General features: G+C 46.2%; 1 protein-coding gene and 1 pseudogene across 1 annotated transcript; both read left to right on the top strand.

Annotated features, from left to right (window-relative positions):
* The first annotated feature begins 26227 nt into the window (after positions 1-26227).
* LOC132587807 (zinc finger protein 560-like) lies at positions 26228-46679 on the top strand. The gene is made up of 5 exons (XM_060260183.1): positions 26228-26340; positions 27824-27953; positions 28282-28399; positions 32321-32454; positions 46394-46679. Exons 2-5 carry the CDS (start codon positions 27833-27835, stop codon positions 46423-46425), a joined length of 405 nt encoding a protein of 134 aa, XP_060116166.1. The 5' UTR covers positions 26228-26340; positions 27824-27832; the 3' UTR covers positions 46426-46679.
* A 3469-nt stretch (positions 46680-50148) lies between these two features.
* LOC132587989 (U2 spliceosomal RNA) lies at positions 50149-50268 on the top strand (annotated as a pseudogene).
* The last annotated feature ends 21347 nt before the right edge of the window (positions 50269-71615 follow it).

Genomic DNA, 71615 nt, shown 5'->3' with positions numbered 1-71615 from the left:
ACACACTTTCAGCCTATCTTACCTCCTAGGGTAGTTGTGAGGATAAAATGGAGCAGGGGACAATGATGCAGGTTGCTTTGTGTCCCATTGGGGAGAAAAGTGGGACATCAATGAATTAAACAATAAAAAATAATTCCTCTGCAGAGGCTTCCTTGGTGGTTTCCCATCCAAGTACTGTCTCATTCTAGTGTCTGAGATCTGATGATATCAGGCTACCTTCCATCCCCACCACCACCATATTACTAGAGAAGGTCGTTTTGTCTATCAAACTGATGGCTGCCATTTCTCAGGTTCTGCTTGGATCCCTCGCTCTGTTCGTCAGTCTTTGCTCTATCTATTCAGATTCATCTCCAGTGCTAAGCATCCCTTTTTTTGTTCCATCCCACTCATTCAATTTGGCACTGGAATCCTTTGTCACCTCCCAGCAAATTTATTCTGAATGGCGCTCCAGTCCCACTCTGGTTCAGATCTACTGGACTGTTGGGAGTGACTCCATAACTGCATGTTTGATATATCTCTGAAGGAAAACTGTTGTGTTTTTTTTTCAAACTTGCAAGCTGGTGCAGATGTCTCTGATATGGAATCTCATAAGATCTGCAAACTTGCCAGGCTTGCAAACAGATATTCTTTCCGGACGAGATGCTTCTCAGAATGCACTCCTTCTATCTGTCACCTCGAACTCCCATTTCATCTATTGCTGTGCAGCTGTGGTTGTATGGGAAGATGTTTACAGCATTTTGCCTAGCTAAAGCTGTTATATTTTAATCACTTCTAGTAAGCTGACAGGTAATTACATCCATGGTCGAAGCGTGTGGAATGATTTACATTAGCACAGGAAAACGTTAGTGAGCCTTGTTTGGGAGAACTTGTGGTTGTTATAGACCATTGACTTAATACTTTGCATCTTTCCCCAGATCTCATCTAAATGGCTTTCCTTTCTTCATCAAGGCCACCGCCACAATGTTCCACGCTGTCAAATCTTTGCTTCTGCTCTTTAGTTTCTAAATTTCAAATTAAGCAACCTGGAGACTTGCAAGAAACTATAAAAAGGTAAAGGTAGTCCCCTGCAAGCACCAGTTGTTTCCGACTCTGGGGTGACATCGCATCACAACATTTTCATGGCAGACTTTTTACAGGGTGGTTTGCCATTGCCTTCCCCAGTCATCTACCCTTTACCCCCAGCAAGCTGGGTACTCATTTTACCAACCTCAGAGAGATGGAAGGCTATGTCAACCTTGAGCTGGCTACCTGAACCCAGCTTCTGCCAGGATTGAACTCAGGTTGTGAGCAGAGAGCTCGGACTGCAGTACTGCAGCTTTACCACTCTGCACCACGGGGCTCCTTCGCAAGAAACTATAAAGGGTAGTCCCCTGTGCAAGCACCAGTTGTTTTTTTACTCTGGGGTGACGTTGCTTTCACGTTTTCACAGCAGACTTTTTACGGGGTGATTTGCCATTGCCTTCCCCAGTCATCTACACTTTCCCCTCAGCAAGCTGGGGACTCATTTTACCCACCTCGGAAGGATGGAAGGCTGAGTCAACCTGGAGCTGGCTACTTGAACCAACTTCTGCTGGGATCAAACTCAGGTCGTGAGCAGAGGGCTCCGACTGCAGTACTGCAACTTTACCCCTATAGCAAGAGGGAAAAACAATCAAATCCTCTCCTCCAGTATTCTTTAAGCTCTCGGGGTCTTGAGTAGACAATAACCACCCCGTCCTTTTCCCCTTTATAGGATAGGATTGTTGTTGTCTACTGAAGGCCCTGAGAACTTAAAAAATCTCAGATGCTCTCAACATTGGAGGCCCTAATTGGGAAGAAAGGCAGGATATTAATGTTGGAAACAAATAAGCACAAATAAGAAACAAATTGGAAACAAATAATCAAATCAGTCTTCAGCATGCCACTGGGGATGGAGGGATCTCCTGGCTAGTCTTTTATGTTTCACTGCCGCAAGAAGTGGGGGCGGCTGCAAGCATAGACAGCTTCAAGTGGGGATTGGATCAACATATGGAGCATAGATCCATTAGTGGCCACTTGGTATAGATGGGATACAGGAGCCCCGTGGAAAAAGCTGCAGTCTGAGCTCTCTGCTCACGACCTGAGTTCGATCCCGGCGAAAGCTGGGTTCAGGTAGCTGGCTCAAGGTTGACTCAGCCTTCCATCCTTCTGAGGCTGGTAAAATGAGTAGCCATCTTGCTGGGGATAAAGGGTAGATAACTTGGGAAGGCAATGGCAAACCACCCTGTTAAAAAGTCTTGTCATGAAAACGTTGTGATGCGACATCACCCCAGAGCCAAAAACGACTGGTGCTTGCGCAGGGGACTGCCTTTACCTTCTATAGATGGAACACTATGTCTGGGGCAGTGATGCTCTGTATTCTCGGTGCTTGGGGGCAAGTGTGGGAGGACTTCTGAAGTTCTTGCTCAAGAGTGGACCTCCTGATGGCACCTGGTTCATGGCCACTGTATGACACAGAGAGTTCGACTGGATGAGACATTGGCCTGAGTCAACATGGCTTCTCTTATGTTCTTATGTCTGCATACTTGGAGAGTCCTTCAAATCAGTAGAAACTCCTAGTCTCTCCATGGACTGTCTGGTTTTTCATTTCCACCATAAGTATGTTCATCCTCTGCACTCTGAATGTGAATGTATGGCCCTTTTTAATACTGTTATCTTAAACCTTATTTATAACCATTTTAACCATTTTATGAATTTTTAACACACTGCTTTTTTATGTAATGGGCTTGTTTTAATTCTGCTGTAGCTGTAGGCGGCCTTTAGTAGGTGTCAGTGGCCTTTTAGTTTATTTGCATTATACTGATTATTGCATTACCATTTGCAAGCCAGCTTGGGATAAAACCTGTAAAATATGTCAATGCGGCAGGGGACAATCCAATTGAGCTTTTTACTTTTTCCCCCAGTGGTTTGAGGTGTTTTGCATTTCTTTTACTTGTGTAATGGGTGAGCAGAATTGCCCTGTGCCCTCTGAAGTGGGTTGCGGGTCTTACTTAGGGGGTGTTCGAACAGCCATTTCATGTTGTTGAGATCTGTTTTTCTGCCTCTCATTTTGTCCGCTGGTTCCCCTGATTTGTTGGTTTCTTTTACACCCGTAATGTGCAAGAAGTGATATGCAAACAGGCCTCAATTTTAATGATGGCAATTGCATCAAGTGTGCGTTCACACTGCACTAAATAATGCATTTTACATCCGGATTTTTGCTATTCTTACACAGTAAAAATCCAGATGTAAAGTGCATTATTTAATGTAGTGTGAACACACCAGAAATGTCATTATTATGGTCTGAGGAGGAAAAAAATAAGGAAAAACTCATGCTAAAAAATAGGGTTGTTGGGGAGTGTTCATTATCCAAAGGACAAAATTTTATCTATTTATTTCCTTTTACTCCACTTGTCTCCCCAATGGGGACACAAAGCAGCTTACATTCTCCTCCATTTTATCCACACAACAACCCTGTCAGGTACATTAGGCAGAGAGTGGTCCAAAGTCACCCAGCAAGCTTCCATAATGGACCAGATCCTGCTTCCATGATGGACTTGCATGGCCCAGCCTAGCCCAATCTCATCAGATTTGGGAAGCTAAACAGGATTGGCCCTAGATGGGAGACCACCAAGGAAGTCTACGGTTGCTCCGCAGAGGCAGGCAATGCAAACCATCTCTGTTCATCTCTTGATCTCAAAACCCAAAAGTGGGTTACCATCAATTGATTGTGATTTGATGTAGGGTTGCCAGGTCCAATTCAAGAAATATCTGGGGACTCTGAGGGTGGAACCAGGAGACATTCAAGATGGAGCCAGGAGCAAGGTTGTGACTGATATAATTGAACTCCAAAGGGAGTTCATCACCTTTAAAGGGACCACACACCTTTTAAATGCCTTCCCTCCATAGGAAATAATGAAGGATAGGGGCACCTTCTTTTGGGGCTCAAAGATTTGAACCCCCTGATCCAATATTTTTAAAAATTGGAGGGTGTTTTGAAGAGAGGCCCCAGATGCTATGCTGAAAGTTTGGTGCCTCTCCCTCAAAAAACAGGGCCCCCAGAGCCCCAGATACCCATGGATCAATTCTTCATTATACCCTATGGGAATCGGTCTATAATGGCATGCCCAGCAGACATTTCCCTCCCCCCCCCCACACACTTTCTGATGACCCTGAAGCAGGGGAAGGGCTTCCAAGTTGGGAGATCCCCTGCCCCCACCTGGAGATTGGCAACCCTGATTTGATGGCATTTACCGCCACTCTCAGATCCTTGTCTGATGCATTAACCATTACACCACATCATTCAGCAACACCCTTAGCCCAACCCCACCCCACTTTCACCATGATGTCCTGGGACTTCAGCCTATTGAAATCCTGAATAAAAATACAAACTTTAGACTGTTTACCAGCCCAAAAATAGCTGCATTTTTCTGATGTAAAATGGTAGGGTTTTTTACTATTGTCCTCTGGTGAAAAATAGATTCAATTATCTAACTTATGAGGACTGGATTTATTGTGTTGACTTAAGTTTGCTGTTGTCATTGCCAGGATATAATATTACAAAGTATATTTGGGGGGCTAGTGCTGCACATTTTATTCTTTTTTATTCTTTGCACCAAATCATTTTCTCTAAATGATTATTGTTTTAAGTACGTTGTATAAACCCCAACACACAGGGTATTAAATATTGACTTTTTCCCCTGCAGACAGTTAAATTCATTATCTAGCAAGAATTATGCTCTAGTAAATACCCACCAGGCCACAGAGTCTTTGGTTTCTGCTGGAAGCAAAAGTTTATAATAGTCGCTTCCTGCCCCCTCCTCCGTCTTGTCTTCTGACACTGTCAATGGCCAGAAATTTTATGCTGGGTCACCTGTCTGGTTGTTTTAAATATGCCTATAATCTCATTTTGATCAATTATGAAAGTCCTGTCGATTGTGTCATTTGCCTTGAGTCCCGAGGAGAAAGGCGGAGTATAAACAAAGTCCCTAAAAATAAAATAAACACAATTATGACAGTTCAACCATTTTAGCGGCAATGGCGTGTTAGTAGGGGGGCCAAGCTGCCAGGCAGGGCAGGGATTCTCTGCTTTGGAGGTCCCCAAAGGAAAATGACACAGTTTTCCTCCCAAATAGCTAGAGTGTCCAGGAAAACCATGGAGTTTTCCCGAAAGCTCCTAGAGCAGCCAGCACGTGATGTTGCCGGCATAAGTGACGTCATTGTGCCACACATGCTATGTGTGCACAGAAAAAGTCCCCCGTCATTGGCTGTGGGGGACTTGGCAACCCTATGTGTTAGTGGTCTAAACACTCATGCAGATTTTAAATGGATTCTGGCTTCAGGGCAGAGTTAATTCTTCCTGTCCCCAAAACAGAGTGTCTAAGTAGGCCTATTTGTAGGGTTGCCAACCCCCAAGTGGGGGCGGGGGATCTCCCGGGTTGGAGGCCCTCCCCCCGCTTCAGGGTCATCAGAAAGCGGGGGGAGGGAAATGTCTGCCGGCACCCCTAGGGAGACCAGTTCTCATAGAGTATAATGGAGAATTGATCTGTGGGTATCTGGAGCTGTTTTTTTAGGGGGGGGGGTCTGTTTTTTGAGGTAGAGGCACCAAATTTTCAGTATAGCATCTGGTGCCTCTCCTCAAAACACCTCCCAAGTTTCAAAAGGATTGGACCAGGGGGAACAATTCTGTGAGCCCCCAAAGATGGTGCCCCTATCCTTCATGATTTCCAATGGAGGGAAGGCATTGAAAAGGTGTGCAGTGGTCCCTTTCAATGGGATGGGCAGCACTCCCCCTTTGGAGTTCAGTTCTGCTTGTTACAACCTTGCTCCTGCCTCCACCCCCAAAGTCTCCTGGCTCCACCCCCAAACTCTCCTGGCTCCATCCCAAAAGTCTCCTGGCTCCACCCCCCAAAGTGCCCAGATATTTCTTGAATTAGACTTGGCAACCCTACCTGTTTGGGAGAAGACAGTTTTTAACACAGACCTCTAGTCAAAGAGCAGTGGGCTCTAATCTGGAGGACCGGGTTTAATTCCCGACTCCTCTCACATAAAGCAGCTGGGAGACCTTGGGTCATTCACAGGTCTCTCAGAGCTATTCTCTCAAAGCTCTCTCAGCCCAACCTACCTCACATGGTGTCTGTTGTGGGAAGGGGAAAGGAAGGAGATATAGCAAGCTGCTCTGGGCATTTCTGCACATAATTTGACATGGAACAAATTATTTGATGGCAGCACAACCCATAACAGACTCCTATGTAATTGCTTGATTGAAAGTCTTGCTTCTGGTTTGTGTGAAAGTCAGTGAATACTATGCACTGGAGGAAGGAGATTTAAGCACACCATTGCCAAGTCTGATCAGATCTGGGTTTATGATGGACTTTCAAGTATAAGATGCAGATGCTGCTTGGGATTTCTGTAAAAGTCTGAATTGCAGAGAGTTGAATCCTAAAGCAGGCCTGCTGAAGGCCCAAGCCCCGCTTTTCACCTAATAGGAATTTAAAGAAATGTAATTCTGTCTTAGTGTGTCACCAGCATTGCTGAATGGCCTTCAGCCTTTCCCTCCTGTCAGCCAGGAGCTTACAGGAAAGCTTGGGGGCTTTGGTGGTTGCTGAGGCAACAGAGCTGCAGATTCAAAGGGGATTCTGGCTCCGGGGCAGGGTTAGGCCTCAAATCTTCTTCCCCTTCCTAAAGCTGGGCCTTAGGCCAGCAAGAGGATTCCTGAGATAGATATGAACTGACTAACATCTGTACCAGCTCCCCTCTGCCACAGAGTGTCTATCCAATAGATAATGGGACAAGGACGTGGTAACACTTGCTAAAACAATGGGATTTTTTTAAAAAAGGTTTTACTTGCTCATTATTTCTTTTTAAAAGTGTGTGTATGTCCTCCAGTCTAAATTGAGAGCCAGTGTGATGTAGTGGGTTAGAGTGTTGGACTGAAGAAAGATTTGGATTCTAAAATCTTCTCAGACACAAAGGTCATGAAGACTCTAAGTCAGGGTTGCCAACCTCCAGGTGGGATCTGAAGATCTTCTGGAATGACAACCAAACTCCAGACTACAAAGATCAGTCCCCTTGGAGAAAATGGCTGCTTTGGAAGGTGGACTCTGTGGCGTTATACCCCACTGTGATCCCTCCCGCCATTATTCCCTGTGACGACCTATTCCCATAGGGTATAATGGAAAATTGATCTGTGAGTATCTGGGGCTCTGCGGGGGGCTGTGTTTTGAGATAGAGGCACCAAAGTTTCAGCATAGCATCCAGCGCCTCTCCCCAAAATACCCCCCAAGTTTCAAAAATATTGGATCAGGAGGTCTAATTCTATGAGCTCCAAAGTGCCCCTATCCATTATTTCCAATGGAAGGAAGGCATTTAAAGGGTGTGCAGTCCCTTTAAATGTGATGGTCAGAACTCCCTTTGGAGTTCAATTATGCTTGTCACAACCCTGCTCCTGGCTCCACCCCAATGTCTCCCAGCTCCACCCCCAAAGTCCCCAGGTATTTCTTGAATTGGACTTGGCAACCCTAGGTATTTGGTTTTTTCACCTTTGAAACCATAGAGTTTGGCCAAATACCAGGGCGTTCATGTGTGACACCCCCAAAACAATGACATAACTTCTGGGTAATGTCATCACATCGGGGAATTCACACAGTGATGTCCCTGTTTAAGGAAGGGGTTTCCCCCACTGGCCAGCTGTTCCACCGCAGAGAGTAGCCCTTGAAACCAAGGGATCCCACCCTGGGAGCTGGCACCCCTATTCTCACCCTAACCAACTTCACAGGAGGTGGTTACGGGGTTAAAATGGATGAAGAGAGGAGCCATTTATGCCATCCAGAACTTAGAGGAAAGGTGAGGTAAAAATGTCATTGACAAATTAAAAATCCAGCTGCCTGCACTGCCATTATCCATTTTAATAATGTAATATTTGGCATCTGTAATCTTGAGGGAGTTATGTGAGTTGGAGAAAAAAGTAATCAAGGCCTGGTTTTATATTCTTGAGCTTCCCCTGATACCTTGGTTCTCTCAGTCAAACAACCATCTTTGTTTCAATCCAGTGCTGAAATGTGTCTGTAAGTATTACTTCGCCACCATTCCCCAATTCATGTGAAATAATACAGTTCACTCTTGGTTCCCTCACACCCTCTGCTTCATCTCCATTCAGCTGTCATCCCTCACCCTTTGGACAAGTGCAGGGGTTTATCCTTCTGGCCAGCTATTCTGCAGTCAACACTAGGCAGCAAGTTGCTTATACGCGGTGGGGGGTCCCTGAACTCTCCTTCTTGTGAGAGATGGGACACCATTTTGGTTGCCTTAGCAACCTCATCAGACCTTCAGACATTCTGCTGTCATCATCTTAATTAAGTGGTCCATACTCTTGCCCTGTTCCAAGGCATCAGATCAGAACTGGAATGTATTTGGACCTTTCTGGTGGCTCAGTATGACATGCAAAAGAGCAACTTAGCCCTGCATCTGAATTTTGTTTTGCATGCAGAAGGGCTCAGGTTCAATCCCCCGGCACCCACAGTTAAAGGACCAGGTAGCTGGTGATATGAAAGACCTCTGCCTGAGACCCCGGAGAGCCGCTGCCAGTCTGAGTAAGTAACACTAACCTTGAAAGGCCAATGGCCTCACTCGGTATAAGGCAGCTTCATGTATTAATTCATAACAAAAATCTTCCTCCTTTATGGTGTCTTGGGAGGAGAAATGGCCCTGAATCTAAACAGCCATTTCCAGGGATTTTTTTTTTTTTTGTAGAAAAAGCCAAGCAGGAACTCATTTGCACATTAGGTCACACCCCCTGATGTCATCATTGTTTCACACAGGGGGGGTTCGAAAAAGCTCAGCAGGAGTTCATTTGCATATTAGGCCACACCCCTGACACCAAGCCAGCCGGAACTGTGTTCCTGGGCGTTCCTGCTCAAAAAAAAAGCCCTGGCCATTCCTATAATCCACACATACAGCACAAACAAAAAGAAATCATTCGGATATCTAGCATCTTTGTGGGACTAATGCCATTGAACAAAATAAGGCTTACTTCTAAGGTTGCCAGCTCTGAGTTCGGAAATACCTGGAGATTTGGGGGGGGGGGGTGGAACCTAGAGAGGGCTGGATTTGAGGAGGGGAGGGACCTCGGCAGGGCATAATATGATAGAGTCCACCCCCTCCAAAGGAGCCATTTTCTCCAGGGGACTTAATCTCTGTCATCTGCAGATCAGCTGTAATAGGGGGAGATCTCCAGATTCCACCTGGAAATTGGCCACCCTGCTTACTTCTGAGGAAACCTCTTAGGTTTGCTTCCTGAAAGGCCAACGATCATGGTGCAATCAAGTTTTGAGGACCAGAGCTCAGAAAGCAGTTGACAAAGTAAACTCATTAATGCGCTACTGGACTCCTTTCCATTTGCGTACATCATCATATCTGTTTGAATCACATGATGGCATGGCTTCCCTGCTTCTACAGCGCATACAGGTGTTTGTGCCTGCGCATTGAAAACTCCCATTACAGAGTGAGTCAGACAACTTCTGGGCTTGTTTGTTATCCACCTCTACTTTGAATGCAAAACATTGACGCTCTCAGCGTATACCTGCAAGCTATAAGGCTCCTTCCAGAAGGAAGGGGGGAAAGATATTTAGAAACAGGGAAAGATGCCCTGCTGTTTAAAAGTAAAACTTCATAATAACAGTCTTCAAAAAAACGATTGTCTAGAGGCTTTCAACAGCCATGACTGTGCTGCTGGGTAGTTCCTTTCCTACCATCTCGTGGATGGCTCCAGACTTCCTCTGGTCCGCATATTTCTTGTTGCAATAATATACTTACAACCATTAAAGGACACATGCCCATTTAATTTTTAAAATGGAACCTCCATTTGCCCCAGACCACATAGTCATTAAATCCCTAATGTGATGCAATGGAATAGAATAATGGACCTGCTGTACCAGACCCGTTGTCTATCTAGTCCAGCATCCTGTCTCCAACAGTGATCAGCCTTCCAGGAAGCCCACAAAGAGAACATCCTTCTGTTTGTTTCCATTATCTGGTACATAAAGGTATACTGCCTCTAAATATGGGGTTTCTATTTACCTGTCGTGATCATTTGTCGTATTTTCCACAAGCTGGTCTATTTTTTTTTTTTTGTTCAAGGCTTCATTGTGAAAACATCTTGCTTAGCATTTTCTTGAATGGTTGTAACATGCAGGGGTCGTTCTGTAGAAAAGTAGGCAGCAGAGCTCATTAGAATAAGTTATTCGCATATGTTGCCCCCTCATCAGCCAAAAGCAACCTGACACAAGAAAGGAGAGCCCCAGGCGAGCGAGGCCTGCTTGGGCTGGCTAGAGATCCAGCCAGCCCAAGCAGGCCTTGCTCAGCTGGAGCTCTCCTGGTCCACCACCCCCAGCAAGTCACCCGCTGCCCAAAATCACATAAGAAGTGGAGAAAGAGTGGTGCAGGCTTCTCCAGGGGTTAATGAGGGCTGCTGGGGGCATGGCAAAGCTCCCGGTGGCTGGCTGGCTTCCCACTCTCCTAATCCAGGGATTGTTATGCAGCTGCGCCTACTATTCAATGGATGGTAGGTAGGTGGGGAGGAGGAGGGGGGCCATCAGAAGGATTCAGGAGCTGCGCTCCTGTGAGTGCTCCTGTGAGGTCCTGCTGAATTAAAGGCCTGGTTGAAATTCCAGGAAAGGAATTCCCCTCCCTGGCAATCTTTAAGCAACAGCTGGACAAGCACTCATCAGGGATGCTCTAGGCCAGGAGTGGCCAACGGTAGCTCTCCAGATGTTTTTGCCTACAACTCCCATCAGCCCCAGCCAGCATGGCCAATGGCTGAGGCTGATGGAAGTTGTAGGCCAAAAACATCTGGAGAGCTACCGTTGGCCACCCCTGCTCTAGGCTGATCCTGCATTAAGCAGGGGTTGGAAAAGATGGGCTGCATGGTTCCTTCAGACTGTGATTCTAGGATTCGATGAAAACTCCAGGCTCCACCTGGAGATTGACACCACTACTTGAAATGGGACTGCATACCTGCTGGCAATTTCAGCACTTGGACACCACAAGCACATAGACTGAACTACTGCAGCCCCCACACCTTCACACCGATCCTGCTTTGGAAATGACCCAAATAAGAAGAAATAGTACCAACCCCCATCCTTCTCATCTGATACCACTTAGAACTGTGGGGGCTGGGTCAGTTGTGTGCTTGAATGCTCTGCCTTATTTTAACAAAAAGTTAGAACCTGCACACATGTCATGGAGAAGAGCCTTAACTTAGTCTTCAACATGCTGTCATGATGTTCTGTGTGAAGGTTCCCCAACGCTGTGCCCTTGGGCACTGGAGCACCCACTGCTACTTCCCTGGCACTCACGAACACACTTTTCAGAAAGCAGACAGGGCCAATGCAGGGCAGGGCTTGTTATTGGTTGCCCTCTTTCACAGGAAAGGGATTTCCACTGGAGGATTAGGGAGACTGCTAAGCAGCTAGGCTTCCCATAGCCAGTGCGTGGTTCCACTCCCCTTTCAGGCCTGACCAAGTGTTGCCATGAGAGTGTTTTGCAGAGGAGAGAGGGACCTTTGTTCTGTTCTTAGAATCTAGGGAGCTAGACAGTTCCATGAAGGGAGATAAGCATTCAGGATAGGGCAGCCAGCTTCCGGTTGGGAAATACCTGAATATTTTGGGGGTGGAATCTGAAGAGGGTGGGGTTTGGGAATAGGGTTGCCAAGTCCAATTAAAGAAAAATCTGGGGACTTTGGGGGTGGAGCCAGGAGACTTTGGGGGTGGAGCCAGGAGACTTTGGGGGTGGAGCCAAGAACAAGGATGTGACAAGCATAATTGAACTCCAAGGGAGTTCTGGCCATCACATTTAAAGAGACAGCACACCTTTTAAAATGCCTTTCTTCCATAGGAAATAATTAAGGATAGGGGCACCATATTTTGGGGCTCATAGAATTGGACCCTCTGGTCCAATCGTTTTGAAACTTGGGGGGTATTTTGGGGAGAGGCACTAGATGCTATACTAAAAATTTGGTGCCTCTACCTCAAAAAATAGCCCCCCCCCAGAGCCCCCAATACCCACGGATCAATTTCCTATTATTCCCTATGGGAATCGTTCTCCATAGGGAATAATAGAGTGTCTAGTAGACATTTCCCTCCCCCCCACGCTTTCTAAAGGGGGGAGGGCCTCCAAACTAGGGAATCCCCTGCCCCCTCCCTCTCACACACGCACACTTACCAGATCTTCCTCCGGACAACTCTACTTCCTGTGAAAACGAAAGCAAAAGAAAGGGAGGGGCCATTCTCAGAAGCCCTTTCTGCTTCCTGCCCAGCCTTAAAGGGGCAGACATTTTGCAAACGGCTCAGGAGCTCTACAACATGAAGCCTAAAGGTATGTTCTCCCCCCCCTCCACCCCCGCTTCCAGAGTTTTGAAGAGCGGGAGATGAGGCTGTGAACCCAAAAGTCTCCCACCAGAGTGGGAGGTTTGGGAAGCCTATTTGGGAAAGAGATTTCAATTGGGTATAATGCCATAGGGCCCACCTTCCCAAGCAAACATTTTCTCCAGGGGAACTGATCCCTGTCTCTGGAGATCAGATAAAATAGTAGGAGATCTTCAGCCACCACCTGGAGGCTGACAACCCTAGTTCAGGGGTACAATCCCACCCCTTCTTTCTCCAGCTTGCTGTCCTCCAAGTTGCTGGACTATGTTTCCAACCAAAGTTCAGATAATATTGATCTTGACAGATACTGGCTGGATTCTGAGTAAGGCAGCTTCATGCGTTCAGCCCAACTAGCATGCAAATATTTGCAAAGTAAAGATGGAGTTGTGTTTGGATCCTCCTCCTGCAGCAGCCATTTGGGGTTTGGCTGCACCTCCTGTGGCAGCCATTTTGGGGTGGCGCTCCCTAGCCCTTCTCAGAATCCCAAAGGTGCCTGCAAGTTCAAAAAGCGACCAATGTACTGAGCAAGTTTTTTTTTTAAAAAAAATATTTTGGATCTGATTGTCAATATGTTTGGTCCTTTATTTGTAAGATTGTTCCGCTGTATCTAAAACGCATGAATTTGTTTGTTTAATTTTTGTTTCAGTTCAGTTCACTTTCGTTTGCCAGGGCTACAAGCCATGACAATATACAAAGGATAAAATGCAGCTGGTGTTCGAAGCATAAGGGGAGAATGGAATAAAAACAAGGCCAAAAATAACACATTTGCAATACTAAAGCATCAATAATCTCGCTTGCTTCCTACAAGTATCAACAATAACTTGAGGGACTTTTCTCCATGACGAAGTTTATTCATTGAGTATTCCCATCCCACTTTGCCACTAGGAACTCTAAGTGGCATAGAAAAAACACACAAAATGTTTATTTTTTAAACCAACTGTACAGTTCCTATGCGGGTCTTGAATTAGGATTGCCAGCTCCAGGTTGGGAAATGCCTTGAAATTTGGGGGGAAGGGGTGGAGCCTGAGGGAGGCAGGGCTTGGATAGGTGAGAGACTTCAATGGGCCCACCTTCTGATGCCATAGAGCTCCCCTTCCAAAGAAGCCATTTTCTCCAGGTGAATGGATCCATGTCATCAGGAGATCAGATGTAATCTCAGGAGATCTCCAGCCTCCGCCTGGTGGTTGGCAACCCTATCTTGAAGACACTGGGCTGGTTTGCTCTTGTGTCTCTAGCCATGTGGAGGGCTTAGGGAAGAAAACACAAGTTGAGATTTCATCTCACACAGCTGGTGAACAACCTGCCTCCCCTGACTGAAGAGCCTCTGGCCACACCCAGTCTTAAATACCTGTAACAGGGCTTTTTTTGTAGCAGGCACTCCTTTGCATATTTGGCCACACCCTCCTGATGCAGCCAATCCTCCTGGAGCTTATAGTAGGCCCTGTACTAAGAGCCCCGTAAGCTCCTGGAGGATTGGCTACACCAGGGAGGTGTGGCCTAATATGCAAAGGAGTTCCAAAAAAAAGCCCTGCCTATAACGGAGGGAAATACATGATCACCTGTCTTTCGACTGGCAGACAAGTTCCCAGGATTCCTTTCCCCTTGTCTAAATTCTGTGTTGCCTTCCTATTCAGTTCTAGACTATTCATTCAGCCGTAACAATAAATAACAGTAAAATCAAGTTATTTATCCCGATCAATCGTTTAAATTACAGATCAATCATTTTAAAAATTGAAACTCGAGGATTCTGCAGACAGCAAAAAAAAAAATCCTCCATCTAATGGATCACACACAAAATTCACTTATCCAAATGCATTAATTTTGTTTCTTCAGCCATCACTGAAGAAAGCACCTTAATAGACAAGGGAATATCAAGAATGAAATATCGCAGATAAGATTGTCAAAATCCATTAAAATAAACAAATCCTTAGAACATAATCGTATTCCTAATACTTACCTGTCCTTAAGGGCTCGGGCAGTTAAGAATATATTGCTAAATTGAACATTATGTGAATTGTGTTATTTTACTCCATCCTACCCTATTGGTCACCAGAGTAACTAGTTTTGAATAAAAAGGGGATTGACCTTAAAACCAGCAAGTGAGACCAGAGAGACTGAACTCTGAATGGTAAGCTCCTGAATTCAAATCTTGCTACTGCCACAAATTCACAACATGGCCTAAAGCACGAATCTCAAACATGCGGCCTAGGGGCCAAATCAGGCCCCTAGAGCGCCCCTAGAAGGCCCCCGAGCAACTGGATGTCATCTGCTTCCTTCTCCCTCTCTTGCTTTCTTCTGTATCACAGCTCACTTTGCCAGGCTTGCTCAATCGCACAGGAGATACAGAGCAAAGCCTCTATTTTCTCCATTGGGGAGGAGGTGGGGGAATAGCTTGCTTTGTCAGGCTCTCTCAGTCACACAGCAGAACTACTGAGCCAAGCTTCTCTTCTTTCTATTGGCTGAGGTTCATCCCTCTCCTGGTCTCCTGGGGAAAGAAGGAAAGAGCCAGAACTTCCTTTGCCCCAGTTCCCCAGAGAGATACAAAGAAAGCACCTTTAAAACCAACAAGTGCTACTGTTTTAAGCATGTTTTATTTTAATTTTTTTTAAAAAAAAATCTTTGTATTTGTCTGTGTCCTTTATAATGTTTATACCACCGTCGCCTGTCATTACATCTTATGACACACATGGCCCGGCCCAACAGAGTCTCATTTAAGGCAGATCCAGCCCTCATAACAAATGAGTTTGACACTCCTGGCCTAAAGCAAGCCACTCTCTCTCATCTCCCCCCCCCCCCCCCGCCACCCATGTACTCCAAGCGAATAATACTGACTGGGGCGATCAAGCTACGGTACATGAAGGGCTCTGAATCCTCTGAAGTGCTTAGGAAAAGCAAAGTATTACTAGCAGAAGGGCTCCATTGGCATTGTTCCCCTCCGCCTTCCAAAGTCTGCCTGCAAGTCCTTCTGCCCTGCCCTCTTGAACACAGGGGCAGAACACAAGTCTCAAAGAAAGACAAAGTGTTGGTAAGGCTACCATCACAAACACACACACCCAAGTGTGGTCAGGAGATCTTGCAGAATTACAGCTGATCTCTGGATGACAGAGATCTGTTCTTCTGTAGGAAATGGCCATTTTGGAGAGTGGACTCTCTGGCATTACAGCTGAGCTCCTTCCCCTCTCTCTAGCTCTCCCTTCTAGTGTCCTGGCCCCACTGATGGACCTCCTGGTGGCAGCTGGTCCTGATGGCACACTGGTGCCCCTGGATCCCTTTAATAAGGTACAGCCAGTGCATGTATCTGAGGTGTTGGGGGATTCTGGGAGGAGGGAACACCTGGAGGGTCCCACAGAAGCAACATGAACGTGGAGAACACAAGAGGGGCGAGGCCCCATCTTAGTTCCTTCTAAGCTGCGCTAGGGGGTGCTGGCGCACAAAATTTTAACAGGCAGCTCAGTGATTTCTGCTTCAGCCCACATGGCTTCTAGTGTCCTGGCCCCACTGATGGACCTCCTGATGGCACCTGGTGTTTTTGGCCACTGTATGACACAGAGTGTTGGACTAAATGGGCCAATGGCCTGATCCAACATGGCTTCTCTTCTGTTCTTAAGTTCCCAGGCTCCACCCCCAAATCTCCAGGTACTTCCCAATCTAGAGTTGATAGTCCTAAAGTGTGGGATCCTCCTCCTGCATCCCTAAATGTGAATTATTGGCATCATTGATCTATAATTACAAGAAGTGATCCACAAGACCAGTAGGGTGGGAATGACATCCTTCTCCCCCCCCCCTCCATTTTTTTACATTTGTGATTTTACCCTGGGGCATTTATACAAAACCAGTCAAGCCAACCATTCACTGGCTCTCTTACCCACCTGCAGTGCTGCTGCCGCTGCCAGCCCCACTGACATGGCACTGGGCGGGGGCGCTGCAGATCTCCCACTCCTCGTTGCCTGCCCCCCACCTGCCTCCAATGTTAGCAGCTGGGGGGGGGGGGCACAGCAGCAACAGCAATGGCTCCCTTGTTCAAGCGCACTGCTCTTTTCTCTGGTATGCAATATCTAGCCAGACATCATAATAAATGTTGGATTTTTTCCAGGGGTTGCCACCCCTATGTTGGGGAATACCCACGGCCGGCCCTGCCATTAGGCGAACTAGGTGGTTGCCTAGGGCACCACCCTTCTGAGGGCTCCAAAGTGGATGCCCCCACATGACTCAGTAATGTCACATGACATTATGTGATGCACTGCTGCTGGCCTGCTTCCATCAGCGTGGCGGGGGGGGGGCAGAAGTTAGCCTTGCCTAGGGTGTCTGCCCTGGGGGCAGCGCCGGATCTAGGGGATGTGGCGTCCCAAGCAGGCTCCTTGCCCACTGCCCCCCCCTGCTGCTGCCCTCCTTCCCTCTGCAGCGCTGCAATGCAGTGCCGTACTCCGTCCCCCCATATCAGTGTGCGCCATGCCGAGGCTGGGCCCTACCAGTTTCGAAGCAGGCGGTGCGCTATCTAATCCTTCGAAGCATGCGCAGGAGAAGGCTTCTCCCCCCTCCTTCTTGGAACCGGAAGTGAGGGGGAGCGAAGCTTTCTCCCGTGTGCGCTTCAAAGGATTAGATGTCGTGCCAGCCACATCGAAGCCATTAGGGCCCAGCCTTGGCGTGAGGAGCGCACTGGGAGGGTGAAGCACAAGGGAAGGGAGGGGGCAGGCGGTGAGGGGAGGCAGGCAGGCAAGCAAGCTAGGTGGTTGTCGTGGGAGGGGGGGAGCCCAATTCAGTGAACCCCTCCTCTCGGCGCCCTAGGCAACTGCCTAGTTTGCCTAGTGGGTGAGCTGGCCCTGCCTGGGGGTGGGGGACAGATCTGTCATCTGGAGATCACTTGTAATCAGGGCTCTTTTTTATAGAAAAAGCCTACTAGGAACTTATTTGCATATTAGGCCACACACCCCGATGCCAAGCCAGCCGGTACTGCATTCCTGTGCGTTCCTCCTCAAAAAAGCCCAGCTTGTCATCCTAGGAGAACTCCAAGGCCCGCCCCTCGCAAGTTGTCAACCCTATCTTGCAATGCTGTCTTTATCAAAGACATGTGGGGAACAACCAATCAGAGGAGTAGGCCGGGGACCTTAATGTATTTTGCCTCTTCCTGGTGGAAATTAAACCCACTTTTCATCCAAACGGGAAAGCGTTTATCTCTCTATCCTCTTGCCTCGATTCCTTTTTTGTTCTCCTTCATCTGCAAGAAATCCTGCGCCTGCCCTTCGCACTGTCATTAAGCACACAACGAATCAGGTACCGAAAATAGCTTGCCGGATCAAATTCCTGCCATTGCGTTTCCTCTAGCTGGAAAAGCCTAATTGGTCGACAGTAATAATAGGTTTGACTCTGAAGTACTGATACCAATTTACAAAGCTTTACATGCCCGGGTTCTGTCTTCTGGAAAGACTTAATCGAAAGGCTTTGTTCAGCGTCTAAATGGCCTTTTATCTGTTCTCCTGTGTACCTAATAGATCATATCCATTTACTCTACTCGCTATGAAATGTGATTCCTTTATGTTTTACAACACAAAGTGGGGTCTATTTTTAGGCTGAAATCCTAAACAACCCCCTCTCCCCTGCCGCCCCACCGGCCCTGCACAAATCCATTTGTCTTATTTAGCTTTTTAAAAAATTATTTTGACATTTTTTACATTTGTAATTTCACCCTGGGGCGTTCACACAAAACATGCTATTGAGGCAGCAGGGCAAAGAGGAGAAGGGGGAAATGCGTGTGATTGATTTGGTTTTTTCTGAGGCTGACACAGGGAGGTTTTGGTTTCGCTGGCTCCAAAGGTAAGAACAGCAAAAAGAAAAATGACCTGCTTGCATTGAAGGAAAAGGAACATTGCATGGGAAGAGGGCAAAGAAGGTCTGAAACAATCAGAAAGAATCAGGGCAGGAGAAGAGGCACAATACTCTTAAGGAAAATTCACAGCTACATTTAAAGGTAAAGTAAGAGAGCCAGTTTGGTGTAGTGGTTAAGTGTGTGGACTCCTATCTGGGAGAACCAGGTTTGATTCCCCACTCCTCCACTTGCACCTTCTGGAATGGCCTTGGGTCAGCCATAGCTCTAGCAGAGGTTGTCCTTGAAAGGGAAGCTGCTGTGAGAGCTCTCTCAGCTCCACCCAACTCACAGGGTGTCTGTTGTGGGGAAGGAAGATAAAGGAGATTGTCAGCCGTTCTGAGATTCGGAGTGGAGGGTGGGATATAAATCCAATATCTTCTTCTTCTTCTAAAGGTAGTCCCCTATGCAAGCACCAAGTCGTTACCGACCCATGGGGTGACATTACATTGTGACGTTTTCTTGGCAGATTTTTTTATGGGGTGGTTTGCCATTGCCTTTCCCAGTCACCTACACTTTACCCTCATTTTACCAACCTCGGAAGGCTGAGTCAACCTTGAGCCAGCTACCTAAACCCAGCTTCCGTCGAGATTGAACTCAGGTCATGAGCAAAGCTTGGACTGCAGTACTGCAGCTTACCACTCTGCGCCATGGGGCTCTTCCATTTAGGGCCGAGCTAAAGACGCAGGCAGCCTATTTCTTAGCACTCTGTCCTGCGAAGCCTTCCTGTGGTCCAAGAAGCTTTCTCTTTCCTTCAACGGTACTACTTTATTGGCCATAGCCTCAAGGCCTTGAGCAGTCTGGGACCCACAAATCTTCCCCCAAAGAGCCATCTCTGCTGAGAACAACTTACTGGTGATCCCTAGTCCTTTAAATTAAAAAAGAAGAAGCCTATTTTAAAAATTCCAAGTTATACAGAACTCTGTTGGGTGAAGTAGTATCAAGTAGATTAATTCCCTATATTACAAAATTCTACTATGCATAATGGTGTATATAACATTGTAGAACATCTTATTTAGCATTTAAGCTAATGTCCAGTTCGCCAATCAATCAATCAATAGATAAATAAATAATATCGCATTAAGGATAAATTAATTTAGGGGGAAGTGTTTGTGAGTTTCCTGCATTGTGAAGGGAGTGTGGACTAGATGGCCCTAGAGGTCCCTTCCAACTCTATGATTCTAACTGATAATTGGGCTAGATTTTTTTTACACTCAAGCTAAGAATAATGCCTTGCTCCATCTCAAGCCAAACAAAAGAGGATGCTTAAATAAAAACGATGTCTGGCTGTCCTCAACCCAAGCCAGGGCTTTCTCACAGTTCCATCTCACAATCTCACTTTATGCCCTTTGTCGTTACCCACATCAGCGTTGCCATAATGGCTCAAAGGAAAGACCATATACGGCGTATTCCTCCAAGGTATTATTCTCATCTAGCCGAACGCTGGGAGAGGAAGCCTGCAGGTGTAGACACAGCTGTGAAAGACAACTGCGACGATTCTGGCAAGGCTTGAAAACGCTCAGTGAATTGTATAGTGAGAGCATTCGTCATGAGAATGGTGACAATGAGAGGGTTTCCACTCATTGACGCTCTTCCTCCCATATGCCTGAACATCTGGGAAATGAGGAATTCTTATATGTGTGCGCATATGTCAACAGGCACAGCAGCTGCCTTATCTACTATAAACCAGTCTTGTATTGGCTTCTCGTTTCCAATATGAAAGGCCCAAGGGGAACACGAGAAACAGAGAGACCTATCAAGGGTAAGGGTTGATCGGTTATGATTATGTTTAATGGTAGAAGCAGAGTTGGTTCTTGCACCCTGCTTTTCTCTACCCTGAGGAGTCTCAGAGCAGCTTATAAATCGCCTTCCCTTCTCCCCACAACAGGTACCCTGTGAGAGAGCTCCAAGAAAACTGTGACTGGCTTCCTGTGGAGGAGTGGGGAATCAAACCTGGTACTCCAAATTAGAGTCCACTGGTCTTAACCACTATGCTACACCGGCTCTCACACTGGGTGCAAAGACAAACTGGGAACAATACTCATCAGAGTGGATGGCTCAGCATTGTTTATAGCAGGGGTGGCCAACGGTAGCTCTCCGGATGTTTTTTTGCCTACAACTCCCATCAGCCCCAGCCACTGGCCATTCTGGCTGGGGTTGATGGGAGTTGTAGGTAAAAAACATCTGGAGAGCTACCGTTGGCCACCCCTGGTTTATAGAGTTATGTATCCTACAAAGTAAAGTGGAGCAGGGGTGGTCTTAGTCAATGGACATCAGGGGCAACGGCCCTGGCCCCTCGTGTTTGGGGAGGCAAAGCACCTACAGCCTCACCACCTAGAGGAGAGGGGGGAGAAGAACAAAAGCAGGCTCCTGCCCCATTGCACTTGCCCATCTGGGGTTTGGGTAGCCGCCATCTCGCAGCAGTGGCGGCTCTTGCCCAACTCACATAGGGCAAGGGCCATTCTTTGCTTGGCCATGACAGGGGTGGGGTGGCAGTGATTCTGGGGACCCTCATGGACATGTGCCCAGGTTCCAGGAATCATTAAAACTGCCCCTGAAGTGAAGCCTTCTTCTAGCACAGGGCTGGCCAAACTTGCTTAATGTAAGAGCCACACAGAATAAACGTCAGATGTCTGAGAGCTGCAAGCTATGAATGTCAGATGTTGGAGGGAGGGTGGGAGGAAGGAAGGAAGGAAAATATATGGGGGAGGAAGGAGGGAGGAAGAGGTGAAAAGAAAGCAACTGTAACTTTAAATGCATTCTCCAAGCTGCCAGCTGGTTTGGCTTGGAGAAGTGATTTAAAGAGAGAAATGCCTTCTCCAAGCTGGCCGATGGGGCAGTGGGGGCTTTGAGAGCCACACAATATATGTGAAAGAGCCACATGTGGCTCCTGTTCTAGCAGTCCTTCCTCTGAGGATGTTCTGCTTCAGGCAGGTACCAGCATTCATGGTGTTAACTCAGGCAGACAGCTGGAGGCAGGATGCCAGAGTTTAGGAAACAGAATCTGCCCCTGATCTGGATAGCCCAGGCAGGCCTGACCTGGTCAGATCTCAGAAGCTAAACAGGGTCTACTCTGGAAAGTACTTGAATGGGAGACCTCCTTGGAATACCAGCAGTCAGGAAGGCAGGGGCAGGCTTTATTCAGCCACCTCTCTGAATATCCTCCAGGTCCCCAGTAGGGGTCAGTCTCCAGACGTCACCATGACTTCCAGGTGCAAACATACACATACAACCCCCCCACCCCTACCCCTGAATTACGTGAGAATTGTATGAGCAAGCTAAAGTCAGTTTTCCAGAAAGCAAGATACTGCAGCAGCAGGTCAGTGTCTAAGGGAATGTTGTTGAATGTATACCCCGCCCTCCACTCTGAATCTCAGAGCAGCTGGCAATCTCCTTTCCCTTCCCCTCCCCACAACAGACACCCTGTGAGGTAGGTGGAGAAGGAGAGAGCTCTGACATGCTCATCATCAGGTGCACGTAGAGCAGTGAGGAATCAAACCCAGTTCTTCCAGATAAGAACGAGTCCGCGGACTTAACCACTATACCAAACTGGTTCTCAAGAGGAGCCTTGGGAGACAGTATAAACCTTTCACTCTCCCAGGGCTCTTTCCCTAGCTCCCTCAAAGCGGTGAAGGTGGCACCTTTCCTGAAAAAGTCATTGTTAGATGAGAGGGGTGATCAGTTGCCTAATATATCTAAACAATTCAGTTGGCTATTGATGTGGTAAATGCAACAGGGGCAGAGAAGTAAGAGGCTTTGCTGACTTCACTGCCACTTCATAGGCTTTCAAGCAAGGTCTATAAAGTGTTCTTGTTGCTCCATCAAAAGTCCGTTGCCAGCACCATTGTAGCCATCTAAGTGCCCTTTTTACCATCCTTAGTTCGTCCATGTAATATGGGGGCAAAGAGGACTCCAGGGTCAGTCAAATGATCTCATGAAGGCCCAGGTTCCATCCTCAGTGAGCTCATCCAGAGAGCTTCCAGCAGAGCCAGACAAATCCCATAGAGCATTCCGGAATCTGATTGGCTCCATAAGTCTCTGAGGGTAAGCATAAATAAACTTGCTGCCCCAGCAGAGGGAGGAGGCAGATTTCAAATTGACCTTCAGTAGGTAATGATCACTCCATGGCATCGGTTTGCAAAGCACTGTTGAATCCAGATCAGTCCAGATCAGATTCTATGTGGGGCTGTGTGTGGAGGCCACTACAGCCCGAGAAAGTCCTGAAGTCCATGGCAGACATAAAGTCAAAGGAGGCACCAGATGAGTCTATCAGTTTGGGGAAATGCAAGATCCACCCCACCATTCCCTCGGCCAGCTTCAGCAGAGAGTCAGAAGACGAGCTGGGGGGTTGAACCAAGGACCATCTTCTTGTAGAGCAAGTGCTCTTCCACTGGGCCATAACCACTCCCTAACCTCAGATGGATGAATAATAACTTTGTCCAAGCTCTGATGATTATGCTATGGAAGCCCAGGGGTATTTTGTAGAAAAATAGGTGGTGGAGCTCATCCAGAGATTGTTATGCAGCTGCACCTACTATTCAATGGACAAGGTAGGTAGGTTTGCCAGGTAGACTACAATAAATATCTGGGGACTTTGGGGGTGGAGCCAGGAGACATTGGGGGTGGAGCCAGGAACAAGGGTGTGACAAGCGTAACTGAACTCCAAGGGACATCACATTTAAAGGGACAGCACACCTTTTTAAATGTCTTCCTTCCATAGGAAATAATGGATAGGGGCACCTTCTTTGGGGGCTCATAAAATTGGACCCCCTGGTCCAATCGTTTTGAAACTTGGAGGGTAGTTTGGGGAGAGGCACTGGATACTATACTGAAAATTTGGTGCCTCTACCTCAAAAAACAGCTCCCCCAGAACCCCCGAAACCTCCAGATCAATTCCCCATTATACCCTATGAGAATCGATCTCCACATAGGGAATAATGAAGTGCTCAGCAGACGTTCCTCCCCTCCCCCCCCTTTTCTGGCAACTCCGAAGTGAGGGATTGGCCTCTCTACTCACGAGTTGCAGCCAACTTCTTCCAAGTAACACAGACACCCCATCCCAAGAGGAAGCCTTTCTAATCAGAGACTGGAGCCTCCGGAGGGGAAAAAAAATCACATGGTGGCTTTTGGGGCGGGGCTTCCCCCCCGCCGGCCAGCTGATTGGGGGCCAGGAAAGCGGAAGAACCCCTGCTGGGACCTGGGGATTGACAAGCCTAAAGGTAGGTAGGTGAGGAGGAGGAGGGGGACCCCTCAGAAAGGTTCAGGAGCTGTGCTCCTGTGAGCTCCTGCTGAACTCACGGCCTGTGGAAGCCCATAAACTGATCCTGAGAGCATTTCCAAACTGTGAGCTTTTATTGAAGAAAAATCTCACAACAATTAAAGAACATCAACATTCGTTAGTCAAAGGTGTACTTTCAGCCAAACCATAGTAGGAGATCTACCGTAGTCTCAGAAAGCAGACTAACAACAATACAAATGTCAATGTTACTGTTTCCCCAGTTGGGAAATAAGATTAGATATGAGAAGAATTCCGGTTTGGGAATATCTGCATAGCAAAGGATTTCCAGATCCTTGCAGCATAAACGAGAATAAAAATGGTAGAAGTCTTCTAAAGCATATTTTAATACTGTCATGATCCTAGGCCTGGTGAGAGAGAAGCCTGAGTAGGAGTGGCTACAGGGCCTACATTTTCCCGGATCCCTTCAGTTACTTTGATTGGGTAAATGCAATTTTGGAGGGAAAACTGGCTCAGAGGGGTGGGACCTGGAAAGAAAGCATAAAAAGGCCAAGCATTGGGCAGGGTTGTTTTCTTTGGAAAAGGCTGCAGGTAGAAATGTTCTCTCTAAAGAGGCTAGGGAGAAAAAAGCAAGAGGGAATCCCTCATCCAAGGAAGGTAAGTCTATTGCGATTAGAGGAAGGGAATGTTTAGGTATGTGTCAGGGTTTTTATTTCGTTGTACCAGCCTTTACTGTTTCTCTATTCACTGTTGCACTAAAAAGTCTTACAACCCAGTTATTGTTTTTGAGCACTTATAATAAACCTGTTGTTATTGTCAAACTGCCTGGGTCCTCCATTCTCTTTCGTCATGGTTAAATGGTACTTGCTAATGAGGAAGACAGAGGTGAATAGGTGTACTGGGCCCTCCCATACAGACCCTTACCAAAGTGGTGGCAGCCAGTAGAAGCCCTCCCTGATCCCCTGCTGTATGACAAATTACTTTGGAGTTGCAAGTCAGAGACTCCGGCCCCATAAATAATAAATCGATAATAATGGCAGTGCAAAAGTTGGAAGTGATCTTGTTTTTGTCTTCCAAAGTTCTCCAGCTCAGTCAGAGCTGGCTAACTATTGTGGCTAATTTCTGTTCTTCCTCTCTGGTAATAAAATGTACAATCATGAATCTGTCTTGAGGTTTTCAATAAATCCCTGCACATTTATGAATTCAGAGGAACATTTCTTTTGCAACTGTTCAGAACACTTGCATGTTAAATGACTGGCTTGCCATGCAGTCATTTGCATTTCAATAAGGGCTGCTGGAACACTTTGCCCAGAGTTAGCTGAAAGAACCTAAGAATTCTTGCAGAAACCAGGGTTTGGGTTTTTTTGAACAATCCTATGCTTTTTGGTGTGAAAGATCGGGGTCGAAAAAGCGAGGAAGCTGGCACTAAATTCCTAGCTATTACAGCAGCCATAGCATACAATATGGTGGTTGTAGTGGGAAGTACTGTCTAAAGCACGGGGGTCAAACATGTGGTTCAGGTGCCAAATCAGACCCCCGGAGGGCTCCTATCAGGCCCCCAAGCAACTGGCCGACTTCCTTTTCCCTATATTTTGCTTCCTTCTGCGTAACAGTTTGCTTTGCAAGGCTTGCTCCAGTGCACATGAGCTGCTGAGCAAAACCTCTTATTTTCTCCATTGGCTGAGCCTCAGGGAGGAGGGGGGAGGCAGAGCTTGTTTTTCCAGGCTCTCAATCACACAGCAGAGCTACTGAGCAAAGCCTCTCTTCTTTCTATTGGCTGAGGCTCCCCCCTCCCCTGGGGAAGGAAGGAAGGAAGGAGCCACAGCTTCCTTTGCCCAGTTCCCTGGTGGATCCCATGGGAGAAATACAAAGAAAGCACCTTTAAAATCAATGAGCATTAACATTTTAAGCATGTTGTTTTTATATATTTAATTTGTTTTTATATATTCCCCCTCCCCTCTGAATCCCAGAGCCAAGAAGCAATATCAGGAGAAAGCTTTAGCCTCTAGGCCGTGTTGTTGGCCACTGTGTGGGGTAGAATGCTGCACTAGAAGCAGCACTGGGGTGTGATCCAGCAGGGCTCTCCTGCTGTTCTAGGTGGAAAGTCCACTCCTGGCAGTTTATTCCCCTCCCCCTTGTTTGGACACAGCCTGAGAGATTTTCTCACTCACGCTCTGCATTAACAACCGATGCAGCTCTGGGCCGCTCTGAGCTCCTCCTGGGGGCTGCCCAGTTTGACGCCCCCTCCGACTGCGCCTTGCTCGCTCCCCAAACACCAGGAGCAAAGCCGAGGACAGAAAGGCGGACACTGCTTTCGGGGGCACGTGGGAAGGCTGGCATCCTGAGCGCGGTTACTTGGGAGTAAGCCCCGGTGGGGAGGGGGGTTACTTCTGAGTAAAGGCGCCACATGAGAGGGCTGCTGCGACCGTCTTGGGAATCAATCGGGGCTTAACGTTTCTTTCCAAATGCAGCCGATGGAGAAAGGCTTGCAGTGGATTTAGAAGCGGTGCAATTTGGGCTGGGGAACAGAAACCCCGTCGTCACAACAGCGATGGTTTCGGGGCCGAGGAGGGTCTCCGGCTTCCCAAATTGCTTTGCAGGCGGTTCTGGTTCGGAGAGAGGAGAAACGCGCTTCCTCCAGCCAAATTGGAAAGCCCCTCTAAGGGGAGGGGGAAGGAAGGAGAGAGGGAGCGCACGCGCAACCGAGCCCGGACCGCGCGGGCTGTTGCAAAGGCGGCACGTGGCGCGGGGTTTCTGCTTCCCTTCGGTTGCCTTTTCCGCCTGCCCAAGCAGCCGGGAGGGAGTTGGGCTGGAACCGCCAGCAGGTGAGATAGGAGAGGAGCACTTCCCACTCACTGAACTGGGGAGGCGAATCCTAGAGGTGTTTCACAGGGAAGCAAGTTCCCATTGGATTTAGAGAGCAGCCCCCCCCCCACACACACTCCCCCCCCCCCATTGTTGCAGAGCGTTCAAGGCGCTTCCCCTAGACTAGCTCACAACAATCCTTGTAAAATAGGTCAGTCTTATGATTGTGGGCGTTGCAAAGGGGGGGGGGGAGGCCACACCAGGTGCGTTTGACTGGGTCCTTGGGGGGCACCTGCACTGTGGAGCAGTTGGTAAAGTAGGCTGTTCTTTGATTGCATGTTGTACCAGTGGGGACTTGTGATTCAGCGGGCAGGGACATGGACTGGGCACGTAGGGGGTCCTGGTTCTCAGTCCTGGGCATCTCCATGTCAAAAGCTGTGGCAGTTGGGAGATGTGGAAGGCGTCTGCCTCAGACCCCCAAGAGGAGCCTCTACCAGGTTTTTCTTAAACAATTTTTTAAAGTAGAACAAAGCAGTAGACAAGGGCACCTTTAAGACCAACTAATTTATTCAGAATATAAGCTTTCGTATGCTCTTAAGCGGACTTCATCAGACAAAATGGAGTGGCAAGCTATCTTTGAATATAGGGAAAGTGGGCAGTGAGTTGGTATGCAGAGTCATGGGAATGTTTTTAGCAGATTAAAAGAATCCCAAATTGGGGTCTGTGTTTGTTTAGTATCGTTAACTGGGCTGTAACAGCCGTGGAGGGTGATAAAAAGCAGACATGTCATAGGTCTGAAGTGCCATAAATCTGGGTGTCATTCTGACTTCTTAGTTGTGGGTTTAAATGGAGGGCATTAGTATCTCAAGAAGTTATAGCAACATTATAGTTTGCCATTAGAAGAAAAGAATACATTAGAATATAGTTGAAGATGGGTTAGTATATGTAAAAAGATAAACAGCCAATATCCCTATTTGAGTATGTCAATACAAAACCCCAAAATATTCTGATACACTGTTCTAAAAGAGAAATACATTCTAGTTTGCCATTAGAAAAATGTTTTTTAAAGTATATCCAAAAATAAAACCCAAATATATAACAAAATGTAAACAAAGTACCTCTTTCACTTTAACATTGATTATGCAGAATCATTATCATTGCTAACAATAACACAATTGAAAAACAAGAAAGGTTCCTCATAATGTAATATCTGAATTGGTTGGTTAGCATAAGGGGAGGTAGGACTTTTTTTGAGCAGGAATGCAGTTCCGGCTGGTTTGGTGTCAGGGAGTGTGGTTTAATATGCAAATGAGCTCCTGCTGGGCCTTTTCTGAGGGGAGGAAATTAAGACAGAAATCAGAGCTACCAGCTGAAAGTACTGATGCCTTTTGGAGATGTATTGCATTCCTTTCATGGAGTGGGTGGCCTGTTGGATGCTTCCCCCTTTCTTGAATGCTCAGGGCGGAAGCAGAAGATCAACTGGGCCATCTTTTCTTCTTTTAGAGATCCCCAATGGCCCTTGGGAAAGGAGCCATGTCCTTCACAGAGGACAAATGGGCTCTGCTGCAGCCAGGCCAAAGAAAACTCTTCTGGGAAGTTCTTCAGGAAACGTACGAGAACGTGGCCTTTCTAGGTAAGGATCTTTTCACTGTCATCATGAACTTGGAAGACAAGGGAGAGGGCGACGTCTTGTTTGATCCTCTTTGATCTCGGAAGTCGTCTGAAAGGTTTGATTCCCTTTCACATAATGAGAAAATAGAGGGGAAGAAAGTCCAGGATCTCTTCAGCTGGTCTCAGATGCAGTGAATTTGCCTTACGTCGCTACAGAAGAATGAAGAAGCCTTCTTGAAAACTTTGGCCTTATTATTCCATTTGGTTCTCGTTCTTGCTGGAAACCACAATTCCCAGACAGAGTTGGGAGCACCAGAATGGTCCACCTTGTCTTTTCTTGGTGTTGGCAGGGTGGTTTTTGCTAGAGAGAGAGAAGGACATTTGGGGAACTTGGATGTCAACAGGGACTCTCTTCCTCTTTTTGTCCAGCTGGAGGGAGAATTTGGCTTTCGCTTGGCTGCAGGAAAGGTGAGCTTCTGATTTCATAAACTGGGGCAGGGAAGGAGAATCCAAGAGCTTTAGAGAGGTTTGCTCTGTGATAGATCATTGCGTGCTTTTGGGCCACCTGATCTTTAAGTATTCCTCCAATTCAAGGGTGTCCCTATATGCAGCCTTCCGGGAGAGCCAGTTTGGTGTAATGGTTAAGTGTGTGGACTCTTATCTGTGAGAACCCGGGTTTGATTCCCCACTTCTCCACTTGCAGCTGCTGGAATGGCCTTGGGTCAGCCATAGCTCTCATAGGAGTTGTCCTTGAAAGGGCAGCTTCTGGGAGAGCTCTCTCAGCCCCACCCTCCTCACAGGGTATCTGTTGTGGGGGAAGGAAATGAAGGAGATTGTGGGCTGCTCTGAGATTCAGGGTGGAGGGCGGGATATAAATCCAATATCATCATCGTCTTCGGTCTGCCTTTGATTCAGTATCTAGAACTATCTTATGGAACAAACTAGGAGCCGCTAACATTGACAGACAGCTACTTTTCCGTATCCAGGCCTTGTATGACCAGACATTTATTAGGGTCAAGTGCTCTCATCAGCGACTCTTGACAGACCCCATCGGTACAGCCAAGGGGGTTAAACAGGGTTGCCTCCTGGCCCCTCTTCTTTTTTAATTTTTATATTAATGATCTGGTAGCACACACAAATAAATCAGATCACCATCCTCCAAAATTAGGAAACAAACATGTTGCAATTCTCCTTTACATGGACGATGCCATCCTCTTGTCAAGAAAACCCACAGGTCTCACAAGAACACTGAAAGCCTTTGCTCAGTTCTGCCAGTCCAATAAATTGGAGGTAAATCATTCTAAAACTAAAGTAATGGCATTTGCCAAGAGAATCATAGAATCACAGAGTTGGAAGGGACCTCTAGGGTCATCTAGTCCAACCCCTGCACAATGCAGGAAACTTGCAAACACCTCCCCCTAAATTCACAGGATCTTCATTGCTGTCAGATGGCCATCTAGCCTCTGTTTAAAAACCTCCAAGGAAGGAGAGCCCACCACCTACTGTGGATCCTGTTCCACTGAGGAATTGCTCTAATGGTCAGGATGTTCTTCCTAATGTTGAGCTGGAAACTCTTTTGATTAAATTTCAACCCATTGGTTCTGGTCCTACCTTCCGGGGCCACAGAAAACAATTCCACATCATCCTCCATATGACAGCCCTTCAAGTACTTGAAGATGGTGATCATATCACCTCTTAGCTGCTGCCTTTCCAGGCTAAACGTCCCCAGCTCCTTCAACCTTTCCTCATAGGACTTGGTCTCCAGACCCCTCACCATCTTCATCACACTCCTCTGGACCCGTTCCAGCTTGTCTATATACTTAAATTGTGGTGCTCAAAACTAAACACAATACTCCAGGTGAGGTCTTACCAGAGCAAAGTAAAGCACTACCATCACTTCACGTGATCTGGACACTATACTTCTGTTGATACAGTCCAAAATTGCATTTGCCTTTTTAGCTACCGCATCACACTGTTGACTCATGTTCAGCTTATGATCCACTAAGATCCCGAGATCCTTTTCGCACATACTACTGCTAAGACAAGTCTCCCCCATCCTATAACCATTCATTGGATTTTTCCTACTAACCTGATCTCTTTTTTTGAGAAAGTGACTACCTTGCTGGATCAGGGGAATGCTGTAAACATCGTTCATCTTGATTTCAGTAAGGCTTTTGATAAGGTTCCACATACTGTCCTTGTTGACAAGTTGGTAAAATGTGGTTTGGATCCTGTTACCGTTAGATGGATATGCAACTGGTTGACAGATCACACCCAAAGAGTGCTTGTGAATGGTTCCTCATCCTCTTGGAGAGGAGTGACAAGTGGAGTGCCTCAAGGATCTGTCCTGGGACCTGTTTTGTTCAACATTTTTATCAATGATTTGGATGAAGGAATAGAGGGAATGCTTGTTAAATTTGCCAATTATACTAAATTGGGAGGGGTTGCAAATATAGTAGAATACAGAAACAGGATACAGGAAGACATTGACAGACTGGAAAACTAGGCTAAAACAAATAAAATGAATTTTAACAGGGACAAATATAAAGTTCTGCATTTACGTAGGAAAAATCCAATGCATGGTTATAGGATGGGGGAAACTTGTCTTAGCAGTAGTATGTGTGAAAAGGATGTAGGGGTCTTAGTGGATCATAAGCTGAACATGAGTCAACAGTGTGATGCGGTGGCTAAAAAGGCAAAGGCTGTATCCACAGAAGTATAGTGTCCAGATCACGTGAAGTGATGGTAGTGCTTTACTTTGCTCTGGTAAGACCTCACCTGGAGTATTGTGCTCAGTTTTGAGCACCACAATTTAAGAAGGATATAGACAAGCTGGGAACGGGTCCAGAGGAGGGTGACGAAGATGGTGAGGGGTCTGGAGACCAAGTCCTATGAGGAAACGTTGAAGGAGTTGGGGATGTTTAGCCTGGAAAGGCGGTGGCTAAGAGGTGATATGATCACCATCTTCAAGTACTTGAAGGGCTGTCATATGGAGGATGATGTGGAATTGTTTTCTGTGGCCCCGGAAGGTAGGACCAGAACCAATGGGTTGAAATTAAATCAAAAGAGTTTCCAGCTCAACATTAGGAAGAACTTCCTGACCGTTAGAGCAATTCCTCAGTGGAACAGGCTTCCTAAGTAGGTGGTGGGCTCTCCTTCCTTGGAGGTTTTTAAACAGAGGCTAGATGGCCATCTGACAGCAATGAAGATCCTGTGAATTTAGGGGGAGGTGTTTGTGAGTTTCCTGCATTGTGCAGGGGTTGGACTAGATGACCCTAGAAGTCCCTTCCAACTCTATGATTCTATGATTCTGGAGTTAACTCAGACCAAAGTGGGTTTCAGTCCCCTTCTTTGTGGCATTGTAAGTCGCACAGTCACCTTGAAGCTGAAGCCACTGAGATGATGCAGTAGCTAACTTCTAGTTCCAGCTGCAGTCATTGCACGGTGCTCAGATATCTGGAAACGTCTCTGAGGCAGCAGGTTTGTGCTGGGTGTTCTGTGCCCTGCCTCCCTCGTCTGCCACCCCCAAGGATCACAAGCAGGAGTGAATAGGCCTTGGGTTTGTCAGGAGAAATACAAAAAATAGACCTTAACTGGACCAGTTTTATGTTTATGGAGCTGGATGCAAGCTTTAGAGCAGGAGCTGCCAAACTTGCTTAATGGAAGAGCCACACAACATGAATGTCAGATCCTTGAGAGCCACAAGGAAGGAAGATGAGGGAAGAATAGGTAGAAAGAAAGCAACTTTAAATGCATTCTCCAAGCTGCTAGCTGGCTTGGCTTGGAGAAGTGATTTAAAGAGAGGAATGGTGATGGGGGCTTTCAAGAGCCACACAATATGTTTGGGCACCCCTGCTTTAGAGTAATGCAGCACACCTCTGCAGACAGGAATGTTTACAGCAAAAACTTCAGCTAATACAGTTGCCTTGTATTTCTGTTATGGTATATGCAAAATAGTCTATGCTATATCATTATAGTCAATTAGAGTTTTCTTTATATTCAAGAAAACTCTGTTTTAAGAGAATTTGACCAAAAGAAATCCAGTTCTGTGCAGTGTTCTCAGTTTGTATTTCTTGGAGACTTCCTATATATTATATGTGTCAGAAGCTTGAAACAACTATTGCAATGTTTATTGTCATTGGCTTGATGCATTGCATTCTTTTAAGCAAATGACTGGCCAATGGGATTCTTCTTTCTTTCTTGAATACTCAGCTGAGTGTGAGCTAGCTTGTGGTTTTGTTAGCCCCCGGCGCAAACTAATTTATGCGGTAGCTCACAACATTAACGCCGGTAGCTCACGAAGCAGAATTTTTGCTCGCGGGACTCCACAGCTTAGAGGGAGCATTGGCAGGAATAGATGAGCAGCTGGGCAATATTTTCTTCTTCCAGGGATCCCCAGCCAGTGCCCTTTGAGGAGGTGGCTGTGTCCTTCACGCTGCAGGAATGGGCTGTCCTGGATCCAGGCCAAAGACAACTCTACTGGGAAGTGATGGAGGAAAAACATACTATGATGACCTCTCTGGGTAAGAATCTTTCCCCTTTTGTCATAAATATGGAAGAGAAGGGAGGGGGTGCCATCTTCCTTTGCCCCTCTGTGCTTCCTGGGCACACGTTCATTTGCTACAGAGACGACAGGGGCAACTTTTCAGGATGCACAACATGTATGGTTTAGTTTTTAAAACAATTTTATTTCAGTAACATATGGTAACAATCAATTCTTCGCATTATTAATTATTTATTTTTATCTATCCCATATATTACTTTTCTAATCCCCCTCCCCCCATTACTTGACCCCCGCTGGTGTTGTATACTTAAAATCCTAATATTTAAAGGTACCACTAATAAAACAAAAAATTCTATTTTTCCTTTCTTTTAAGACTTAATCATTATCAAAAATTGTTCAATGTCCTTTTACTTTCCACTCTTTTTCTATATAACTTCTAAACTTCTTCCACTCCAACCTAAATGTTTCTAAATAATAGTCTTTTAAAATTCTTGTCAATTTGTTCATTTCACTCCATGTCATAACTTCTACAATCCAATCCCATTTCTCTGGTATTTTTTCTTGCTTTCACAACTGTGCATACAATGTCCTAGCAGCTGAGAGCAAGTACCACATTATAATTCTATCTTCTTTTGGAAATTTTTCCATATATAATCCCAACAGAAAAGTCTCTGCAACTTTCTTAATTTCATATCCCAAGATCCTAGATATTTCTTGTTGAATCATCTGCCAATATTTTTTTGCTCTTTCACAAGTCCACCACATATGGTAAAAAGAACCTTTATGTTTTTTACACTTCCAACATCTACCTGGCATCGTATTGTTCATCTTTGCCAACTTTTTGGGAGTTATATACCATCTATACATCATTTTAAAACAGTTCTCTTTAATACTATGACATGTTGAAAGCTTTATAGAAATCTTCCAAAGATATTCCCAAGTTTCCATCTGTATTTCTTTATTTACATTAATTACCCACTTAATCATTTGGGATTTCACGACTTCATCTTCTGTAGACCATTTCAAAAGCAGTTTATGTAGTTTTGAAATTAATTTTTCATTATCTCCAACCAGAACTATTTCCATTTCTGTTTGTTCTTTTCTTATTCCTTCAGTTTTGATATCTTTTTCCACCAAGCTCTTTATTTGTTGCATTTGAAATCAATCATATTTATTATTCATCTCTCTTGCAGTTTTCAGCTCTATTTTACCGCCTTGTATTTTTAATAGCTGATTATATGACAACCACTTTTCTTCACCCGCTTCAGCTGTTATTTTTATCACTTCTGCTGGCACTATCCATAACGGTTTTCTCTCATCCCCATATTTCTTATATTTCATCCACGTATTCAACAAATTATTTCTTATATAATGGTGAGAGAAAAAAACATCCATCTTTTTTTTCCATAGTACATATAAGCGTGCTAGCCGAATTTATTTCCATGACCTTCCAAAGCCAAAGGTTTTCTGTTTAGTAGCATCACCCATTCTTTTATCCACACTAAGCAGACTGCTTCATGATATAGTTTTAAATCAAGTAATTGGAATCCTCCTCTCTCTTTTGAATCTGTTAAAATTTTCATTTTAATTCTTGGTTTCTTCCCAGCCCACACAAATTCTGAAATCTTCCTCTGCCATCTGTTAAACTGTTTGCTATGCTTCACAATCAGAATAGTTTGAAATAGATACATTATTCTTGGTAAAATATTCATTTTAATTGCAGCTATTCTTCCCAGCAATGACAAATTAAGTTTATTCCATTTTATCATATCTTCATCCATTTTACGCCATAGCTTCTCATAATTATTTTTAAACAAATCAATATTTTTCATTGTTATCGCCACACCCAAATATTTTACCTTCGAAGTAACTTCACAACCCGTTAGTTTTTGTGACTCCTTCTGTTTACTTACTTGCATATTTTTACATAAAATTTTTGATTTTTCTTTATTTATATAAAATCCCGCCAGTTCTCCATATTTCTTGTATTTTAGCTAACAGCAAAGGTGTTACTTGAGTGGGGTTTTCATTTATAAACATTATATCATCTGCAAATGCGCTATATTTATAAGTAAATCCTTTTATTTTTAATCCTTCTATTTCTTTGTCATCTTGAATTTGCATCAGTAAGATTTCAAGTGTCATTATAAACAACATTGGAGAGAGCAGACACCCTTGTCTTGTACCTTTACTAATTATATCTTCTGTAAGGTCTGCATTTATACATAGCTTTGCACGTTGTTCAGTATATATTGCTTTTATCATCCTTATAAAGTCTTCTCCCAACTCCATTTTCCCCATAACTGCAAACATAAAGTCCCAATTTAGATTATCAAATGCTTTCTCTGCATCCACAAAGAATAATGCTACTTCCTTTTCTGGATGTCTTTCATAATACTCTACAATATTTACAACAGTCCTAATATTGTCTCTTATCTGTCTTTCGGGAAGAAACCCTGCTTGATCTTCCTTTATAAAATTTATCAAATATTGCTTTAGTTGTTCTGCCAATATCCTTATGTATATTTTATAATCATTATTCAATAATGAAATCGGTCTATAATTTTTTACATTCGTGACATCTCTATCTTTTGGAATTAACGAAATCACTGCTTCCTTCCATGTATTTGGTATTTTACCTTTTAATTTTTGGAGTTTGGGTATTATTTCCTCTTTAAAGGTTTTAAAAAACTTAGCTGTATATCCATCTGGCTCAGGTGCCTTTCCAATTTTCATTGCATTGATCGCTGCTTCAATCTCTATTCTTTCAATTGGCACATTCAAAACTTCTTTCATATTTTCTGTTAAGGGTGCTATTTTAATATTTTGTAAATACAGTTCCATCTTTTCTTTCTTTATTTTAACACCCTTAAATAATTCAGCATAATATTTTAAAAATTCTCTTTTTATTCCTTCTTGATCCACCATTTCTCTTCCATCAGCCGCAATCTTACTAATAATTTTACTTTCTTTTTTTTTTTCAATTGCCAGGCCAGGTATTTTCCAGGTTTATTTGCTCCCTCAAAAGACTTTTGCTGTAATTTTTTCAAATTCCATTCCAGTTCTTTATTTAACAAATGTCTCATTTCTGTTTGCAATATTGTAATCTCCCTCATAATTCTCTTTTTCCCTGGCCTTTTCTTTAATTCGCTTTCTTTTTTCTTTATTTCATTTTGAATGTCCAACATCTGTTTATCTTTTGCCCTCTTATCTTTATTATTCAATGATATCAATATTCCTCTCATTACTGCCTTATAGGCATCCCACACTGTCTGGAATTCAATATCTTCTCTGTCGTTTATTTGGAAGAAAGCTTTGGACTCATTTTCTAGAGATGTCACTATTTCTTTATTCTGTAATAAATCTTCGTTTAACCTCCATCTTGATTTTTTCAACGAATTTGTAATCCACATTATTGGATTATGATCAGCCCCTATTTTAGGCAAAATCTCAATTTTCTTTGTTATAAGGCTCAAATCTTTAGTGCCCCACAACATGTCAATTCTAGAGAAAGAATTATGTCTTGCTGAAAAAAGGTATAGTCCTGTACTTTAGGATTAAATTTCCTCCATATATCTTCCAAATTTTCTTGTTTAACCAATTCAAAAAAAGATTTTGGCAATTTTCCTTCTTTATTATTCCTTTTTTGTCCAGATCTATCCAATACATTCTGAATTGTTCCATTAAAGTCCACCATTATCAAAACTTGATCATATGTCAGTTCATCAAGTTGTTGTGTAATATCTTTAAAAAATATATCCTTCGCCCCATTTGGTGTCAAGTCTGCTGATTCAATAACGAGGCCTTGTTGATACAAAGATTCTAGTTTATTGATATCATTGTTCTCGACTTCAGGGAGATTGAAAGACTGAAGATCATACAGTAAAGTGTAATCATATAAGGTATACTTCAAAGGGATTCTTTAGGGAGGGGGTACTATGCAGGGCACATTCACACATTGATGTTACAAATTCATTCTCAGGCCTGGTGGCCTTGGGCGGATCCTCCCCCGGTGCCCAGCCTGAGAAGGCACCATAATCTCTTTCACATATTCCCATTTCAAAGCAAAGCTACATAACAAAGGAAGGGAGGGGGGAGAGGAAAGTTCGAGCTAGCAGCATTGATATACAGTGTGGTTTTTACCCAGAATGCTTCCCCCTGAACCAAAGCTGAAACACAGACTTGACCAGAGTTAAAGCAGACTTGACATTTGGTGCATACAGTCCCAATAACAACGTTTTTCCCCATTCAACGTTATTTCTACTGCTACAAATCTTCCATTTTTGTCTTTAAATACTAATTTAGGATCCAATTCCTGTTTAACATAAAAAACCACTCCCCTTTTCTTCTGCTCAGCCAAGGAATGAAATTCTAATCTCAATTGTTTATTCCATAAAAATTTATAATCCTTTTGCTTGATATGTACTCCTTGTAGACAAACTATATTACAATTTTGCTTTTTAATCCAATAAAATGTTGCCGTTCTTTTTTGTGGTGAATTTAGTCCATTTACATTCCAAGATAATAATTTGTAATCCATCATGGTGCAAATTCTTTATTTTCTTCATAAAATCTACGCAGTTCCTGTAATTGTAATTCTTTTTCCTTGAAGTTCAAAGCTCAAACCTTCAGGTATTATCCATCTATACCTCATTTCATTATCCTGTAATTTCTCTGTCAATTTTTGTATGTTCTTCTGTCATTTATCACTTGCCTTGGTAACTCCTTCATGTTTCTTACTCTGCTGCCTTCCATTGTCAATGTCTTTTCAAAATTTTTGTTCATGATCTTTCCCACCATTTCCTTTGTCATATATCTTATGACCACATCTCTGGGTAGATTTTTTTTTGTATAAAGTGAGTTCACTCTATACATATAGTCATACATATTTCTAGACCCTTCAGGATCTTCCTCCAAAAATTCTGCAATTATCTTTATTATATATTCTTTCATGTCACTTTCTTCCTTTTCAGGTACTCCTCTCAGACGTATCTGAGTCTCCATCAATTTGCAGTCATGGATTGCCACTTTTTCTTGTATTTTCAACAAGGTGGAAACATGTACTTTCATTCTCCCTTCTACCTCCTGCACTTTCTTAGATGTTTCTTCAGTCTCATTTCTGAGATCTTCAATATCTTTTTAAATCTCTTCTCTATGGTTTCTTTCTTAGAGGCAGTTATCATCTCTTTCATACCTTTCATCATTCTAGCCTCCATGGCCTCTAATTGTTCCTGCATTTTCTCCAGAGAAGTAGCCCTTGTACGGGTTTGCTCATGCTCTTGACATTTAAAAACACCGAAAATTTTGTTCTCACCAATTTAAAATTTAACTATCGGGTTCAAAAGATTAGAGCTTGCTTTTTCCAACAAGCCTAATTTTGCCGTCCTCAGAGCCTCCTAGGCTGAGATATTACTTTTTAAAGTTTTTTATTTCTTTCAAAATGGCGGTCGCGACTTTCTACTTCTACCCTTTACTTCTACCCTTTAAAAAAAATTTCTTTTTTCCTTTAAAAACTTTTAAAGTCTATAATTAACAATAATGCCCAATAGTATTTATCTTTTCATCACTACCTCTATTATTTCCAACAATTTTTAATGTCTCGAACACCTTAAAAATGTTGTTTTAATTTGACCTCCTTGTAATGGCCGCCGATGTTTTTCTATGGTATTATAATCCTAGAGTAGGCTTTTCATCTGATACTTCCTGCTTTACTTGCCACCAAATCCCGTTTTCGCTGGTAGAGAGATCTCACGATACTTGACGTACTTCCTGTGTTGACTGTATATGCTGCAGGTCTGTGACAATGGTGCTCTTTTTTCAAAACCACAAGTAGACCAAACAATAAATTCCTTCTCACTTTTTAGCGCTGCCCTTTAAATTTAAAAAGTCCAGATTTCACCTCTTCATTCCTTCTTCTTTCAAGCTTTCTAGATTTCCATTTCCCACCTTCTGAATTTATTCTGTTTAACTTTAAATAGTCCCAGAATGAAAGATAGTAATCTGTACTTTTTCTGCAAGTTATCCAGATCCACACCGGTCTTGTATAGCTTTAGATGTTTAATAATGTCCAAGAAGGTTAGGATTCTGTCGAGATTATGTCAAATAAATGACTCCGGAAACTTCTGCAGATGATGAAAATGCAACTCTTCTCCGGAGACCCCTCAAAGGAGCCCCCCCCCCGGAACTCTCTTTTAGCCAAGGTAAATCTCCACAAAGTTTTCTGTGCATATCTTGGACTAATTTCTGACTGAGAAAAGTAGGCAGGAGGCATTAGTTTGCCTTCCACTACCCCGAACAGAAGTTCCAGCCTGCTCCTTTAATGAGAAGCAGCTCAGCTTGGCATTTTCCTACCCCGGAAGTCACAGAACATGTATGGTTTAGATCTATGGGCCAAGGAAGTATTTTGCATCCTGATACCACTCACTTCATTGGTGAACATCTCAAGGGTGAGTAAGGTAGCTGTTCTAGTTTCATGTATTTTAAAAACTTCAATTAATTTTGTTTCTATCAGACATTTAAATATTTTTCATTCTTCCCAACTTTTAAAAAAATTTCTGGTGCATTCAGTGTATGATTGGTTTTCTGTATGTTGTTATCAAATTAATGTAGTACTCAGTTTGACTTATTCCACATAGGAAGAACAGGGGTTGAAATGAGTTTGGTATTAGTTCTAGCGCATGGAGAAAATATGTTCTTTTAAACTTGTATTTTTGTAAATGGACATTTGTTTTATGTATTGGGATTACGTAGTTAAATACTGAACCAAAAGATGGTTGTTTTTAATTATATTTTAGCACTAGCATTATTAAATTCTATACTGTTATTTTATACTATGTGCATAGTTTTATTTTACTTTCTTTTTCGTTGTCCCAGCATTTTTTTGGTTGCTTTTCTTGTGCAGGGTTGTTGTTTTTTTTTGACTGGGAAGAAGATGATGATATGGGATATATATCCCGCCTTCCACTCCGAAGAGGTGAGTGGGGCTGAGAGAGCTCTCACATCAGCTGCCCTTCCAAGGACAACTCTTGCAAGAGCTGTGGCTGACCCAAGACCATACCAACAGCTGCAAGTGGAGAAATGGGGAATCAAACCCGATTTTCCCAGATAAGACTGAAGAGTGACCTGATAGGCAAGTCTATCCCTATCCACCACACCACAGAGGATTTTCCCCACCTCCAGACTTTTCTTTTGGAGATTTCTTCCTGCCAGTTGATGTAATCGGCCTGCTGCCCCAGTAGGCAAAACTCGGTTTTCTAATGCAGCACAAAGGATTGCATGCAGGCCGTTTTTCTCTCCCAGCAACTCTTGTGAACGCTAATTATAAGAAGGAATCCAGAGCATGCCCCTGTGCTTGCGAAACACCATCTCAAAGACTAGTTGGAAGGTCTTCCGCATCCGGTGATATGCAGCGCTCTTAGAGGGGAAAAAGAATTCCAGCAGAGTAACCAGTTAATTGTGCCATTCTAATGAAAGAGCCGTGTCACTTAAAAGGTGTATTTTTTCCCCCTGTTCCTCCTTGGGTGGTCATAAATGGGAAATGAGAGGTTGTTTTATCCAACACCACTGCAAAGAATAGACATTGTCACCATTCAAAGTGAGTACTTAGGATGTATAATAGCAATGTCATATTTGTCAGAGCAGCTAACAGATGGGAATGTTTAAATGTGGGGGGGGGGGGAGCTATTAGTGCCAAAAGAGGGGGGAGGGGGTTAAGTGCCACTGGATCTTATAGCTATATAAATGCCCTTGAAAAGTGAGCTGTCTGAATTAAAAATCATCGAAGAACAATCCGATGTGATAAACGGTTGCCAGGTGATGCCCTTTTGCTGAACAAAGGAATGAAATTTATAATGGAGCCATGTCCAAAGAGATTGTGCATTGGGGGGGGGGGGGGACTTGTTTTTGAAGCATAAGGGGACCTGAGTTTGAAGGGCGTCACCCGCTTGGCACATCGGGTTTGGGACAAGATGTAATCAGGAGCGAACACATGGATTTCCGAATTGTCCTTCTTTAGCTGTGGAGTTCAGTCTCTGCAGTACTCCTATAGTGGAATGAGGGGGGCCGGCCATGAAATATGCGTTCCCATCCTTCTGATTCCAACTGACTCACCACTGTTTGGATGAGGGAGCTCTCATGACTGCTGGGCCTTTTATTTCCTTACTTCCAGGTCCCACTCCTCTGCTCTCCACTGGGCAGGATCTTCTTCGTGGTCTCTGTGCCTCACACTCATGGGATAGTGCGCCTGCGCCGATCCCCGAATCGGTATCTGAAAAAGCCCGGGATTTTTCCGCGCTCGGCGCCAATGAGCATGCGCAAGCGACCCACTGCGCATGCCCACCAGCGCCCGCGCGGCAATCCCGCCAGTTCCTTTTTGACCGCTGCGCTGAGAGGTTTACCTTTCCGTTTCCCCGGTCGGTGAGAAGATTTTTGGCTTCGCCTTTTCTTCTCGTTCTAGCCCGTTTACCGTTGTTGTTTAGTAGTTAGTTGTAGTTCATAGTTGTTAGTTAGTTAGTTAAAAAAAAAAAAAAAAGCGCGTTTTGTGTTCGCCCGCCGGACGGCCCTTCGGGGCGCTTCGCCCGCGCTTTTCCCCCACTCCTCTTTTTCTCTCTCAGATTGTTCTGGGGAGTTTTTTTGCGGCTACTTTCTATGGAAAGTCGCTGGGGGTTTTTCAAACGCTGTCGTGCGTGTGGGAAGAAGATCGCCCCTCCAGACGGTCATTCCCTGTGTCTACTGTGCCTGGGAGAGGCCCACCGAGTAGACTCGTGTCCGCATTGTCTCCGCTTTTCGAAGCAGACGAGGAAGAACCGGGCGGCTCGATTATCTGCGGCACTGATCGAATCGGCGCTTACACCCCATCGACCGATGGAGGTATCGGCACCGAAGTCGTCCGAAACCCCGGCCCTGGAGCTCGCATCGGCCGATGCGGCTCCGATACGGACTTTGGACTTGCCGGAAGAGCGTGGCTCCACGAAACGTTCCCTTGAGGGCTCGGTGGATACGCCCGCTAAAAAGCACCAGGAGGACTCGGGGACCCGACCTCCGAAAAAGGCGAAGTCGAAGGAGAAGCGAAAGCGACCCCGCACTCCTTCCCCATCGGGCGGTGCGTCGACATCGACGTCGACAAAACCTCCGAAAAAACCTCGGACGCCTCCGCGCCGTAGCCCAGCCCAGCAGCGCCTGTCGGCGTCGGAACAAGAGCCGGAAATCGACTTAACCCAACGGTCTTCGTCTTCGGGCTCCCGTCGTCGCTCTGAAAGCGAATCGACCTCGGAGGTTGATGCGTCGGCACCGGTGATCGACCCACCATTCAAGCCCCGAGTCAGGCGAGACACATTCTATCCTCCTCAACGCTTCCCGATACCACCGTGGGAGCAACGCAGGTGGCAGCCTCCCTACTCCCGGTACGAGACCTGTCGTTGGTACCCGGACAACTACCACGATTGGGAGCAAGCATCCCAATTTTCATCGGTGTCGAGGGTATCCCATCGGTCTCGGAAGGCCTCTGCGTCGGCGTCGGTTCCCCCGGATCGACAGTTGGTTCCGGTAGATGTGGATCGAAGACCACCGATCCTTCCACCGCGAGAATCGACCCCGTTGCTCTCGGAGCACTCCACACACAAGGACTCCTCGTCGTCGGAGTCGGAGAGTGAAGTTCAGGGATTGGAGCCTTCACCGGGTTCCCAGACGGCTGAGGATCTCCCGATCTCGCCGTCGGAGGATCTGAAGTCCTATGGGGACCTTGTGAAGCGGATTGCCGCCACCCTCAAGCTGCCTGTGATGCAACCGGAGCCAGTAGTGGACGACAATGTGTTCGATATAATGCAAAGGAACACATCCACTGCGGTTGCCCTGCCAGTGACCAAGGTGATCCTCCAGGTGGTCAAAGAGCCTTGGGCGCGACCCTCCTCGACGCCAGTCTCATCGAAACGGCTGGACCATATGTATAGGGTCCAAGAGACTGGGGCTGAGTTCTTGTTCACCCATCCGCGCCCGAACTCGGTGGTCGTCTCCTCCTCTTCGAAGGCAAGGAAGGTCCACTCCTCCCCACCGGACAAAGAAGGGAGGAAGATTGATGGAATGGGCCGCAAGGTCTACTCCGCGGGGGCACTCGGCATAAAGGTGTCTAACTATGCCGCCTGCATGGCTAGATATCAGTATGCCGTGTGGGAACAACTTTCCCCCTTCCTTTCCTCGTTAACTGAGGAAAAGAGGGCTGCTGCAACCAGGCTACAAAAAGAAGGTCTCGCTGTGGCCAGACAACAACTGGCCGCAGCAAAACATATGGTTGAAGCCTCGGCCAAACAGATTACGTCTGCAGTCTGTATTCGACGGCACTCCTGGCTCAGGTCTACCACGCTCCACCAGGACACTAAGACCTTCATCGAAGATCTGCCGTTTGAGGGTGACGGGCTCTTCAGCACCACAACTGACTCGGCGCTGCAAGAGTTCGACAAGAGTGTCAAAACCTCTAAGAACTTGGGTGTCCAATCTGCTCCTAAGGCTTCCAAATCCAAGCAATGGTCCAAACCCTGGACCAAGAAGCCTTATCAGAAGTTCTCTCCGGAGCAATGGCGTCCTCGCCCTGCCCAGTCCGAGCGATCACCCTACTCGGGTAACGGCAGGAACCGTTATGGATCACAACCGCCCAGCAAGTCGAAGGGGGTTTGCTCCCAGAAGCAGGGGGTTTGACTTCTTCCAAGCACGCGTCGTCGTCCCCGTTGGGAATTCATCCATCCGCCTACGCCCTTTCCTGCCTGCCTGGGAGTTGATTTCCACAGACAGGTGGGCTCTGTCCATCATAGAAGAGGGCTACAAAATAGAGTTTGTTCAGACTCCAAACCAGCCCGTGGTAGTCACCACTCCCCCTTCCCCACCTCTGCTGACGGAGGTGAACAACCTCCTACAGAAACAAGCCATAGAGGTAGTTCCACCGGAGGCCAGGACGGGAGGCTTCTACTCCCGGTACTTTCTGGTTCCCAAAAGGGACGGGGGCCTAAGGCCTATCATGGACCTTCGGAGTCTGAACAAATTTATTCTGTACCAGAAGTTCAGAATGGCTACGCTGCAAACAATCCTGCCCCTCATCAATCAGGGAGACTGGATGGCGACCCTGGACCTCAAGGATGCTTATTTTCATGTCAGCATCCATCCCGCGTTCAGGCGTTTCCTACGGTTTGCAGTGGGTGCTCGTCACTTCCAATTCAGGGCCCTGCCGTTTGGACTGTCTACTGCTCCTCGGGTGTTCACGAAGCTGATGAGTGTGGTGGCTGCCCATCTTCGTCTGCAGGGAGTCGTTGTCTTCCCATACATCGACGACTGGCTTCTTGTGGCGAAGTCGAGGGAGAGTCTAACAACCCACATCGCTACCACTCTGCGTCTTCTTGGCACCCTGGGGCTGCAAGTCAACCTGGAGAAATCCCATCTCACTCCCTCAAAGACAGTTCAATTCATAGGGGCTCTGTTGGACACTCAACAACATCGAGCATTCCTCCCTTCGCAGAGAGCGAAGGACATCATCAATCTGGTGCAGCTACTTCAAAGGCGGCGGTGGGGCACGGCTCAGCAGCTCCAGCGGATGCTGGGGCTGATGGCCGCGACGACAAGCGTGCTACGTTTCGCAAGACTGCACATGAGAGGCCTACAGATTTGGTTCTTGCGCCACTTTCGGCCTCTCAGAGACTCACCTCGAAAGAGGTTCACCATTCCACCCGGGACTCTCCGCTCCCTGCAATGGTGGGGAACAGAGAGCAACATCCGTCAAGGGGCCCCTTTTCATCTGCCGACCCCTACAGTAACCATCGCTACCGATGCCTCCATGTGGGGGTGGGGAGCCCACCTGGAGGAGCTGTGTGTGGGAGGCAAGTGGCCACCGAAACTGAGCCGGTGCCATATAAACTACCTAGAACTGCTAGCAGTTCACTTTGCCCTTCGATCGTTCCGTCCACTGCTGGTGGGACAGACTGTGGCATTGCTTACGGACAATACCACTGCCCTGTGCTATATAAACAGACAGGGGGGGACAGTGTCTCGCAGGCTATGCTCACTGGCGATGGATCTCTGGGAGGAGTGTCTCCAGTGGGACATTTTTGTAAAAGCTACACATCTGCCGGGGGTCCTCAACATACAGGCGGACTCTCTCAGCAGGGGTGGAGCCTCCCCACACGAATGGGAACTGCAATGGAGGTTCCTAGAGCCGGTGTTCCAACTCTGGGGCTACCCACAGCTGGATGCTTTCGCCACAGCGCAGAACAAGAAGTGCCCATTGTTCTGTGCCAGGGGAGGTGCGGATCCGGCTTCCTTGGGAGACGGACTTCTACTTCGGTGGGAGGGCTGGTTCCTGTACATGTTCCCGCCCTTACCTTTGCTAACGAGGGTGGTCCACAAGTTAGTGCAGGAGAAGCCACGTTGCATTCTGGTGACCCCGTGGTGGCCCCGTCAGGGCTGGTTCTCGATCCTGCTCCAGCAGTCGAGGGGGACCTTTTACCAGTTCCCGGCAGAACCGGACCTGTTGTCGGCCCAGGGAGGGCACGTGCTCCATCACAACGTGCCGCACCTGAAGCTGACAGCGTGGTTCATCGACCACTAGACTTCTCCACCAGGGTTCAACAAGTGCTCCAGAGTAGCAGGAAACCTTCCACCCGTGCCTCTTACGAGAGGAAGTGGAAAAAGTTCAGTGACTTTGTGGTTGACTCTCCAATGTCACCTGACACTGTTGGGCTGCCCACAGTTTTTGAGTTTCTTTTGTCCTTGGTGGATGAGGGGCTGGTATTCTCATCCATTAAGGTCTATTTAGCAGCTATTTCTGCTTTTCATGATTCAGTTGAGGGTTACTCTGTCTTTGCTCACCCGCAGTCCAAGAGATTTATGAAGGGATTGTTCCGCCTTCATCCCCCGTCTAGATCCCCTCCACAGCTGTGGGATTTGACTTTGGTCCTGGACAAGTTGACTCGTCGCCCCTTTGAGCCTATGGCGACATGTTCCCTGCAACTTTTGTCTTGGAAGACTGCATTTTTAGTTGCCATCACTTCGGCACGTCGTGCAGGGGAGCTCACAGCGATGCGGTGTGACTACCCATACCTTGCCTTTAGAGAGGCTGGGGTCTCTCTGGCCCCAGACATTACTTTTCTCCCGAAAGTGGTTTCCCAGTTTCACCTTAACTTAGAGGTTTGGTTGCCCACCTTTTACCCTAGGCCTTCCTCGGATGAGGAACGCAGACTGCACGCGTTAGATGTTAAGCGTGCCCTCCTGTTTTATCTAAACCGTTCACGGGGTTTTCGTAAGGACAATCAACTTTTTGTTTCCTACTCTGCCCCAAAGTTAGGGTCCAAAATTTCTTCTCAGAGACTGTCCAAATGGCTCACTGAGACGATCAGACTTTGTTATTTGTTGGCTAAGAAGCCTCTACCTGGACCTGTTCGTGGACACTCCACAAGGGCGATGGCCACGTCGGTGGCATTCCTGAAGGGTGTGTCCCTTTCCGATGTCTGCAAGGCGGCTACCTGGTCTTCTCCGCATGCCTTCATGAAGCACTACGCGCTGGACGTGCATGCTCAGCAGAGGACTCGGTTGGGAGCTGCGGTGTTGCAAGCTGTTTCTTCAGGCTGACCGTCTTCCCGCCTCCAGGTATGCTTTGCTTGCTAATCTCCCATGAGTGTGAGGCACAGAGACCACGAAGAAGATAGACAGGTTGCTTACCTGTAACTGTAGATCTTCGAGTGGTCATCTGTGCATTCACACTACCCGCCCTCCTTTCCCGCTGCTGACGGTCTCTCTTCAGTAAAGGGGCTTTCAGCGGTCAGGGAGGAACTGGCGGGATTGCCGCGCGGGCGCTGGTGGGCATGCGCAGTGGGTCGCTTGCGCATGCTCATTGGCGCCGAGCGCGGAAAAATCCCGGGCTTTTTCAGATACCGATTCGGGGATCGGCGCAGGCGCACTATCCCATGAGTGTGAATGCACAGATGACCACTCGAAGATCTACAGTTACAGGTAAGCAACCTGTCTTTTTCCCTCCATAATGACAACATCATCATCACCATCACAGCCCCAGAAGAAAATGGTGCTTGGTACAGCAAGAATCTTGTGAAGATTTCCCAAGAACTTGGCTAGATCTTGAATTACAGAGTACCATCTATCAGTCAGATATCTGACTGTGACGATGATGATGATGATCATGATGTTCTCAGCATGCCCATTTAAAACTGATTTTTTTTTTGTGAGCTCATTAAACATGAATGTTATAAAATAGCCTCTCTGTGATATACATGGTATTTAAAATGTAATTAAAAAGTGTCACAAAAGAAAGAACGAAATAAACTGGGAACAACAGTGAGAAAACCAGGCAGGTATCGAATGCTTGCAACAACAATGTTCAGAAACCTGAAGAAAAGGAAAGAGAGAGCCTGCATATGTCCTTCGATTTGCAATGACTGAGATGCAGGCTCCAGCTCTGCCGGTTTTTGGTGAAGAATCCTGAATTGCAGTATTAGAGAAGAGCAGAATAGCCATGACCAGTCAATGGAAACTCTTACTGGCCTCCATCAATCACTTTTCGCTCAATACAAGGGAGCTTCTAGAATTCTACCTGCAACTGAAGCTTTTCAAGCTGAAGGCTTTGGCCTCTCCGCCCCGGAAAATGTCTAGAAAGGAAGCCAGATCCAATCCGGCTGCATTACTGACATTTCCCCGCCATTCATAGCTACATTTGGAGTATAAATAGATTTAAATACACTTTCCGCACAACATTTTGTGTTCCATGCCGCATTGGAGGAACCTTGTGAATCCAAATGCTGAAAATATACCTAGGTGCTTGGACTGTGTGTGAGAGCGAGAGAGTTCTGAGAGAAAGCAAGCACCTGTTTGGGGACCAATTATGAACTGCAGAGAACTATAAGCCCTAATTAATGAATAGCAATGGGATTCTCATTTAAGCAAAAATCAACCCTCCTTGAAAACCGAACCTGGAATGTAAATGATGCAATCAAGGCCTAATTCATTCTGCCGGGCGACGCAGAAAGGCGCAATGCAATTCAAATCCAAACCTCTTATTGAATTTGCATGTTTGAAATGTTCCAGGCCTGCCATAGCATCACCGTCACCTTCCTTTCAAAAAGAAGCAAAGGGTGTGCAGTTTGAAAGTGTTCTTTCTTACCAATGCTTTCACAACGGAATTGCTTCGCTGGCGGGTTTCCTTTCTAAGTCGATGAATCGTTACATCAGCTGTAAACTTATCCCAGATGCTCTGATTGGAGACTTGGGGTTCTGTGTTAACCACACAAGGTCAAAGTTTTGTGCTGTGGCTGGATTATCGGTTGAAAAGGCATGGGAGGTGAGAGTTCTCCCCTCACAGCCTGAGGGAAAGGTTAAAGTTTATTCTATGCTGTTTTCTTGAAAGGAAAGTGACATACTGTAGCTCAATCTCACCAGATCTTGGAAGCTAAGCTGGGTTGGTTCTTGGATGAGAATAGGGATGGGCAGGGCTTTTTTTGGTAGAAAAAGCCCAGCAGGAACTCATTTGCATATAGGCCACACTCTGACATCACCATTGTTTCACACAGGGCTTTTTTTGTAGAAAAAGTCCCAACAGGAATTCATTTTGCATATCATATCCACAGTCAAGACGTTCTTTGTTAGAACTGTCCCCTCCAGACTGAGCTCTGCATTTATACCTTATTCTGACTGTTTTCCATGTAATAAAAAAGAGCATGAATAGAATTCAAAGCTATTCCCAGATGGGTACACTCCCCACTCCGTTTAAGCATACAGAATCGAAAGTTAGTTTCTCTGGCTGAACAGAAAATTGATGACCTTTGCAGCTGTGTTGAGGAATGTGTTCTAGGCTGCAGAGGGGCCCTCTGTATCCAGGGCAGAGAGAAAGTACTTATAATATTGTTTCAAAGACATAACAGCACAAATCCCAGGAATACACAGAAAAAAATGCGTATAAGACTATGAGCAATGATTACACATGATGCATATACCATTGGCAAGACACAGTTCTTGACATCGTTGCGAAGAAAAATACAACAGGCTCTAGAAAGAGGCTCTGGGCGAGTGCCCCCCACTCTTGCTGTTGCCCCACCCACCCAAGTGAATGCCTTCACTTCCTCCCCACACCTCAAGGGGAGCTGATCTCTGCCACCTGGAGAGCAGTTGTAATGCTGAGTGATCTCCAGCTCTCACCTGGAGATTGTGTAACCAAACAAGAGAATCATGGCAAAAAAGGTAGAGGAATAGAAAGCACCTGGAGATTGGCTACAGTAGTTCCCAGGAGGAACTGGCTGATTTGGAGAGTATGGCATTGCACCTGTCTGAGGTCCCAACCCTCCTCAACCCTACTCTCTCCAGGAATTTCCCAACCTGAGTTGGCAACTGCTAAGACACACTGGCTGTCAGTGTGGCTGCTGCTGAACAGAGCCTCTGTATAGAATGCTTCTCAAAATCTTCAATAAAGAATGCTTCACAAATAATTTCGATCTTTCCAGTCGTTTTACTAATGGCAAAAAACTGTATCCAGGTTTGCACAATGCAAGCAATGAATACTTCCACAGCAGCTACAAGTACCAGCAACAGGCACAACCAGTCTACTCTCTTGTTTCGCTATGAAGCTTTTTCCAAGCTGTTATTTTTTGCCAATATTACTGAATATATCTCTTCACACTCAATAGCCAATTTTATCTCTCTCACTCCAAGAATTAACGGTACCATTAACTGAAGGTTTTGAGAAGTATTCTATACAGAGGCTCATATTACACAGAGCTGTCAGCTTTTTCTCCAGTGCTTCTGTCCATGTGACTCTGTTTCTGCTGAACAGAAGCAAGCAATCAGGCCTATAAGTCATTCCAGTCAGGTGACATCAAGTCACCCAGAAGTTATGCCAGGCCTAGGGTAGCCAACTTCCGATCTCCTGGGATCACAACTGAACTCCAGACAACAGAGCTCTCTCCCCATCCTGGAGAAAATAATTGCTTTGAAGGGTGGACCCTATGGCATCATATTCAGTTGAGGTCTCTCCCTTTACCGCCTAGCAACAGCCTCTGGCTAGCAGCTTCCCCAGCGGCCCAATCCCTGCCCTGGGGTGAGGCTGAGGGAAGGAGGGAGTCAGGGAATGTCAGGAAAGAGACAGCCACCGTGGCCTCTGAGGAAACACTTTGTGAGGCCGCAGTAGAGCGGCAGCCCTTTTTGAGGCCACAGAGAAGTGTCAGAGAAAGTGTCTGTCTTTGAGGTAAAACTGTTTTGGCAGTTTGCTCAGTGTTCCTGAGCCTGCAGTAGGTGTTGACTGACGCATGGTGGGCCAAAAGTTTATGGAGCGCAGCTGTCAACCAATGGGAGAGCTCAATTTGGCCAATACCATTACAGTTTTATTGTAAAGGATTGTTCAGTTTGCAAACTTCCACTGCGGGTGAACTGAAAAAGCAAAATAGATGCTTATTTTAGTGATTTATCATATTTTGGAAAAGACTTTACTCAGGCATGTCTGGATACTTTACAGTAGGCAATGGTAAAAGGTCATTGTAATGAGCCCCTAAATAATGAGCGAGTCTGCTCGGGCAACCATTGGTCCATTGAGGATCTGCTCCTGTGATTCTTTGATGCCCAGAGTTCATAGTAGATTGGAAAAGTTACCTTGGGAACATTTTATCACGATGCTCAAAGAGGCCAGACAAGAACAAACTAGTGATATTACAATTGATAACAATACAATTGGCAAAGTTTGATCACTTCTCAGCCTTTTGGCTAAGATCAAGTGTAGCATCTGCTTCTTTTAGCTCTAAAGGTTATTTTTAAATGGTCGTCACATATTTTAATATTCTAATGGCTATTTGATGGATTTTACTTGATGCTTTGATTGTGTTTATTGTTTTTCTGTGGCCTTGAGCTAATTCAATAAAACAAACTGCTGCAGTGTTCAGTGAAGTAGAGTGGGAGAAGGAAACCTGAATTCAGGACTACACTCAGACATAAAACTCACTGGGTGACCTTGCCCAATTTTTCCTCTTTCAACCTAACCCACCTTGTTGTGTTGTTGTGAAGTTTAAATGGTATAGCCCATGAAGATGAAATGGTATAATCCAGTGTTTCCCAATTGCAGGGTCGTGACTCGGTACCGGGCCATGGAAACCTCACTACCGAGTCACAAGAATAGCCAAAGCTAGCCCCGCCCCATCTCTGTGTTGTGCAGAGAGGAGCTGGGCTGCCTCTCCTTCCTTCTCCCCCGCTCCAAGTGTTTGAGAGAAAAGCTGGCATCCACTGGCACTTTAGACCCATGAAGTGTTCTTCACGGTATGAGCTTTCATGTGCCTTGCTGTATGTTCCTTTGGGGAGATTTCCCCGGGAGGCCTGGGCAGCAAAGAAGGGTGTGTGTGTGGTTTTTTTTTTCAGCCGGGAGGGGCGAAGAGTGGGCATTGTAGTAGCTATTTTTTTTTTTACCAAACGACCCCTGGGCAGAATTGTTGCTGGCTGGGGTCATCTGATGGTGAGGAAGGCTTTTTTTTTCTTTGCTCCTTCCTTCTTTCTTTCTTTCTTTCTTTCTTTCTTTCTTTCTTTCTTTCTTTCTTTCTTTCTTTCTTTCTTTCTTTCTTTCTTTCTTTCTTTCTTTCTTTCTTTCTTTCTTTCTTTCTTTCTTTCTTTCTTTCTTTCTTTCTTTCTTTCTTTCTTTCTTTCTTTCCCTGCAAGATCTTGCCTCACTAACCTGTTATATTTCTTTGAGGGGGTGAACAAACATGTGGACAAAGGAGACCCAATAGATGTTGTTTACCTTGACTTCCGGAAAGCTTTTGATAAAGTTCCTCATCAAAGGCTCCTTAGAAAGCTTGAGAGTCATGGAGTAAAAGGACAGGTCCTCTTGTGGATCAAAAACTGGCTGAGTAATAGGAAGCAGAGAGTGAGTATAAATGGGCAGTCTTCGCAGTGGAGGACGGTAAGCAGTGGGGTGCCGCAGGGCTCGGTACTGGGTCCCATGCTCTTTAACTTGTTCATAAATGATTTAGAGTTGGGAGTGAGCAATGAAGTGGCCAAGTTTGCGGATGACGCTAAATTGTTCAGGGTGGTGAGAACCAGAGAGGATTGTGAGGAACTCCAAAGGGATCTGTTGAGGCTGGGTGAGTGGGCGTCAACGTGGCAGATGCGGTTCAATGTGGCCAAGTGCAAAGTAATGCACATTGGGGCTAAGAATCCCAGCTACAAATACAAGTTGATGGGGTGTGAACTGGCAGAGACTGACCATGAGAGAGATCTTGGGGTCGTGGTAGATAATTCACTGAAAATGTCAAGACAGTGTGCGTTTGCAATAAAAAAGGCCAACGCCATGCTGGGAATTATTAGGAAGGGAATTGAAAACAAATCAGCCAGTATCATAATGCCCCTGTATAAATCGATGGTGCGGTCTCATTTGGAGAACTGTGTGCAGTTCTGGTCTCCGCACCTCAAAAAGGATATTATAGCATTGGAGAAAGTCCAGAAAAGGGCAACTAGAATGATTAAAGGGCTGGAACACCTTCCCTATGAAGAAAGGTTGAAACGCTTAGGGCTCTTTAGCTTGGAGAAACGTCGACTGAGGGGTGACATGATAGAGGTTTACAAGATAATGCATGGGATGGAGAAAGTAGAGAAAGAAGTACTTTTCTCCCTTTCTCACAATACAAGAACTCGTGGGCATTCAATGAAATTGCTGAGCAGACAGGTTAAAACGGATAAAAGGAAGTACTTCTTCACCCAAAGGGTGATTAACATGTGGAATTCACTGCCACAGGAGGTGGTGGCGGCCACAAGCATGGCCACCTTCAAGAGGGGGTTAGATAAAAATATGGAACAGAGGTCCATCAGTGGCTATTAGCCACAGTGTGTGTGTGTGTGTGTGTGTGTGTGTGTATATTTGGCCGCTGTGTGACACAGAATGTTGGACTGGATGGGCCATTGGCCTGATCTAACATGGCTTCTCTTGTGTTCTTATGTTCTTAAGTGATGCTCTGTCTGTATTCTTGGTGCTGGAAGCGGGGGAAACAACAGTGGGAGCGCTTCTAGTGCCTTGGCCACACTGGAGGACATTCCGGTACTTTATGGGCATTGTATGAGGGAATTTTGGACTGCATAGTCCACTGGCCTGATCCAACATGGCTCCTCTTATGTTTATGTTCTTTCTTTCCATGTCTTTCTTTTCTTTTCCTTCTGTTTCATTTTTCCCTTTCTTTCCCTTTCTCCTTCCATTTTTACTGGATGAAACTTTTCTGTTCATCGTACTGTTGTTGCAGACATAGGAGCTCTGCCAATGAAAAATTGGCACCCCCAGTTGTAACCAGCTGGTCTTCTATGAGATTTCTGTGTGAGTGAGTGAGAGTGAGAGGTGTGGGGCAGAAAGAGATTATTGGAGATTACTGTGGTATATCTCAACAGCACTGGAAGTGATGGTACTTTGAACTTGGCACCATTTTACTGGTCTTGTTTTTAACAGCTGTCTGACACCAAAATTAAACTCCTGTAGATATTAAAAAGGATAAAAGAAGTTCACTGGTTCAGTATCTGCACAACAGGTTGCTTTTAAAGGCATGGTAAACACAGCTAGCAAAAAGCTGCAAGCCCCTCATAAATATCCTTTTTGGGATAACTTCAGAAAAGCCTGTATGAACATATAACTTGAAATTAATTCATTAATTGCAGTACAATTCTCTGCTACCTTTCACAGCAATTTCCCAGTGTTTCAACCAAAGAAAAGTATGAAAAATAGCTGTCGAAAGATTTTCTTGAAACCAAGCAAGCTTGGTTGTAGCTTGAGGCAGGGTTCCAGTAGTAGCAGCTGAAGGAAGGACCTACTAAATTTGTCAGCATATTTTGAGGTAGAGCAGCTGCCAGGGCCCAGTGTGGGTGGTACACAGCGCTGGCATTCCTGATGGCAATGGCAACAGCACTCCAAACTGTATACACTGGCCAGTGCTGTTGAGGAAGGGGTGTGTAGGTGGTGAAGGCAATTGAACATGGGCATTAGGAGTGCTTGCAAACTGGAGAAGAACACACAAACAGGTGCATGCAGGTGTGGGGATGGAAAGAGAGGACTACCCACTTTCCACCCTCATTTTGGCTCAGCATGAGTTTCAGAGAGATTTTTCTGAAAATGAATTTACTTCAGAAGAAGAGGCAGGTTTGGGGGAATGTCCTGGAAGGGACATCACAGGAAAAGGTGGAGTTTTGGTTCAGTGTGCCCCGGAAGTGACATCACTTGGCTCTTGACACCACACAGGAAATGACATAATTCCTGTCTCCCGGCTCCACCCCCAAAGTCTCCCGGCTCTATCCCCATATTTTAGTGGGCCACAAAGGAGAAGTGTAAAAATAACCAGGCCATGGGAAAGAAAAGTTCGGGAAACCCTGGTAGAGTCCATGATATGTTATCTTGAGATCTTTGGAAGGTGAGAAGGATCAGGGGTCATTTTGTAGAAAAATAGGTGGCAGACCTCATTAGCATATGCTTAACGCCCCCCCCCACCGCCGCCAAAAGCAATCCAATGCAAGAAAAGAGCCCTAGGCAAGCGAGGCCTGCTTAGGCTAGCTAGAGATCCAGCCAGTCCAAGCAGGCCTCGCTCACCTGGGGCTCTCCTTGGCTGCCCCCTCCCACAGTCAAAAGGCCAGCAAGCTACCCACCACCCAAAATCACATAAGTGGAGAAAGGGTGGCACAGGCTTCTCCAGGGGTTAGTGAGGCCTGCTGGGGATGTGGCAAAACTGGTGGCTGGCTGGCTGCCCGCTCTCCTAATCCAGGGATTGTTATGCAGCTGCACCTACTATTTAATGGACAAGGTAGGTGGGGAGGAGGAGGGGGAACTCTCAGAAAGGTTCAGGAGCTGTGCTCCTGTTAGCTCCTGCTGAATCTGAGGCCTGAGGAGGATGTAAAATAGATAAACAGAACCTGAGTGTTGCAATTGTTGAACCAGTTCCAAGGAAACCAAATTCAAATCTCTTCATCTTGCAACTCACAGAATAACTTCAGGATATGGACAGTGCTCTAACCTCCTTGGAAGAAGGACAAGATAAAAACAGGACTGACAAACACATTTGCTAATGCAATGACTATTCATTACATTTCCCAGCTATACTGAAGCACCAGTGCTTTTTGGAATATTAGAAATACTAGGTCATGCCTGTGAGTACTTTTGCAGTAAGGAACATTGACTGGAATATTTTGCAAGGCAGTTGCTAAAGGATGAGAAACCCTGCTGCAAGAAATGTCTCCCTGACTGTCCATTAGCAAAAACAATGATCGGGCATAATCCAAGGATATTGTGAGAGGCAGAGGGCAGGACCTTCCGATCCCAAATGCATCGCCTACCCTCTTGGGGGAAGCTGCACGAATCTCTGCCTCGGCTCTTCATTTGCAAGTCCTAAACATTCGTCTCCAATCTGGAAAGAGCGACACAAATCAGTTACTCCCAGCTGGGTGTCAGGTATGCTGCCGTGATGAATTCCAGTAAGGAATCTATTGGGAGGAAAAGAAAGTGGCATTAATTCACAATCAATTTCTCTTTTCCATCCAAAGTCAATATCGGCTCTTGCGCACTAAGCCTATCAATAAATTCATTCAGAAGGAAAAGCGTTTCACTGACCTGTTCAATATATCAATTTAAAGGCTTAGGTGTGGAGCTTCGTCAGCAGTTTTGTAGTATATTATTAGGGCACTCACAATAGAGGGGGGGTAACGCCACAATTCTTAGTGGTGTTCTTATTTAGTTATTGCAAGATATCTTTCCACAGACTACAATATTTGTTACTTAGTTCTTGTGCAGGGGTGGGGGACAGAAAAACATCTTTGTTGAGGTAACATTTCTGTGTTTTGTTTTTTCCCCGGCAGCCCAGTAGTGAAACAAGGGTTTTCCAGCAGCCCAGTAGCAATACAAGGGTTGCTAGAACTTGTTTTCCACCTCCTGCCCGGAGGCCTTGTATGCCCTGGCAAAGAAACCATGGGGCTCCCACAACCCTCACCCCTTTGCACCCCATAATAAAACTCCAGGGGTCCCCAAGATGTGCCTGGGGATGCCATGGCCCCCACCAACACCTTTCCTGGTGCCTGCCAAGTGACTTTAGAAAGTGGGTGGGACTAGGCAGGGCTTATGCCCAGCTGGGCTTCTAATTGACTGTGTAGATTAAAAGGCATCCTGTTAAATCAAGTTTCTGCCTGAAATGTTAAAGAGTTGCTATTAGAGCGATACGTAAGCCGAATATCTGACAACTTGTGGTCAACTTTATCTCCAGCGGCAGCCATTTTGTGACTGGCTGCGCTTACTATGGCAGCCATTTTGTGATTGTTCCCACTGCTAAGGTTGCCAGGTCTGAATACCATGTCAGTGGAGGGTAGGAGGGAACTTTTCAGGAGTGGGGCAGCGTGTTGAGATGTGCTGACATGTGGAAGTGATGTCAGCACACGGGGATGTCGCACAGTAACATTCTGGGGTTTTGCCAAAACTCTATAGGAAAATCAACCTCAAATCATAGACTTTTTGCTCCCAAACAAGAGCATCACTGCACAATGTCCCCAACATGCTGATGTCACTGCCATATGATGCCAGCATGTTGTGGTAATTTCCAGCAATGTAGGGTTGCCAACCTCCAGATGATTGGAAGGAGAGCAACAGCTCCATGCACAATGTGCCTCTTTACCCCGTTATCTATTCTTAAGAGTTCAATAAGGAATTCTTTCTCGAAAAATATTGAAAATCCAATTTCTTTTACTGGTAGCAAAAATATATGGAAACATCCAGATTTGCACAGAGTACGCAGAGGATGCTTAAACACTATTCAAAGTACCAACATGAGTTTACAGATGTAACCGGTCTGTGTTCCTGTTTCGCATTACTGCCTTATCCAAGCTATAGTTTTGTGCCACTATTTTGCTTTACTCAATACTCAATTGCCATCACATTTACTCCAACAATTGCTGACATCTTTCAGCCTCAAATCATAGAGTTTTTGCTCCCAAACAAAAAGATATCAGCAACTATCGGAGTAAATGTGATGGGAATTGAGTATTAGTGTGAAGACTAAAGCAAAATAGTGGCACAAAACTATAGCTTGGATAAAGCAGTAATGCAAAACAGGAACACAGACCGGTTATGTCTGTAAGCTGATGTTGGCGCTTCGAATTGTGTTTAAGTATCCTCTGCATACTCTGTGCAAATCCAGATGAGAATTGAGTATTAGTGTGAACACTTTGTGGGGGGGGGGGGACCAGAAAACTCCAGGGATTTTTTTGTAGCAGGAACTTATTTGAATATTAGGCCACACACCCCGAATGTAGCCAATCCTCCTGGAGCTTACAGTAAGCCCTGTGCTAAGAACCCTGTAAGCTTTTGGAGGATTGGCTACATAAGAGGGGTGTGGCCTGATATGCAAAGGAGTTCCCGCTATAAGAAAAGCCCTGAAAGGTGTTTGTTGGGGACCCCTGTTCTAGATCCTAAACAAATCTGCAGGGTTCTGTAAAGACCCTTACAGGTCATAAGCCGGAATCTTCCAGTCAGAGTCCCTCCAGCAGACTGTGAAGCAAGACAAATCGAGCAGCGTGATAAGGATAATTTACAAAGTCCTTTAAAATGTGTAAAGTGGTTGGCAATCATTATCTTTCTTGATCTTTACAGCGTCTCATTGATGTAGGTGCTATTAAAGCCTGTCCATTTGCAGTTTTTACAGGTTCGGGGAGAGGTGCTCTTAATGAGCTCCTCTTTGAAAACTAGCAAATGACTTCAAATGGCCTCGTGTGGAGAGAGGGGGGGGGGGAAACAGGCGCTTCCCCAAGTAGTTTTTAAAAGATGCCATTTGAGATCATTCAATGGGCCAGTGAAAAGGTGGGAGGGAGCACCGCTATGTACATTACTCATGTAAGCAGAGTAAAAACCCCATTCTCTACTTAGTAGGGTGAAAGGTGACAAGCACAAGGAGCAGGCAGAAAGAGCTGGAGCCATTTATCTCTTGGCATGATTAGTCCTTTGGTGGATCAATTCTTAAATGGGAGCAGCGGCGGGAACAAAAAAACAAGCATAAGCCTTTGTGCTACGTTTACTATAAATCTTCGCTGGGCATGCAGAACGCTAAAAACACCGCCTGTCTTTTAACCATTTCGAAACGGCATGTTAATATTTTATTCGGCAGCGCTTGGAAGGAGAGGAACCCGGGCCACTTGAGAAACAGCCAGTGGTGTCTGATGGTTTCACAGATCACTGCCACGAGACCCACCGAGGGTGTGTGTTGTTTTTGTGAGACACACAAAAGCCACATGCGTTGTGGCTTGCTGCAGCCAAAGTAAAAGCTGTGAGCGCATCCCCTGGGCCAGCCGGAAGGGACTCAGGCCAACCTGGAAGTGAACTGGCACAAATAAGAAGGGATTCAGTTTAACAGTGCGCAAGTGCCTGCTGGGGGACCTATATAAAGGAGGCACCAGTGAGAACCTGGCCAGTTGACAGCTGGGAGCTTCAGCCATTTAGGCTGATTTCCCCCAGCTCTCTTCTATCTACTCTTAGGAAGAAATGTATTCCTGTCTCCCTCTCTCTCCCCCCCTCTTTTGATTAGATTATGTCTTATGGCTTTATTCAAATCACATGGATTGATGCATGACCCTACTGTGTTTAGCTTTTCAATTACTGCCATCTCACCAAAATGCTCCATCGGCTGTTCTCGTTTTTTATCGGCAGGGGAAAACTGAATCTGTCTTGGTATCTGGTTTCCCAGTTATAAAGTAGCCTACTTTAAACAGGCAGCTGATATTCTTTTTTTACTGATTGTGTGTGTGTGTTCAAAGAGCACTATTGTGTGTATAATTTTGTGGCCTCTACAAAACTTCTTTTTAACAATGCCTGAAATCAAACACACTAAATAATGCACTTTCTATCCACCTTCAGTGTACTTTCCAACTGGATTTTGCCAGTTCACACAGTAAAATCCAGTTGGAAAGTGCATTCATGGAAAGTGCATTGAGGCCGCAATCACACATATACTAAATAATGCACTTTCAATCCACTTTCAGTGCACTTTCCAACGGGATTTTACTGTGTGAACTGGCAAAATCTGTCAAGATCGACTGATAACGACTTAAGACTTGGGATCATGGCCTAAGCAATAGGCCCTGTTAAAATCATAATGGATCCACTGCTGCTAATGTTCTACCTTAGTTGCTTCCCTTCCCCCCTTTTCGTATTTTGATTTGTAACTGGTGTGAAGGAAACTAGTCGGCGCCTTCTCTGGGCCTGAGGTGGGAGGAAGCCTTGCATAACAATTCAAGGGCATTTGCTAGCCATCGGCCGAGAAAGTATCTAGTAGTTGTATGTGAATGTTTCCTCCTGTAAACCCGCCCCCCCTCCCCCCGTAGGAATGTTTCTGAAGTGTATCTTAAAACCCATGTATCAGTGTATTGGTTTCATTCTTAGCAAGCTAGAGGCTTGCGCCAGAGTACCGGTTATCAATAAATGAAGACTTAGTATCAACTTTGACTCGTTATTGAATCCGTCGACTTGACATTTTGCTAAGAATCAACTTTGAAGCTTAACCACCCTGGCCACTTTGCAGCGAAATGGCTGAAAAGATACCAGAAGGCGGTGAGCTTCCTGACGCCGAAGAAGGGCCGTCCATTCCCTGGCATGTCCTGGACACCTGGAGAGTAGCGGCATCTCCTCCACATTTCCAGCAGCTGCTCGTCACCCTGAGGCAGTGGCAGCCCCGAACCTCCACCAGCACCATGGATGAGGCCCCGGCTAGACGCGAAGCCATCCTGACCCGACATGCAAAGGGTGCGAATGGCGAACGTGGAAGGGCCCAATCCGGGACCCAGGGAGCCGGGGGAGATCGACACTATTGTGGCGGCCCCGTTACACGAGGAGTGCCCGCAACCAGACGAGGGAGAACTGGGGGCAACGGCCCCAAGGGATGAGGAGGACAAAACAGCTAGGGAGTTTCGAGCCATGGTCCGCTAGGATGTGGAGAGCGTGGTCAAGGGCCTGAAGACGGAGGTGCAGGCCATGACAAACCGCATGACAAGAGAGATCACGAGAGAGATCTCTCGCTCTCTAGGGCTGCCTGGGCCCAGAAGGATTACTCACCCCCCATCTGGCAGCCACCAACACCAGCGGGCCTCGCAGCAGCACCGGCCGTGGCCCCAGCGCCACCCGCAGCAGCCCGGCTGGCGGGCCCCCCTCCTGCTTCTCGCGATGGAGGGAGAGGAAGGGAGCTCGACACTACCTTCGACGGGGACCCGGACGAGGTTGAATACTTTACAATCCAGGCGAACAGCTACATGCATTATTGGGGAAATACCTTCCCAGATGAGTTCAGCCGAGTGGATTACCTGGGGTCAAAACTGAAAGGGGCGGCCAAAAGGTGGTACATAAGCCTGTACGAAGCCATGAGCCTGGAACTGGACTATGTAGCAACATTCCTACAGGCTCTGTTGGCCGAGTACGAAGACCCCCTCCAGGAGACCCGGGTGCTGGCGGCCCTGCGCAACATGCAACAGGGGCAGAAGTCGATCCGGGAGTATGCTACGGACTTCCGAGCCAATGCAGCCAAGGTGCGAGGGTGGAGTGAGCTGATGAAGATCGAGCATTTCACCCGAGGACTGAATGCGGGCATATTGGATCGGGCCCTCACCCAAGCCCGACCTACCACGTTGGTCGGTTGGATCCAGCTAGCGGGTGAGGTTGAGACCAATATGAAACATGTCGCCCTGCAACGCCAGCAACAGAGCAGAAGAGGGGAACGGGACCCGAAAGCAACCCCGAAAGCAGAGGTCAAGAAGCCGGCCGGTGGGGGTAAACCAAGCGGGACCCGCAAGTGCTTTCGGTGTGGAGACCCAGGGCACCTGGCAGGCAGCTGCACGAACCCGCCGCGAGCACCACCAAGTGCCCCGAAGCAGAGCACTCCCGTCCCGAAGAAGGTTCCTGGCCACCCTAAGGAAGCGGCGAAAAGCAACGTGGCGGTCATCAAAGAGGGGGAAGAGGAACCGTTCCTGAGCGACGAGCTAGGCGAGTTGGTCTGGATGTAGGAGCCATCGGGAAACAAGAACGACCTGCTCTGAAGGGTGCCCACCAGCAGGTCTCAGAGGAGCCGGCACCAGTGAGGGTGAGAGTGACTGGATCACTATGTTTTGTACCAGTGAGACTGTTGAACCCCAAACTCAAGAGGTTCTTGCAAGTAAGGGCGTTAATTGACTCAGGGTGCAAAAGGAATTAATAACGCCTAAGATAGTAGAGGCCTTAGGCCTGACTACCAACCCCCTCCCCTGCCCCATACAGTTCGAGCAGATGGATGGGTCAGTGATGCGGGGGGAGCCCTGTGCTTCAGAGACTCAATTTCTGCCGATGGGGATTGAGGAGCATTGGGAGCAGGAGTCTTTTGTAATCGCCCCCTCCTGATCTTACCCGGTAGTGTTGGGGGTGGGGTGGGTGGCCAGGCACAAACCGGACATTCGGTGGGGGAGGCAAACCATAGACCCGCCATGCAAAGATCACCCATAGAACTTAGAGTGGGGGCTCTGCCCTCCACCGAGAGGGTGTGCCTGACAGTGGAAGAAGTCCCGGATGTCCCCCGGGCATACTGGGACTTGATGGGCGTGTTCAGCGAGCAGGGCGCCAATGAGCTGCCACCCCACAGGGACACGGACTGCGCCATCGAGCTAATACCGGAGGAATCGCTCCCGAAAGCCAAATTGTACCCAATGGGATGGGCGGAGAAGGCAGAGCTGCGCAAATTCCTGGACAAGAACTTAAAGCGGGGGTTTATTAGGCCGGCCACGACCCCCCACGCAGCTCCGGTTCTGTTCCGGAAAAAGGATGGCTTGCTTAGACTTTGCACAGACTTTCGCCGGATAAACGCAATTTCAACCTCCAACGCCTACCCCATCCCCCTGATCAAAGACTTATTGAGTACTGTGTCGGAGGGGAAAATTTTTACAAAGCTGGATTTGAGTGATGCGTATTTCCAGGTGCGCATTAAGGAGAGGGATGAATGGAAAATGGCGTTCAACACACCACTGGGGCAGTTTGAATACCTGGTGATGCCATTCGGACTGCAAGGGGCCCCCGGGGTGTTCATGAGTTTTATAAACAATGTGTTAAGAAAGTTTTTGTTTAAGGGGGTGGTGGCGTACCTGGATGACATCATTATTTACTCGCAAGATGAACGATCTCATGTGAAATTGGTGCGGGAGGTGTTAAGCACCCTGTTGAGTCATAAATTGTATGCTAAGCTGTCCAAATGCGAGTTTCATGAAACAGAGCTGGATTACTTGGGTTTCCGAGTGTCCGCTAGGGGGCTGGCAATGGACCCGGCAAAAGTGCAAGCCATATTAGATTGGGCTCCCCTGAGGACACGTAGACAACTCCAGTCATTTTTCAGGTTCGCAAATTTCTATAGGACGTTCATACCAGGGTTCGCACAAATCATGCTCCCCTTAACTGAGTTGTTAAAGACGAAGGGGAAGGGCCCGGAAGCCAAGCGACCGGGAGCCTGGTTAAATTGGACATCAGACTGCCAGTCGGCGTTTGATAAATTGAAGCAGCTGTTCACAAGTGAGCCAGTCCTGAGCCACCCCAACGAGCTCAAACCCTTCGTCGTGCAATGCGACACCTCCGATGTAGCCGTCGGGGCCATTCTCATGCAGAAGGACGAGGAAGGGAAACTGAGGCCGTGTGCTTACATCTCAAAAAAGTTCACGGCAGAGCAAAGAAATAGGTCAGTGTGGGACCAGGAGGCGTTTGCGGTAATGTTTGCCTTAAAAACATGGCGATCTTGGTTAGAGGGGGCGAAAGTGCCATTCGAAATATGGACCGACCACAAAAATCTTGAGGCCCTCACAGGGAAAAGGAAAATGAGTGAAAAACGAATCAGGTGGGCCGGTTTCTTCTCTAAATTTGATTTTGTGCTAAAGCACATCCCCGGCACGAAGAACTTTCCAGCAGACGCTTTGTCTCGCTTGCCCCAGCACAACAGTCAGAGAGAGGAGATAGTGGACTCGTTAGTTCCGCCCACCCAAGTGGCTGCCATTGTAACTATACGGTCACAAAAGAAGCGGCAACTACAGGGGTGGGGAACGGAAAGAATGGCTGCAGAGACCGAAAAGGAGGGGGACGAACGGCCAGGGGAAATCCAGAAACGAGAGGATGGGCTTTGGTACAAAGGGGAAAAACTATACGTTCCTAAAACCCTGAGATTAGAAGTATTACAGTTCTGTCACTCCAACAAACTGGCTGGGCATTTTGGGTACATCAAGACCTTACATCTGGTCAACAGGCAGTTTTGGTGGCCCTCCATGAAAAAGGATATATCCGAATTTGTGTTTACCTGCCCTATTTGCATAATGGCTAAAAGAAGGGGAAGGAAACCCCCTGGGCTACTCAAACCGCTGGAGACCGCCTCTAGACCCTGGTCGATAGTCTCCATTGACTTTATTGTAGAACTACCGCCCTCTCATGGCAAAACGGTAATATTGGTGGTAGTAGATACTTTTTCCAAACAAGCCCACTTTATTCCCTGTGCACAACTCCCCACTGCAAAGAAGCTAGTTTATTTATTCTTCAACCATGCAGCCAAGCTACACTCAATCCCCGACAAGGTGATTAGTGACCGTGGCCCGCAATTCGTTGCCAACTTCTGGCGGGAGTTCTGTAAATTGATGGGCATGGAGCAGGGGTTTAGTTCCGCCTACCACCCACAGACGGACGGACAGACTGAGCGTGTTAACGGATTTCTAGAGCAGTACTTAAGGTGCTATGTAAACCATCAACAATCCAACTGGGTGGATCTATTGCCCTTTGCGGAGTACTGCTGTAACAACAGTGCCACAGCTCTACCAGAGCCTCCCCCTTTCAGACCGTGAATGGGTATGAGGGAAAGCCCCTCCTGCTGCTACCAGGGGGAGAAGTAAAGAAAGAGGTGAGCCCTTTTGATCAATGTGTCTACAAAAAACCTTCCACTCACTCAACCATCCAAAAAGTTGACCTACAAATACCTGGGTCCTTTTAAAATCAAGAGAGTGATAAATAAAGTTACAGTAGAGCTGGAGTTGCCAAAGATGTTTAGTAAAGTGCACCCTGTCTTTCATTGCAGTCTTCTTCGGAAAGACCCTGGTTGTTCCCCTTGGCATCCTCAGCCGGAAGCACCCCAACCTATCCAGATAGGGAGCCAGAGTCACCATGAGATCCAGGAAATCTTGGACTCAAAGCTTAAACATGGGAAGCTGTATTATCTAATTAGATGGAGATATTTCCCTCCTAGTGAAAATGAGTGGGTAGCAGAGAAAGATGTGTCAGCCCCTGACCTTATCAAGAAATTTCTATCTAAACACCCTCAGAGGCTGAGAGGGTCAGCTTAAGGGGGGCAGTATGTCAAGATCGACTGATAACGACTTAAGACTTGGGATCATGGCCTAAGCAATAGGCCCTGTTAAAATCATAATGGATCCACTGCTGCTAATGTTCTACCTTAGTTGCTTCCCTTCCCCCCTTTTCTTATTTTGATTTGTAACTGGTGTGAAGGAAACTAGTCGTTCTCAGGGCCTGAGGTGGGAGGAAGCCTTGCATAACAATTCAAGGGCATTTGCTAGCCATCGGCCGAGAAAGTATCTAGTAGTTGTATGTGAATGTTTCCTCCTGTAAACCCCGCCCCATAGGAATGTTTTTGAAGGGTATCTTAAAACCCATGTATCAGTGTATTGGTTTCATTCTTAGCAAGCTAGAGGTTTGCGCCAGAGTACTGGTTATCAATAAATGAAGACTTAGTATCAACTTTGACTCGTTATTGAATCCGTCAACTTGACATTGGGAAATGCGCTGAAAGCGGATTGAAAGTGCATAGTTTAGTGCGTGTGATCACAGCCAGAAAGTGCATAGTTTAGTCTGTGCGATCACAGCCAGTGTCTGGCTAGTGATTTAATGAAACCAAACCCAGGTGCCACACCAGCCTTTATTACTGGAAAGCTGTAACTAAGGACCTGGGTTTTAAAACAGGTTTTCAGAGGGTCTTGCTCTTTCAGTGGCATTTAATGCCCTGAATGGGAAATGGCTTTACATTACAATTCTCTGCTCTTTCCTTATCTATAGTATTATGTATTATGCTGGGGATGATGTTGCATTATAGGGTATTATCTGTTTTACAGGCTAGCGGGATACAGACCTGCCATTAGGCTCAGCAGCATCTCCCCGCGTGGAGTAATTTGCTGGACAAGCAGCGGACCTGACATTTTTGTTATCGCTGTTCTGCGTCGTGTGTATTTGCAAAAAAAAGGAGAAAAGACTCAGTAGAGAAGACGAGGGAAATTCTGATGAGGACCAGTGAGCACAAGGGCCGTGCTGAGGCTTCGGTCCAACAATTTTTAAACAATGCAGCTGACAGATTGAGCCTTAGATCAGACTATGCTGTAAAGCACAGAGCGGATGGGAAGCAATGACATAAGAATCTAAGTGACCCACAGCCGGAGGAGTATTGTGGTTGGAGACCCCTGTTCAAATCCCTGTGTGCCATGAAGCCTGGTGGATAACCTTGAGCCATGTCATTCTCTCTTGAATTAGTCTACCTCGCAGGGTTGCTGTGAGAATAAAACGAAGGCGGAGGTAATTGTGTATGCCTGCCTGAGCTCTTGGCATTAGGGCAAGATACACAGACATCTTTGTTGGTGACAGAGCCTGAGGAGGGCTGCCAAGCTTCCACCAGAGGCGGGGGATCCCCCGGTTTTGGGGTGGGGGGCAACCTGCCAGTACAGAGTTGGCCGCCTGGGGGATCCTCGCCCCCAAACAGCCCTGTCACCACAGGACATGCCCTGCGTGATGACATCACTGAGAAGAGACATCATCGTACCAGACACATCACACTGTGGATGTTCTCGGATTTGAGGTAAAACTATGGTACCATAGAGTTTTTACCATGAATCCTAGAGCATCACTCCAGGGACACTCTAAGATTTGCAGTAAAACTCCATGGTACCATAGAGTTTTTACCATGAATCCTAGAACATCACTCTGGGGACACTGGGATTTGCAGTAAAACTCTATGGTATCATGGAGTTTTACTGTGAATTCTAGAGTGTCCACAGCATGATGTGCCCAGTGCAATGATGTCACTTCGGGGTGCTGTCATTTCACGGTGCGCGCAAGAGAAGAGTCCCCCGATGGCAACCCTAACACTTCCTTTTTCTGGGCTACTGCCCAGAACGGGTCCCCAATCTTTTTGAGCCTGTAGGCACCTTTGGAATTCTGACATGGCATGGTGGGCACAGCCAGAAAATGGCCGCTACAAAATGGCTGCAGCGAGAGGCAGGGCCAGCCACAAAATGGCTGCCACCATAAAGATTCTTTTCCTGTGGCTACAGCTGCAATGTTTTTTTAAAAATCTGCACAGCCAATCAAATCTCTAAAGGCCAATCAGAAGGCTTGCTGTGCTAAAACCCTACCTGGAGCTGCCCCCTTTTTAAAGGCACTTGGCAGTTTCCGGGAAAGGCACTGACAGGCTCTGTGGAGCCTACTGGCACCAAGTTGGTGAGCTGTGTTCTGGAGAGAAGAACTGCCCCCAGTAGTGCAGACACTCCTACTACAATTACTACTCTAAAAAAAAAGGAGCCCTGCCAATTCTTGATGGGATGGGCCTTAGTTTAGTTGTCACATACTCTGTACTTAATTCACACTCTTCCAGGAGGCGGCTGCCCCTCATATATTTCTGCTGAAAAGGGACTCTTGAAATTGAAGAGGGAAAACATGAAAATGGAGCTTTAGAGTACTCCAAACGGTTGCCTTTTCCAGCTTCATTTTGCAACTCTTTGAAGTCAGCTGGGAAAGTCCTCATTGATTTTCATTTTCGTGCCAGATGCACTTAATAAATAATGGATATTAAAGATCTTAGCCAAACGTCTTATGGATGCGATCACAATATCAGCCGCCTTTATCTCAAATCTCTGCCAAATTCCCTTTCTTCCTCTCCTTCCTCGCCTCACTTGCTTTGCGTTCCCCACAGCAATTAGAAATGTCAAGAAATTGCTAAAATGGGGCTCACTTTCCCGCAAGTTTTTCCTTAGCAAGCCCAGTGGACTGGGAAGAAGCAGCCCCTCCCCTGCACTCAAGATCATATCCGCTGTGATCAGGATAATTCAGTCATTTTCAATTCCTTTAACGTGAAATGCCAAGGAGGCCAAGCAGCTTGGAAGTGGATTTTCTACTTTTATTCGTTAAGTGCCATTGTCCTAGGGCCAGGCTTGAACTGGTGCTTTTCTGGACAGTATTTTCTAAAGCTGAAATTAAGACTAAAACAAATTAAAAGGAATAGACTGTCACCAGCCTTGGATGTTCCTTCGTTCCTTTGCTATTTGTTGATTTACTTACTCCATACACCACCTTTTCCCCCCAACGAAGACCCAAAGCGGCTTACATGCAGGCCTTGAATTCAGCAGGAGCTCACAGGAGCACAGCTCCTGAACCTTTCTGATGGCCCCCTCCTCCTCTCCACCTACCTACCTTGTCCATTGAATAGTAGGTGCAGCTGCATAACAATCTCTGGATTAGGAGAGCGGGCAGCCAGCAGCCACCAGGGGCTTTGCCACACCTCCAGCAGCCCTGATAACCACAGGAGAAGCCCGCGCCACCCTTTTGCCACTTCTTACGTGATTTTGGGCAACAGGGGGGTCCTGGCCTTTTGACTGTGTGTGTGTCGGGTTGCTTTTGGCTGGTGGGGGGAGCAGCGTATGGTAATGAGTTATGCTAATGAGCTCTACCACCTATTTTTCTAGAAAATGACCCCTACCTACAGGGTTCTCCTTTCTGCCATTCTGTCTCAAACTTTTGGCTCAAAATTTGGAAGAACTTCCTGAGAGAGTGAACAGGCTTCCTCGGGAGGTGGTGGACTCTCCTTCTTTAGAGGTTTTTAAACAGAGGCTAGATGGCCATCTGGCAGCATTGCTGATTCTGTGAATTAGGCAGATCATGAGAGGGAGGGCAGGAAGGACTGCATCAGGGCTTTGTTCTCGTGGCCCTTTCTTACATGCCCAGAGAAATGCTGATTGCCACTTTGGGGTTGGGAAGCAATTTTTCTCCAGGCCAGTTTGGCCAGGGATTCTGGAGGGGTTTTTTGTTTATCATCTTCTGAGCATGGAACAGGGGGTTACTGGGTGTGGGGGGGTGGGTTAGGGGAGGTATTTGGACTAGATGATCCTGGAGATCCCTTCCAGCTCCATGATTCCATGTCAGGCTGAGATCTGGGAGGCCTGAGTTTGAATCTCCGCTCTGCCATGGAAACTTGTTGGTGAGCTTAGGCCGGTCATACCCTCTCAGTTTTACCTCACAGGGCTCACGCTGTTCTCCTCCATTTAGATCCTTGCAACAACTGTGAGGTAGGTGAGGCTGGGAGTGTGTGACTGGCCCTAAGGTCACCCAGCAAGCTTCCACAGCAGGGTGGAGATTTTCCTGATTAAGGACACAGAACGTGGCATCATCTCATTTAGAACTTCCTCAGTCATCCATGGTATAATTGAGAGTGCTTGGGTCTGAAGTCCACTCTTTGCTCTATTTACCGTCACTTTTGGAGCCAAAGGGAACCTGCTTACCTGAAATAATACTTTATAGTTAAACAACAGTTTCCTGACTTAATTAAGGCCAAAAAATGCCAGCATGCAATGACCCAGTGGGAAACACTAATCAAGGCAGTTGGGTCTAACGACAGTGGGAAATTCTGGGCCATTTTCACTGGTGTATTGTGCACTAGACCATCTTTAACACCATCAGCCCCATCACAAACTTGGTTCTCTTATTTTGAAACCTCTTCAAGGAAGAGGGTGCCTGTTTTTCCAGTCTTGTAGAACCCAACATTTCCATGACAATTGAATGGTCCCCTGTACATTATCATTTTCATAAAACAGCTCAAACTTTGAAAAGCAATGGGACCCTGATGCAGTTTCTCCAGAATTATTAAAATCTCTTCCAGAGTGCTGGGCTCCCTTGTTGGCTGCCCTTTTTGCTATGATAAATAACACTGGCATTATGCTCAAGTCTATGCTCACCTACCTCACTAGCATAACTAATGCAATAATTGTCTCCATCTTCAAAAAAGGCGATCCTTCCTTACCTGAGAAATTATTTATTTATTTGTAATTTATATCCCGCCCTTCCCACCAGGTGGCTCAGGGCGGCTTACAACATATAAAATCTAACATTATAAAATTAAGCATAAAAGTTTAAGCATTTCACAATTTACATAGTTAAAATCTAAACATTTCACACAGTTATATACTTAAAACATTAGAAACATACAACATTAGAAAAATACAGACCAATTAGTCTCTTATCAGTAGCTGGGAAGCCTTATGCTGAATTCCTTCTCACCAAACCAGAAAGATGGATGGGTGACCATAATATATTAGGCCCAGAACAATCGGAATTTCGCAGTGGTAAATCTACTCTGGACCACTTTATAGCACTATCACATTTAGTTGCTAAATACAGTGGAAAACCTGGTAATAAGCTCTTCTTAGACCTTAAAGCGGCATTTGACTGAATTCCAAGAGATCTTCTATGGGACAAGTTATTTAGAATGAATATGGAGCCCAGACTAGTTTTCTTAATAAAAATTTTTTTTTCCTAATTAAGGACACAGAACATGGCATCATCTCATTTTGAACTTCCTCAGTCATCTGAGGTTCTTCTGAGAGTTTAGAGTTCCCCAAACACCTGCCCTTGTTTCCAAGTGAATGCAAGGATACATCGGGGAGGCAGCAAATCTTTGAGTGCTGTCATAGCTGGAATCCAGCAGTGGATACTTGGCACACGGCAGACTTTCTAGTTGTCAGATTCTGATTCCTGGACATCTCAGAAATGAATCTGAGTAGGGCTTTTTTTTTTGTAATAGGGACTCCTTTGCATATTAAGTCACACATCCCTGATGTAGCCAATCCTTTTGAAGCTTACAGTAGGCCCTGTACTAAGAGCCGTGTAAGCTCTTGGAGGCTTGGCTACATCAGGGGGTGTGGCCTAATAAGCAAAGGCGTTCCCACTACAAAAAAAGGCCTGAGCTAATAGAACCCAGCCGTACCCATGGTTATTTGCTTCCTTAGAACCTTCCAGTGGAGGACAAAGGGTAACAATGATGTTGGATCCAACAGCACCAAGCCAGGGCTCTCTACCTCTCAGCATGTTGGAGGGATCAGACTAGGATCTGAGACATCCGCCTCTGCCATGGAAGCTTGCCGGGGTGACTTTGAGCCAGTCAACAGACTTTCAGCCTGTCCTATCTTGCAGGCTGTTGTCAGGATCAACTGGAGAAGAAGAGGGGAAAGATGAGAGGCTCTTTGAGGCTCCACTGGGGAGAAAGGCAGGGTATAGATACTGTCAGTGAATAAAAGCCTGCTAGCTTCCAGCTAATGGAAAAGGTGGGGGGAAGGTGCTTAGCTTGCCTCTACGTAACTATTTTGGTTCTCAGGGCCAAGTGACTCCAGATGGGCAACCATGTTTGAGTTTTCCTCCATGTTTTCTCTCTTATGGAGGCAGCAGTCTGGAACCAGAGCCTGACACAAGAAGGAGAGGCTCCTTCCAAGGGGTCATTTCATAGAAAAAGAGATGCCAGAGCTCATAGCACAACTTGTTAGCATAACTCATTTGCATATGCCATACACTCCTGAGATCACCAGAAGGTGTTCTAAATTATATCAGCTCACCATCTACCTTGAAATGCTTCTTGAATTAGAATTGCCATCATAAACCTTATTCCCATCATACTTTTAAAATTACTTTCTCCCCTGTGGCCACAGTGACATGAGGAAGATTTCTATCTGTCTGCTTTATAGGTTTCACTGGGAGAAAATATTTCCCCATTTTCGCTGGGAGAAAATATTAGCAAGTTTGTCAAGTCTTAGTTCAGCAAAATTCTCACGGGGTTTGAACAATGGAGACCAGAAGCAAGTTTGGGGGGGGGGGGGGGGGGGGGTAAGAAAGAGTACAATAAAATTTAGAGGTTCTGGAGCACGGCTCCTGCCCAAATGAGGCCCGCTTCTTACCCTTCACTGCCTGTTTCCACTTAGCACTGTGTTCTCCAGCTGTTTCCCAAGCCCGAAGAAAACATGCCTGAGGATGGTGGCTCAGTGGTAAAGCATAGGCTTGGTAAGCAGAAGGTCCCCAGGTTCAATCCCCAGCATCTCCAACTAAAAAGGGTCCAGTGCAGGGAATTCACAAATACCCTCCCCCATGCACACACCCAGGGATACCTTCTGTACACCCAGAAGATGGCAGTGCCTCCTCCCCAGGATCTCTGGCCAAACTGGCCTGGAGAAAAATTGCGGCCTGACCCCAAAGTGGCAATCAGCATTTCCCTGGGTGTGTAATAAAGGGCCACAAGAATGAAGCCCTGATGCAACCCTTCCTGCCCTCCTCATGATCCACCTAATTCACAGAATCAGTATTGCTGTCAGATGGCCATCTAGCCTCTGAAACTCTCCAAAGAAGGGGAGCCCACCACCTCCCGCGGAAGCCTGTTCCACTGAGGAACAACTCTAACGGTCAGGAAGATCTTCTATCTGTCCCAGGGAAACTCTCACAGGGAGTTAGCTTTGAGTCCAATAGCTCCTTAGAGACTGACTCTATCTATCTATCTATCTATCTATCTATCTATCTATCTATCTATCTATCTATCTATCTATCTATCTATCTATCTATCTATCTATCTATCTAATCTATCTTGTCTGTCTGTCTGCCTGCCTGCCTGCCTGTCGTCTATCATCTATCCATCTAGACCTCGGATTCAGTGGGAGCTCACAGGAACGCAGCTCCTGAACCTTTCTGAGAGTTCTGCCTCCTCCCTTCCCACCTTGCCCATTGAATAGTAGGTGCAGCTGCATAACAATCCCTGGATGAGCTCCACCACCACCTAAAGGAAAGGAAAGGTCCCCTATGCAAGCACCAGTCGTTTATGGCTCTGGGGTGACGTTGCTTTCACAACTTTTCACAGCAGACTTTTTTTCGGGGTGATTTGCCATTGCATGTATTAAATTCAGTTTCTGGACCACCCTCCGCTGTGAGATAGGGCTCAGAGCTGTGTATAACAGTAAAACAAAATTCACGCATAATTTCATCATTAAAAATAAATACATTAGTTAAAAGCAGTGGAGACATTAGTTGTACTACCTGGATGGTGCTAAACTTCAGCTGTACCACTGCCTCATGGGGGAGGCAAAGAAAAGAGCGTCAGCCTGGCA

Source organism: Heteronotia binoei, chromosome 19 (assembly GCF_032191835.1).
Source record: "Heteronotia binoei isolate CCM8104 ecotype False Entrance Well chromosome 19, APGP_CSIRO_Hbin_v1, whole genome shotgun sequence".
Classification (NCBI taxonomy): Eukaryota; Metazoa; Chordata; class Lepidosauria; order Squamata; family Gekkonidae; genus Heteronotia; species Heteronotia binoei.
Note: the sequence above shows the minus strand (reverse complement) of the source record. Positions and strands in the feature narration are given on the sequence as shown.

Excerpts from the sequence above, each read along its gene's own strand:
- LOC132587807 (XM_060260183.1), top strand. The coding sequence starts at position 27,833 with ATGGCCCTTGGGAAAGGAGCCATGTCCTTCACAGAGGACAAATGGGCT. Across the intron at positions 27,954-28,281 it reads CGAGAACGTGGCCTTTCTAG|GGTGGTTTTTGCTAGAGAGA; the intron begins GTAAGGATCTTT and ends TGGTGTTGGCAG. Across the intron at positions 32,455-46,393 it reads TACTATGATGACCTCTCTGG|ATGACCACTCGAAGATCTAC; the intron begins GTAAGAATCTTT and ends GTGAATGCACAG.